General features: G+C 45.2%; 2 protein-coding genes, 1 long non-coding RNA gene and 2 pseudogenes across 4 annotated transcripts; 4 read left to right on the forward strand and 1 right to left on the reverse strand.

Annotated features, from left to right (window-relative positions):
• Positions 1-8,152: 8,152 nt before the first annotated feature.
• On the reverse strand, positions 8,153-18,709 carry LOC124647014. The gene is made up of 4 exons (XR_006986410.1): positions 18,590-18,709; positions 17,736-17,915; positions 11,759-11,843; positions 8,153-8,484 (listed from the first exon to the last, which is right to left on the reverse strand). It is a non-coding gene; the product is annotated as an uncharacterized LOC124647014 (long non-coding RNA).
• LOC124646911 lies at positions 9,032-17,169 on the forward strand (annotated as a pseudogene).
• A 5,203-nt stretch (positions 18,710-23,912) lies between the features above and the next one.
• On the forward strand, positions 23,913-28,588 carry LOC124647087 (FACT complex subunit SPT16-like). Of its 2 annotated transcripts, XM_047187107.1 has the most exons (3): positions 23,913-23,956; positions 24,869-24,933; positions 25,051-28,588. In XM_047187107.1, exon 3 carries the CDS (start codon positions 25,083-25,085, stop codon positions 28,338-28,340), a length of 3,258 nt encoding a protein of 1,085 aa, XP_047043063.1. In that variant the 5' UTR covers positions 23,913-23,956; positions 24,869-24,933; positions 25,051-25,082; the 3' UTR covers positions 28,341-28,588. The 2 variants fall into 2 exon arrangements, with proteins under 2 accessions (XP_047043063.1, XP_047043124.1); XM_047187168.1 differs by lacking the exon at positions 23,913-23,956 and having other exon boundaries at positions 24,838-24,933.
• Positions 28,589-29,570: 982 nt separating this feature from the next.
• On the forward strand, positions 29,571-33,635 carry LOC124679245 (F-box only protein 7-like). Its single transcript, XM_047215045.1, has 3 exons — positions 29,571-29,770; positions 31,092-32,540; positions 33,384-33,635. Exons 2-3 carry the CDS (start codon positions 31,348-31,350, stop codon positions 33,409-33,411), a joined length of 1,221 nt encoding a protein of 406 aa, XP_047071001.1. The 5' UTR covers positions 29,571-29,770; positions 31,092-31,347; the 3' UTR covers positions 33,412-33,635.
• A 15,054-nt stretch (positions 33,636-48,689) lies between these two features.
• Positions 48,690-48,834, forward strand: LOC124685601 (annotated as a pseudogene).
• Positions 48,835-72,089: the final 23,255 nt, after the last annotated feature.

The following is a 72,089-nucleotide window of genomic DNA, read 5'->3' on the forward strand; positions in this document are numbered from 1 at the left end:
AGCCTAGCCATCTATATCTTGGCCTCCAAGCCGGTGGTTCGATCCTTTTCTTCGGGAAGCGGGTAAACCAATCTCACCAAGCCCCATGGGACGGAGATCGGCAGCCTCGACGGCCGGCGCAGCGCGGAGGCCCGAGGCCGCGTCAGCTTCGACGACCCGCGCGGCACGGCGGCGGCCCTAGTGACCGCGGTAGCTTCGACGACCGGTGCCGCGGCCGGCGACTCGTCGTGCGATGCATGAGTCTTATCCTGCACACCACGACTGATGATAGGAGATGTGTATCCCTATTACAAAAGGATGACGTGGCCATTCCGGCTTCATCAATCACCTGAGAATCAACTGTCCCCGGGCCGCGAAGTGCACGTCCCCATTCGGACCATAGCACCGCTTGTCGTGTTATAAACATGACAAGTAAATAATGAAAATGATAAAAGAAAATATAATAGAGACACAAGATTTAACGTGAAAAACCCCTTCCAACACAGAAGAGGAAAAAAACCACGGGCACTATCTAGTAAAGATTTTACTATATCGGAAAATGTTTACACACACCGTGGGTTATCTTATAATATGATAAACTCTAGTCGGCGGCTTACAAGAGGTGTATATATAGGCGGTGGCATCGATCCGTACCGCGGGGGATGCCCCCCCCCCCCCCCCCCCGTGCACCCCCTTCCGCGGGCGTTCCTGCAGGGAACGTCGTATGGGCTAACTTAAGACTCCGCTACGCTTCGGTCCAAGCCTACCGGCAACGGGCCTCGCTCCACTCATCAGAAGTTAGCCGCTCTTTAGAATGAATTTGGATCACAATATAACAAACTCCACCTTGAGATAAATGCTATCTTGTAGCATGAACTTCAACAATCTCCTGAAGAACAAATAAAAACACTTGCTGGCGCCAACAACCACTTAGGCTAAACAGTTATACCAACCAAGCTCGAGCAAAGCTCAAATTTGGCAACACGAACTGGTTTTGTCATCATATCATCATGGTTATCATGAGTACTTATCTTGCATACCTTCAGTTTAACTTGAGCAACAATGTCGCGAATATAATGATACTTGACATCAATGTGTTTTGTCCTCTCATGGAACATTTAATCTTTAGTAAGGTATATTGCACTTTGACTGTCACAAAACAAGTTAATGCAAGAATCATCTCCACAAAGCTCAGCATACAAAATTTTCAACCAAACAAACTCTTTGCAAGATTCAACAATAGCCATATATTTTGCTTCGATTAGATTGGGCAACAACAGATTGTAACGTTGCCTTCCAACTCACAGCATATCCACCAACAGTGAACACATAACCTGTGAGGGACCTTCTTTTATCCAAATCGGCAGCAAAATCTGATTTCACATAGCCAGCGAGTCCCTCACCGGTCTTGCCAAACTTCAAGAAAGCTTTGAATGTGCCACGAAGGTACCTGGAAATCCACTGAACAACTTTCCAATGTTCTTTACCAGGATTAGCCATGTATCGACTGACCAAACTCATAGCATATGATAAATCAGGGCGAGAACAAACCATAACATACATTAAGGAACCAATAACACTAGAATATGGAACTCGTGACATGTACTCAATATCTCCATCAGCACTAGGACATTGCAATGCTGATAATTTGAAGTGAGGGGCGGTAGGAGTACTAATAGACTTTGCATCATGCATATTAAAACATTGAAGGACTTTCTTAATATATTTTTGCTGACTAAGAAATAACACTCTAGACTTTCTTTCTCTTGTAATTTTCATACCTAGTATTTGCTTGGCAGCACCAAGATCCTTCATCACAAATTCACTACTTAATTGTGCTTTCAAAGTAGTGACCTCTTTATTGCTCTTGGCAGCAATCAACATATCATCAACATATAACAACAAGTATATAGGTGATCCATTAACAAACTTGATGTAAACACAACTATCAAATTGAGATATCTTAAAATCATGTGTAAGCATAAATAAATCAAACATTTTGTACCACTGTCTTGGGGACTGTTTCAGACCATAAAGGGACCTCTTTAATTTGCAAACAAGATCCTCCTTACTAGTTACAACAAAACCTTCAGGCTGATCCATGTATATCTCCTCCTCAGGTCCTCCATGCAGAAAAGCAGTCTTCACATCTAACTGCTCAAGCTCAAGATCATGCATAGCCACAATACCAAAGAACGCACGAACGGAACTATGCTTCACAACCGGAGAGAATGCATCATTATAATCAATACCTGGAATTTGGTTGAAACCATTTGCTACTAACCTTGCCTTAAACCTCGGAGGCTCATTAGGAGACAAACCTTCCTTTCTTTTAAATATCCACTTATAGCCGACATCTTTCTTTTGTTTAGGCAAGCGCACAACATCCCATGTGTCATTCTTGTCAAGCGATTTCATCACTTCTTGCATATCAGAAATCTACTTCACGCGGTCAACGGATGCAACGACCTCAGCATATGTAGCAGGTTTAGTATCATGCTCCACCTGTTCAGCATAACTTAAAGCATAATGAACAATATTACACTCTTCAATTAAACGAGGACGTGGACCTTTGTTACGCCTCGGTCTAGTAGCATCAATGGAACTATTTGTTTGCTGCAAAACATGTGGTGAGTGTTGAACAACAGTGTTCTCATTCTCGGTAACATCATTTTCTTTCTCCTCCACGTGCTCCACCTGCACGCTAATCCTCTCTTGCTCATCATCAGAAACATCAGAGAGATCAATAGCATCAGAAACATCTGTAGATAAACTCTTATAAAACATGACAGTCTCATTAAAGACAACATTCCTGCTATGCAAAACTTTCTTAGTTTCATGATTCCATAACTTGTATGCCTTAACTCCTGAACCATAACCAAGAAACACACACTTAACAGCCCTAGGATCTAGCTTTCCATTATCAACATGTGCATAAACAGTGCAACCGAAAACTCTCAACTGCGAATAATTAACAGGTGAACCAGACCATACCTCAATAGGAGTTTTCTTATCAACTGGAATGCAAGGTGACATGTTTATCAAGTAACAAGCCGTGCAGGCTGCTTCAACCCAAAAGCGTCTATGCATACTAGCATTGGACAACATGCAGCGAGCCTTGGAGATGATGGTTATGTTCATCCTCTCTACCACACCATTCTGTTGAGGAGTGTATGGGATGGTGTGGTGCCTGACAATGTCTTCGTCGTTGCAGTAATCATTAAAAACAGTAGAACAAAACTCCATACCATTGTCAATACGAAGCAATTTAACTTTCTTTTCCGTTTGCTTCTCTAACATAACTTTTCACTTTCTAAAAGCATCAAAAACATCAGATTTATGTTTCAGAAAGAAAGACCGCACTTTTCTGGAGTAATCATCAATGATAGTAAGCATGTAATTTTCACCACCAAGAGAAATCTTGCATGAAGGTTCCCACACATCAGGATGCACATAATCTAAAATCCCATTGGTGGTATGAACGGAAGCATTGTATTTAACTATTTTATGCTTACCAAAAATGTAGTGCTCACAGAACTCAAATTTACTCAAATTGCAACCATCTAGCAGGTCTCTCCTATGCAATTTTTCCATGCCATGTTCACTCATATGTCCAAGACGCATATGCCACAAATTAGTTTTACCAGGTTCAACAAGAATAATAACAGGAGCAATTAATACCAGACAAAGTACTACCTCAAAGAACATATAATTTTGCAGAATTCATATCACCAATCATATGAATCGAGAGAACCTTTTGATACCTTTAGAACTCCTTCGTTTGTTTGTACCCATCAATATCAAGGGTACTGAGAGAGGTCAGATTTCTGTCCATACCAGGTATGTGTCTCACATCTGTCAATGTGATTGTCATGCCATCATGCATCTTGATCTGAACGGAGCCAATGTCCACGATCTCACGTGGGTTATTATCTCCCATACGCACAACATCTCCACTCTGCACAAACTCATAAGAACTGAACCAGTCTTTGTTACAACAAATATGAAATGAACATGAAGAATCAAGGATCCACTCTTCATTAAACACAACCAACAAACACAACTAGGCAATCACCATCAGAATTATCACGCCTTACCATCACCATCAGATTTGTTTTTCGGTTGGTAAGTACCGTTTCTTTTTTCCTTGTTCTGCAACTTCCAGCAATCATCAATATTGTGGTTAGTTTTCTTACAATACTTGCAGAACTTACTGTCTCGTCCCTTGGATTTTGAGCGACCTTTGTCGGTCTTGCTCTTATCTTTGTTGTAGTTGTTGTAGTTGTTGTTTTTGTGCTCAATCCTGCCTCGGACCTGTAGTACTTCTGCCTTAGATGACGAACCCTCTGCTTGCACCATAGATTTCATCTTTTCCCTCTGCTGGAGGGCCTCATAAACTTTGGCAAGAGTTAGTTCATCGCGGCTATATAGTATGGTGTCTCGAAAATTCGCAAAAGAATTAGACAATGATACTAACAGTAGAAGAGCGAGATCCTCATCTTCATACTTTACCTCCATGGACATCATATCAGAAACGATCTCTCTAAAGATCGATAGGTGAGTCATCATTGACGCATCTTCTTGCAACTTGTGTGAGAACAACTTCATCTTCACGTGCATCTTACTGGTTAGATCTTTGGACATGCAGATTGATTCCAGCTTCAACCACAGCGCCGTTGTACTTTTCTCAGCTAGCACCTCCTGCAACATATTATTTGATAGATGAAGCCGAATTAAAGATAAAGCCTTACGGTCTTTCCTCTTTTCATCGTCGGTCCAGGTCTTGGCATCTTTCTTGCCAAATACATCGAGCGCTTCATCCAGATCAGAAGTTTGGGCGAGAATCGCCCTCATCTTCACTTGCCACAGAGAAAATCTCGTGGTGTAATCCAGTTGCGGTAGATCGAACTTCGAGGAAGACATGTCGCAAACCCTAGATTGAAACAAGGGCTCTGATACCACTTGTTATAAACACGACAAGCAAATAACCAAGAACGATAAAAGAAAATGTAGCAAAGACACAAGATTTAACGTGACAAACCCCTTCCAACACAGAAGGGGAAAAACCACGGGCGCCAGCCTCACTATATCGGGGAGTGTTTACAAACGCCGTGAATTATCTTATAATCTGATAAACCCTAGCCGAAGGCTTACAAGAGGTATAATACGCGGTGGCATCGATCCGTACCGCGGGGGGACGAAGCGTAGTGGAGTTAGAAGTTAGCCTCCCTTTAGAATGAATTTGGATCACAATATAACACGTCCCTTGTTGTTATCCCCTTCACGCCGCTGTTTTAGAGGTATGTTCAGATAAAACTCTCCCAAGTATGTATCATCTCCATTCTCTTATGATTTCTTATGTGCCTATACCCAACGTAAGCTTGAAGGCGTTTTGCCACATGTGAAGCCAAGCACCAATAGCTAGTAGGCGGGATCATAGATGACACGACCCGGGGAACTCAAGCAATCAAACCCACACCCCTGAAAGCGCCGTTATCAATGAAACCAGACGTGCCCACTCCGCTGCCTATCATTGAGGACAAAAAAAGATGCATATGGTGACACCCACCGACCATGATACTAATTCACAAGAAGGGCAAGTCGCCTCCTCATGATACACACTTTTACCAAGTAAAAAAAAGTTATATGCCATGAAGAGGTGACTTGGCCTTCTTGCGAATTCGTAGTGTCAGCATTGATGGGTGTTTCCGTGTGCCGATTCTTATCCTCATGTATGGGCGGTGGAGTGGGCGTGTTAGCTTTCAGTGTTGACGAACCCGCAAAGGGTGCAGGTTTGGCTGTTTGAGTGCACTGGGTTGTGTCATCTGCGATCTCATCTACTAATCCTCTATACTGGTGCTCAGCTTCACACGCAGCATAACGTCTCCAAGTTTTATTATGTGTGTAGACACAAGAAGCCAACCATGAGAGCATGAAGAGAATATACATGACCGAGTTTTATCCGAGTATACCCTTTGAAACAGTTAACAACGGAGAAGTGGTGCTATGGCTAAACTATAGTGACATGCACTGTGCGGCGTCGTCGCGGTAGATCCTCGGGCCACTGATGTAGCCGAGGAGCACTGTGTGGCGTCGTCGCGGTCGATCCTTGGGCCACTGTGATGTAGCCGAGGAGCAATAGCTGCGGCGTCATCCTCTTGTAATCCGGCCAACCGATCCTCTAGATGTCATCACATGGACTTGCTCATCAATCGGCTAGGTGGTACATAGTCCTGATCGGCCTTGTTGCTCCGGACAGTTTTCAACTGGCGGCTTGTTGCTCCAACCTGTCCTCCTCGGTCATCCCTGCGACCCATCTCAACCTGAGCATACACAAGCAGCAAGTAACGGATGATGAAAAGAACGGGATGTGAATAATCAACCATGCATGCAGCTAGGCGATCTACTTTTCATCCTGGCCCCCGCCGGTGACATGTGATCATGCAAGTATTAAAACAAGCAAACAGATCAATGAAAGAGTGGCTCTTCATCAACACGAGAGTTCGACGGTTGCTCATCTCAGTCGCTTGTCGATGCCCTAGAGCTCGGAGGGGGTGCGTGGATTATCTGGCCGCTCGATATTGACCTTGTCTCTGCGAACATCCACCGTGATGACACTACATATGTTTGCTCGTTGCTTTCTTGGGGGCATGAGTTGCTATTTTCTACTGGTTTTGGCAACTCCAGTTGGATGGCTTTGCAACCTTACCTACAGGCCAAGCAAAGCATCTACAAGCATGCCGCACTAGGGGTATTACAGACTAAATCAGTAGTTACATAAATAGGCTCTTTAACGTCCCTCCCTAGGGGTATTCAAGATTTTTTTTTACTACAAAGCCAGGCAGCGCGCCTAACAACTACGCTGCTCACAGCAGCCGTCCCGCAGCTGACAGACGCTTATTTGAAAGTTACTGCTGAAGCAAAAATCCGCTAGACGACTTTGAGGCTTCTGTAGATTTGTATGGCGCAGAGTTTCAACCATAATCCAAACACATGCAAGCTATAGGTTATATCGACCTTATTAACCAAACCAGATAGTCCAGGATGGACACAAATCCCACTATCCGACGAAGTTTTTACTGCACCGACAACAGGAATGAAAATACACAGTAAAAGATTCTCACCTACACGACTGCAGAGAAACATGTGAAGGCCAGAGAAATGAAATAGAAACAGCAGAGCATTGGTAGGGGTTTCTTCCTCCCTAAGGAAGAAATGGAATAAAATACCAGCTCCCACAAATGTTGCTTTGTCTCATGTTGGCTCCTTAATCAAGATATGCGAGGACGTGGGCATAGCCCAGTGGCCTGTGAGGAACGAATTTCTGGAATTCTCACGCCGAGGTCATGCTTCTACTATATAATTTAGTGTCTAGTTTCTCCTAGCACTAATTCATTTTTTTTTCTTAATCAAGATATGCACGCATATCACATGCATGCTCCTAGGGATTCCTCACTCTCAAAAGTGAACTGTGTGGTGCGCACACATGCTTATCTTCTCATGCTCAATAAATTTCATAATGCATCAATGTCTGACACGGATTCCCGTCTTTGGAAGGGAAGATGCCCGGCAGCACATCCTCTCCACCGACAGCGAGCTCCTTCCGGCTGATGCAGCATGGAGCACAGACTGGAGTGGAGTCCTCCTTTTCTTTTCTTATAAAAAAATTGTAACTTTGGGACAAGGTCCTCCACTTCAACCATCCATTGTTGGGCTTCAGTACCTCTACACCCAGCATCAGCGTTAGCAGTACTAAAACCGATATACAGACACACACACCCCGATCCAGCCATCCAGGAGATGTACTAGCTCTCAGTTGCTCTCGCGACAGGTGCTATCAGCGGAACATCTCGTCCGGTTTTTTTTTTGTCAACAAATTTAAGAGACGGGTACTTCGGCCAAATATGCTGGAAAGTGGGGGCAATCCTGCAAACGAACTCCAGACTTTGGAAGCGCATAGAGCTCATTTTGAGCATTTTACCCTGCTGCCTGCTGTTTGCTCAAAACGGAAAGCCAAGCAATTGTATCAGGGTACCTCCAACAAATAACTACATTAATTATCTGCAAAAAACTACATTAAAAAATACGTTAGTGCCTACCAATATAGTACTATATATATGAAACTTTAGATCACTAAATAAATCACATTAAATAAAACTAGAGTTGGATGATCATTAGGTGGGTTCCCACCTGGACCACCCTCTTTGTTTTTCAACAAGGAGCACCCTAAGCTTGAAGAACTGCAGATTTTTTTTTTCTCAAGAAAATACAGAAGGCATTGCGTTCTGATTTATGGAGAAGAGTTATATACAAACCCAGAATTAAGGCCACACCTGAAATTACAAGCTAGGCGCTGCAAAAGTAGCAACCACCACCCATAACAAAGCCCTTAACCTTGATTGCGTCGAGCAGGCTAACAATGTTGGTGCGCCCCATCGAAGATGATCCGCGTAGCGCAGGCTCCAAATCCACCATTGATCCATCCCATTCATCACACCAGCTTGTCTGCCCATGCAAAAACAGTGCCATTAATAAATTGTCACTCAGCACCAGACATATGTACTGCAACCTTTCACATCCATATCAGCATCAACATCCAGTTCCACTTCCGATTCATCATTTCAAATGAAACACAATCCAGTGCAGGCTGTAGCACACACAGCACAACCTCATTACTACCAAATAATCGGCGCTTCAACAGCGCAAGGTGATCAATATCAGCAAGCAAACAGAGCACTGGCAGAGAGTTTATCTCCTCTCCTCTTGGGTGTGTGTGAGCAAACCCTGTGTTGTAAAGCACTTTTAACAGCATCCTTGTTTGAGCCATTAACTCATGGCTTGCTTACCATGCATGTTCCAGTCATGAGATTAGGGTCCTTAATCTAGAAATATACGGAAAGCATATCACATGCATGCTCCTAGAGATTCCTCGCGTTTAATACTCAAAAAGTGAACTGTGAGGTACGCATGTATGCCATGCCCTATCTTCTCAAGTTCAATAATCTCATAATGAGTTGCTGTCTGATGCAGATTTACGTCTTTGGAAGGGAAGATGCCCGCGAAATCGAGGAACACAGCCTACTGGTTCTACTGGGTAGATTCTCCACCGACGACGAGCTCCTTCTGGCCAATGCAGCATGGAGCACAGACTGGAGTGGAATCCTCTTTTTCTTTTCTTATAGAAAAGGTTAGCTTTGGGGCACTCTCTGGTAGCTGATCGAGTTCCTCTTCTTAAATCATCCATCGTTGGGCTTCTGTTGCTTACTAGCTCTACACCCAGCAGCAGCAGCATTAGCGGTACTATAACCAATAATACACATACAAACGCGAGTCCAGAAGGCAACTACTCCATGGGGCTAATTGAGAACACGGCGATAAGCCTTGGAAAGTCCGTGCTGAACAGGGCGGTCCGCTATGCAGAGTCTGATGTCGCAAAGGAGGCTGCTCTGCATCTCGGCATCCAGCGCGACCAGACCTTCATCACCGACGAGCTTGAGATGATGCAGGGCTTCCTGATGACCGCGCACGACGACCATGACAACCACAACAGGGTGGTGAAGATCTGGGTGAAGCAAGTCCGGGACGTTGCCTACGACGTCGAAGACTGCCTCCAGGATTTCGCTGTTCGTGTCATGGTGAGGCGGTCCTGGTGGCGCATCCCACGCAAGATGCTACACCGACGTCGTGTGGCCAAGAAAATGAAGGAGCTCAGAGCAAAGGTGGAGGATGTCAGCCAGAGGAGCCTGCGCTACCACCTCATCAAGGGCTCTGGCTCCAAGCCCATATCCACTAAGGAGCAGTCGGTGGCCATCGCCAGTGCAACCAAGTCTGATATCGACGAAGTAAGGCGGCAGAATGACAAAGCAAAACTGGCTATCCTTCGGCTCATCAGCAAGAAGGACGATGACCTCAAAGTCATTGCGGTGTCAGCAACAAATACCGTTGGCCTTGTGGAAACCTCTGTCGTCAAAAGAGCCTATGAAGATCCGAGGATACATAAGAAGTTTGAGTGCTGTGCCTGGATCAGGCTGTTGCAACCTTTCAGCCTCACAAAGTTCTTGCAAAGCATTGTCCGGCAGTTCTATGTAAATTATCTTCGGCAGGCCAAGCAAAGAGAAAAAAATCCTACAGATGCCCAAGTTCTGAGGAGGATGGGGATGATGAATGAAGCGGATTTGGCTAATGAGTTCAAGACATACATTAAGGAGAAGAGTTACCTGATTGTGCTTGATGGCCTACACACCATTGAAGAGTGGGGTCGGATTAAAACATGCTTCCCTCAAAGCAAGGCAGGAAGCCGAATAATAGTGTTGGTAGAGCAAGTGGGAGTTGCAAGCCTATGTGTAGGGACAGAGAATGTAGCACCAGAGCACAAGCAGTTGTTTCCTGACCTTCATGCTTTCTACGAGAAGGTAACATTAAAACCCTGATTCCCAGAATATCATCTTACTAATGCTGCCTCTTGTAAATCTAGTAGAGTAATAGTCTTTACATTTGATTTATCAATATATGTAGATCAAAAAGTCCTTATATATGTACATCCACAGGTAACGTTTTATTGATTTTCCATTTAAGGACCATGAACTTGTGTTCTTTAATTTACTCTGGGCGCCGCAGTCTTCCGCATTACTTTTAATTTCCGAAACTTTGCTTCCAAATTATAAAACAAAAAATATTTCAGATGTTCTGATTTCTGAACTCCCCAATTATAGAATCTTATTAAAATAAATATAATTCATTTTATTTTAATCTGGAGAAAACATTTCCATACCACATTATTATAGTTCAAATTCAAATATGAGTTACAGAAAACCTATCAAGGACTTCATCTGGTAATTTATTCTTCATCCACACCATGTCCACCTACCGAGTAGTTTAGGAGATAGTGATCTGGGTAGTTGTCAGGCTAGATAATTAAATATCATGGACACTACTCTTAAAGAAGTTTCAAGGTTTCTAAGAGCAAGTACAATAACGTATAATCAGCAAGCTATAAGAATTAAAATACTATAATTTTGCTGAGTTGGATGAGAGAGAAGAGGAGAGAGAATAGAGGCAGGCTACAAGATAATAGCCAGCTGCAGCGCGTGCTCCTAGGCACTTTGTAAGATTGTAAGGTGAGGCATATGCATATAAAGTAGTCCATATTTGTATCTAACTATTATATGAGCTAACTACAAGTAGGCTATAGATGACATGGCAAAAACATATAGCCAACTGGTGACTCTTCTATTGTTCTTGCTCTAAAGGAGATGTTACCCCATATATTTACCCAATTGGACATGTTGCATACCGTTTACATATTTGGTTTTGAAGATTCAACATTTGCAAGAATCAGAACTGGACTAAACTTTGTCCAGTGAAATGTTAAGGCAGCACCTAATCACTGTGTTCTTGTGTCTAGAGTTTTCAAGATGGAGCAGATCCAGCAGAGACAGGGACTAGCTCAAATACATCCAGTATTTATAGTAATAACTCTATGGACAGGAAGAGCTCCATTGTTTCGACGGAATCAGAACCAGTCGGACGAGAGCGAGAAAAATCTGAAATTCTTGAAATGATTACAAATGGAGATAGTCAACACCTTGAGGTGCTCTCAGTTTGGGGAATGGGCGGCCTCGGGAAAACAACACTAATCAGAGATGTGTACGAAAGCCAAGAGCTCAATGGCATGTTTGAGAAGTGTGCCTTTGTCACAATAATGCGTCCTTTCAATCTTGACAAGCTCATTGGAAGCATAGCTAGGCAGTTTGGTGAAAATAATGTGAAAGACATGTACCGATATCCAGAAGGAAGTAAATACTTGATTGTTCTTGATGATCTCTCTTCCACCACAGAATGGGACGATATAAAACAACATTTACCTGAAATGGGCACAGCAAACCGCATCATAATCACAACAAGAGAAGAGGATGTTGCTAAGCATTGTTCGAAGAGGCACAAGAACATATACAACCTCCAAAGGTTGGTGCGCAAAAATGCCCTTGACCTCTTCACGCAGAAGGTACCAATATAACATACAATTTTTCTCTATCTCTTATCCATTTGTTTTAGAAAAGGGCAGGATGTAGATTTTGAATTTTTGATAGCATATGGTTGGGTTTGTACACATGGCAGGACACAAAGAAAGAACAAGGATTGATTTTTTTACATATGTGCTAACTATTAGGTACTTGATATCATTTGAGAAAATACTTTTGTACTTACACGCATGGGTGTGGATGTTTCCTTCACCGTCCATTTTGCTTTTAGAGCATCTACCACGGCGAGCGGGAATCTCGAGGAATAAATCGACGGTGAAGGAAACACTCACACCCATGTGTGTGTGTACAAAATCCATTCTATCATTTGCCCCTAAAGATAATCCATATATTCTGGTGACCTAGTCAACTATGGTAGGTTTGGTGTAGGCGAGGTGGTCCCACTCGATCAACCATACACTTGGAGGAAGGCACTGGGTAGCAGAGAATCAAAGGGCCGGCAAGAAACAACAATAAGATGGTTGGGTTAGGTTAGGGTGGCAGCTGATTAGGGTGAGGTTGTTATGAATTAGGATAAGGTGCCAGCAGATGATGGGATCGTTGCGGATATTGTTCATTAATGGGCCTCACGCACCCCCTCCCGCACCTCCAAACCCTAGCCGCCTCCCACCGCTGCCGCCGGTGGCGCCGCCGAGCAAAGACCGCGGGGCGTGGCGGCGGCCTTTCCTCGGGTCGCACTGGGGACGGCGGCCGGGATCTTCCCCCGATGCTGCGGCGGCGGCCCCCCGCCTCCTGTGTGGATGGCTGGGCAGCGGCGGTCGGACGTGGACGGCTGGGCGGCGGCGGCCAGTCTTATCTGTGCTGCGGCCCCTTCGCCTCCCGTCGGCGGCACACCGGTGGTGGCTGGTGGTGGGCGGCGGACTGCGCCATACCCTCCGCCTCTAGCCGGTGCGTGGTGATGATCTTGGGCTCCTCCCGCGGCACGAGGTCGCCCGGGCAGCAGCCTTGGGTTCGACGGTGGAGGCGGCCCTCTTCTTCGCCGGAGATGGTCGGCCTGCGGATGGCTGGCGTTTGGCTGCGGCGGTGCCCAGGGCGTGTGCGGTGTCTCCGGACAACGCAATCTGCGCTTGGTGTCTCCGGCGGCAGCTGTGGCTAGCCTGGGATGGTCGTCGGTGTGGGGGCCCGACCTGAATAAAGGCGGCGGTCCTAGGGTCTCTCTTGGGCGAAGATGAAGACTGACATGTGGTTTGCTCTTCTCGATCTGGCAGGAGTGTTGAGTTCCGGAAGGCGCTGCCGGCAAATGTAACAGTGCTTTTTTTGCCTGGAGTTTGCTGGATCGGTGGTATTCGGTCGTGCGCACCCATGCTTTTATTCCGGCCGATTGGTTTTGGAGGGAGTGGCGCGAAGCTCTGGTCTGTGTTGGCATCAAGTGACATTTTGATCCATGATGCAGTCAGATGAAGGAAATAACATGAAGGCCGGAGCGGAGGACTAGCTTAGGGAGGCTCAAGTCTCCGCGTTGTTGAGAGACTTGCTTGGTGTCCTGGGATCCGCAGCAGTGATATGGAAGTAAGGGTGGCAGCATAGGTGAAGTTCAGAGTCCTACCTTTCAGGGTGAAAACTGAAAACCCGAGTTCTGGCCTAACTGGTTGTGTCTGCGGCAATGACCTTATTGGAGGCATTGTTTTGAGAGCGGGGACTATCTTCAGGGTGAAAACCTAAGATCTTTGGTCGGACGACGACGGCGCTGGTGCACCGTTTCCTTCTTGGAGGCATCGTTTTTGGAGATTCTGTATTTCAGGTGTTGTCTCGGTGGTGGTTGTATTGCTGTTGCTAAGCCTAGGATGCTATAGCGGGACTTTTGTTTCTTAGTTTTCTTTTCTTTTTTTGGCTGTGTGCATCCGTACTACCATTAGGGTGTTGCGTTGTTGCAGAGGCTGGGTGTATTTGGTATCTTTGGATATTAATATATTCCCTTTATCGAAAAAATTAATGGGCCTCACTGGAGTGTTAACATGCTACGACTGGGTGGTGACAACAACCGGGGATTGGGGGTTAGAGGAAATGGGAGAAATATATGTGGATGGAAAAATTGAAAGTAAGGAGATGATCCACTGAATTAATGCTCACAAATTATTGTAAGAATTTTTTTTGCGACTAATTATTGTAAGAAATATAGGAAACATTGACATGTGCAAGAATACACTTATAATCATATTATGTCAACCGAGCAGAAAAGATCCATCCTAGTTTACCAAAAAGATACCCATTATTACTCTATATGCATTTTCTAGTTCAGAGTTATCTAACAGAGAAATTGTTGCCAAATATAAAAAAATGCCTAGCTCGGCTTGGGCGGGGAGTGTATGTAGAATCTCACACCACCTTAGTTCAACTTATGTTGTCTTGAACATGTACCTTTGTGGATATATATAACAAATAAGTGCTGCCAAATGAAAAAGAAAGCCTGGCATGGGTTGGGTGGGGGAGCGTGTGTAGAATCTCATCACCTTGGTTCAAGCTCTCTTGACTTGGAATTGGTCTTAGACATCCTCATATATATATACCTTCATTTCAGACTTTTAAAAAGGTAAATAAACATCTATTTTCCTAGAAGGAATGTAACTATGGATATGGGACGTGCTTTTACAATGTTAGATCGCTAGCTTCTAGTTTATTTATTGAATATTAGCAGATGAGGATGTCTTGTATGCTTGCTCCTAATCTTAAAATAGAAATATGGTTGGAAGTTTAAAAAAAGTGAGCTCCAAACTTTCGTTTTAGAGTTGCCTAATTTGCTTGCATATATAGCTAGATGACCAACGGCGCAATTTGCAGATTTATTTTTTGCAATGAATTTTGGAGCATTATCATGACCAAGGTCGAACCAATATAATAGGAGTGTGCACCTTTAAAATCAGATAGTCTTTATTCCATCGTAATCACAGTAGTAAACCAGAAAGACAACCTTGTTGTGTATAAATTAATATTTGGTGTACTAAAATATGGAATTGTACAAATTTCAGGTATTTGGCAAGGATATAAAATTGGATGAGAAATATCCAGAGTTGGTTGAACAAGCAGAGCTGATCCTAAAGAAGTGCGATGGACTTCCCCTCGCCATTGTCCACATAGGTCGCTTCTTGGCAAGCCAACAAATCACAGCTTTGGAGTGGAAGAAACTGAATGAGCATATTAGTGCTGAGTTGGAGATGAATCCAAAACTTGGGTCCATAATGACAGTCCTTAATACAAGCTTTGATGCTCTACCATACTATCTCAAGCCTTGTTTCTTATATACATCCATCTTTCCTGAAGATCGTGAGGTTAGTCGGCGACGTTTGGTGCGTCGATGGATTGCAGAGGGCTATTCAAGGGAGGTGCGTGGCAGGTCCGCGGAGGAAGTGGCAGAGAGCTACTTCGCTGAACTAATAAGCAGGAGCATGCTCCTACCATCTCAACAACCAATGCATAGCAGAAAAGGAACTGTTGCATGTCAGGTCCATGATCTAATCCGTCAAATCAGCATCTCAAAATCAATTGAAGAAAATCTTGTTTTTACACTGGATGAAGGTTGCAGCTTAAACAGACGGGCCACAGTACGCCATCTTGCTATAAGCAGCAACTGGAAGGGAGGTCAAAGAGAGTTCGAGATCATGGTGGACTTGTCCCGTGTGAGATCACTAACAGTTTTCGGGGAGTGGAAACCATTTTTCATTTCTGAGAAGATGAGGTTGCTTCGAGTGCTGGACCTAGAAGGCACGCCAGGTCTAGCTGATCATCACCTTCAGCACATTGGGAAGCTTCTTCACCTGAAATACCTTTCCATAAGAGGATGTGATGATATTTACCACCTGCCAGACTCCTTGGGTAACCTGAGGCAACTCGAGACACTAGATGTCAGAGATACAAGAATACTCAAGCTGCCAACGAGCATTATCAAACTTCAGATGCTAAACTATCTCCGTCTTGGTAGAAAGAGCGTCTCTTATGAAGAACTTGTAGATGACCTCTAAAATTCAATGAGCAAGGATATGCTATGCCTTCTGAGGATATATTGTGCAGCTTGTTGTGCACCCGGCAGTTTCAGTTATTCTGAAAACATGAACCGCCATGACATATGTACCGCCACTTGCTGTGCTCTACTCCCTGCTGTTGCCATGCGCCTGGACATGTACGGTGTTCTAGTGCCAAGAGGGATGAGGAAACTGATAGCCCTGCACACACTTGGTGTTGTGAACATTGCACGGGGGGGAGTCATTCAGGACATAAGAGAACTCACCAGGTTGCGCAAGTTAGCAGTAACTGGAATCAGCAGGACAAATTGTCGAGATTTCTGTTTAGCAATTAATAGTCTCAACCACCTTGAGTCATTATCAATACGGTCAGAAGGGGAGCCTAGTTTGTGGCAATGTTTGGATGAAATGTCCTCACCTGAGGCGCCTCTGGACCTCAAGAGCCTCAAGCTGTATGGTAATCTAGTCAAATTGCCACAATGGATCCAAGGGCTCCAGAATCTTGTGAAATTGAATTTACGGAGCACCAGGCTATCGGAGCATGATTATTCAATGGAAGTACTTGGGAACATGCCAAATTTGTCCATCCTGCGTCTATTGGAGAAGTCATTTCAGTGTGAAGAGCTTCATGTCAAGATTGAGGGTTTCAGAAACCTCACAGTCCTAGTGTTTGGAAACTTTGGGGACATCAAACGTGTGAAGTTTGACCAAGGGGCAATGCCGAAACTTGAGCAGATACAGGTGAAGAATGACTGGAGAGTACGTACAAGTGGTTGTTCTGAGAGTGAAGCTGTCTTTGTTGGGCTAGAGTTTCTCCCAAGCATCAAGCAAGCCTGGTTCAATGTTACAATTATCCTCGATTTTAGTCCTTGGGATGAACAATTCAAGCATATATCAGATGAAGTATTCCTCAAGGCCAACTATTTCGAGGAGCACTTTCGGGCCTGGCTTGCTGACAATCGAAGGAACCCTGTTCTGAAGGTGGGTGAGCCCCAGAGCCAGGACTAATATTGTTTCTAGGCCGCTTGATTATTGTTACCAATCCAAAAGAGTATTGTCGTGGCCCTGCCCAAGTAACAACCATGCTACTGGAGAATATATCGTTTACTCATGTGCTGTAGTAACATGTTAAATACTGGATGTGTAAAACATTGCCATGTATTTTTATCCAAATTTTGTATGTAAAAATAACTGTTTTCTTCATCCTGCTTCTCAGGATGAAATTGCATGAATTCAGTTCTATAGTTTCCAGAAAGACTAAATGTTGCGACAGATTTGTGTACTAATAGGTCAAGATTATATACGTGCATACAAGTAAAACATGCTTCTACTTCTATGTAAAATATCATGGTGAGATTGGACCTTTTGCCCATATATTCTCTGTGTTTTCTTTTTCTTCTGCCGTGGCTAAGCTGTCAGTGAACAGTAACAGAACTAATGGGTTTGTTTTTGTTATATAGATTGATACAAGCGCGAGGTGTTTGTTGTTGTCAGAGTTAAAGGGCGTCTCCAAGGCATTTATGTTTATTGTTCTGAACTGATAGGGATCATGAACTTTAGGATTTGAGGGAATAAGAGAGATCTTCTAGCTAAGCCCTCAGAGCGCTCCTCCAATGTAAACATGGAGAGGTTGTTGTCCAAAATTCTCAACAGTTCAAACAGACATCAAGTTACCCACAAGATGATCCTTCATCAACAGCCCAAACACATCTACTAATAATCTGGCAAAACAAAAGAAAAAGGTGTAAAGCACACATACCAGCTTTATAGTATAGTAAAGACACCACCACGTCCACCACCTTCTGAAGCTTAACTACCTTGACAGCATCTTTCTGCAGATTAAGAAAGAAGCTTCCAACCAATCACCCGCTGCATGGTGAAGTTTATGCAGCATCTTATAGGCAGACAGATGAGTCTTGGCCATTTCATGTATAACACCCTGAACATCCACATGTGTAACACGGGTTAGAGATGTTAACCTGACAAAGATCCACATTTCTGGGTTCAAAAATCCGGCCAGATCAATAATTAGTTTGCGATTATGTATAACTTTGCACGTGCCTAATATTCAGTTGCCCCTAACATTTTCTTGAGCAACCGATGCGGCTCAAGTGTGCGCCCCTTATGCGGAAACGGAACTGAACACAACCAATGTCGATATTAAAGCTTGAGATTAACCTTTCCCTTCCAATTGCCCCTAACCTCTTCCGTTTTGCTCTGCTTTCAAGTATAGTTTCGTGATGACTGCTACCCCCATGTGTTCTTTCATGAAAGGTCTCACCACGCACGATCAAAGTTGTAGGCGTCGGTATATACAACAGAAGAAGCAAAGGTGGCGCAGTTTCCCTTGCAAAGTTAGGTGTGGCCTTGTGGGTGGCAAGCCCGAAGTTCAGCACTTCCGAGCCCAAATCTGAACTGAAGTTGGACCCTCCCTTGGAGGCATAATCGGGATAGGTCATCACAGCTATACTACAAGTGCAGAGAAATCCCCAATTCCCCACACCGTGGGATCCACCGTCACTGCTGAACGGTTTAATTACAGTTCCCGCAAACAAAAATGTTCCATCATAGTTCAGATAACTAAAAATGGGAAAATTTGTGAACACCGCGTACCACAGATTGGCCATTGCTGAGGGAAGCGAGCTCATAAGTCAGCGACCCTCTCCCCTCCACTGGCCCTACAGCGGCGCAGAGAGAATCTCCTCCTCTTGCCACGACCCATTCATCCGCCTCCCATCTCCTTCGTCGCCGCCGCCGCCGCCGCCGCCGCCACCGGGAGGAGTCAGAGCAAGAGAAATAACAGTGGGCAGTACGATGACAACGGTGTGATGTCATTGGTCATGCTAACCGCATCTCCAGCGGCCCGACGAGGATACGATGATTTGTGTTTTGTTTGTGCCGGGCCACGGTCGTGGTGTCAGTTTTGGGTCGGCCCTACCCAGCAACCCGACGCATTTAAAAAAACTAATACAAATGCCCGTGCGTTGCTACGGATCTTCAAATTTTATTTCTCAGTGCACATATATAATTCACAACTCACTATGAAACTCAAAACAAATCAGAAATATCATAATTAGTAATACCGATCGCAATCATCAGGAGAGTTGCAAAGGGGGCTAACATACGGAAATATGTATGAGAACAAAATCAATCAATCAATTCCTTGCTCATTCTCCACCTCCTCTTGGGCACTCTCCAACTTCATTTGGAGAGCCTCCAATAAAATATTCAATCTGTATATCTCATTCGACACTGCAAAATGGACACACTTTGTTTAAGAATTCATACACAAGAAATTATTACTTTATCATTGGTTGCCTAACTACATTTCAGTACTCAAAAGGCTTTGGTATCTACCCTCTTTATTGTAAATAATATCTAAGAATAAGAATTAGTTAAAGTCATTGTAAATAATAATTATATGAGGATATTCTTACTAACCTCTTTATTTCCTACATACTGACAAATCATTGGACCCTCCCCATACCCTATGCTTCTCTTTTGGATAAGGTACCGCATCAGGAAGAAAATGCAGATAACGCTGCTACTGGCTGGCTTCTCCAGTATCTTATAGATTAAAGTCTTTCCCTATACTTCCGAAACAAACTTCGTAGGATTGTAGACTTTAGTTTCTCAATATCAGTACTCTTCTAGCATGGGTGGATCAGGAGCAAAAAAAAAAGATCTGGCAGCGCTTAGGAGATGGACAATTACTCGCTGACCATGCGAGGATACCAGACAGCTCTATTGCAATCAAGAAATGAAGAAAAACAGAACATGATTCTCATGATGCTCTAAAAGGAAATGCACACGAATAAGCAGAAAGTGCATTTGGCAAGCTAGCAAAAGTTCTGTCTCACTCACCTGTAACTTATAACCAATTTGATCTTGCATGGACTGATTCATATTTGTACCCCACTTGACTAAGTAGTCATCGGCATTGAAATGGTTATGACCTTCAGAATGGTGCCATCTAATGCTTGGCATTTGAGTATCATGCTCCGGGAATGATTCCATTGGCTTATCATCAATTACTGAAATTGAGAGTAGATGCAAAAGAAAATTAAGCTATGTAAACGAATATGCTCAAGAACTAAACAAAGAAATAACAGTGTTTCAGAACAACTGAGATCGTCCACGTGCAGAGCCTCGGATCCTCATTGTCGAGCGCGTGCGCTCGGGCCTCGGATCCTCAGTGACCCGCACACAGCTGAATGCTAGCGAATTCGTCGGATCCACGATCGACTCATCTAGTCGCTGACATACCCGAGAGCGACAGGGTTAATCGCCATGCCGAGTTGGAAGGTGATACCCCTCGTCTCACTCCAATCCCAAGCCCTGCCGTGGTCTTCTTTCTCCATCCCCAACTGGGCAATATGGGATGGGACGAGGCTAGTGATGTAGAGATGGGGCACCGCGGGCGAGTTGGGAGGGCACATATGATTAGGATGAGAAGGTGGAAGGGGAGCCGTACCTGCGCCGCCGCGTCGAGGCTAGGGATAGGAGGAGGCGGCGCGATGGTGCGACGAAGCTGGGGAGGCGCGGTCGCGTGTAGATAACCGGGGCGCGCGATGCAATGCCCTTCCACAAGCGGCCGTTGCTAGCTGCAGCCGAGCACGGCTCCTCTCCTGCGCCACCCCGCTGAATCTCCGTGATGCAACCGGCGGCCACAAGAGGCTGTCAAGGAGCTCGTGGAGGAGGTGGAGAGGCCGGTGCGGTGTTGAATCGTCGGAGCGATCTTGGCTTGCGTAGTGGCGGTGGTGACATCAGATGAGGCAAGGAGGCCCATGTGATTTGGATCCGGCATTGTGAGAATGTTTTGTGGGAGAGAAATTACACGGAATTGGAGTTGGACGGGGAAGGATGGCGTGATTTGCGGGGACGATGGTCGACAACGGAAGAAGGCATGAGATGGAAAGTAAGAGGATTTCTGGCGCGGCCCATGGCCCATGTTGGCGCTGGCGGATGGAAAGTTAGGACGACCAAATCAGTCGTAGTGGGAGGTGGCAGAATAGGGAACATGTTCCTCCTTTTTAAGTAGTGTAGAAGGAAAAACATAAAACGGTGGGGCCAGGCCTATCCTACTGTTAGTCGATGCCGGAATGCGTCAGGTCGATGAATAGTGCCATCACTCACAATCGGTCCGGTGCCGACGCAAGCAGAAGGTGGACTGGCGGTGGTGGAGGAGGCATTGCCGCTAGTGGCTGCTTCTTGTGCGGCGCCCAAGAAACAAGCGGGTACACCATGAGTGGCGGTGGGTGGTAGATCGGAGTCGGCACGGGCCACGATGACCACGGTGGCGGCGTAACGCGCGTGCGAGGTCTCCATGGCCACTCTCACGGCCTCCTCCTCTGAGACACCGGGAGGCATGACCGCCGAGGCATAGCGCGGCGATGCTTGTGGAGGTGGTGGCGAAGGCTACTCCTGCGAGGATTCATGGCCAACCTCATTGCCTCATCCTCACCCAAGATTTCTGGCATGAGGGGGAGCTGGTCCACCTTGCCCTCCTCTTTGGCCTTCTTCGCGACGAATGCAAGGTAGCCGAGGTAGTCCTCGGTGTCGTCTTGCTCCTCCTCTTTCTCCTCCTCCTCGTCTTCCTCTCCCTCCTCCTTCACGGGTGTGAGCGTGGCGGTGTAGTTGTAGTCGTCGTCGCCGAGGAACCTTGCTCGCCGCCTCGGATCCTATTCGAGGTGGTCGAACGAGTCCCGCATTGGCGACTCAAAGGCAAACGTTGGGGCGGCGTGGAGGTCTAGCGGCACAAAGCCCCTCCGCCGGGCAACCTTCCGACGCCACTCCCGTCCCTCCCGTGGCACCGGGGCATGGGCACCCTCCGGTGGCTAAGGCTCCAGCCACTGGGAAGGTGGAGGTCAATCCACCCAGGGGCTTATGGCATGCAGTCGCGGTATAGGGCGTGGCCATGTAGACGGTGAGTCGGATGTGGATGCACGACTTCTTCTTCTTCGCCGCCAAGGCCTGCCTCGCGGTCATGCTTCGGTTTGCGCCATGTCCATCCCTTACCCATGGTCGAGGTTGTTGGTTGTTCAGTGGGAAATGGAGAGGGACGGTGGCGGTGGTGGCAATGACGGGGCAGAGAGGCCTAAGCCCTTAAAAGGGATGGAGAAGCGTCCTATATGAATGCCTGCATTGCTTTCCACGCGTGTGTTATTGATGGTGCGCGGAAACCCGGCCACCGCTCGCAGTACTGGTGCTGCCGCCAAAGCCGAAGCGAGGCCATTGAGCCTCACGAGCAGGTTGTCAGCGGTGCGGCCACGCAGGGAAGGCAGCGATTTAGGCTTTATGCTTACCACCGGGCGGGCATGTGAACACTTTGCGCGTCTGCTCTGCGTCCGCACTGACACGGCGGTCATTAACTCACTATGCGTCAGGCCGCTAGGATTAGGACAGATCCATCTTTTAACCACGCGAACACAAACATTCAATTTGCATCCATTTGCATCAGACCGATAGAGATGCTCTAACGGGCCTATGATGCATCCGTAAATTCCAAACCGAAAAAGCGAGTACAACCCACTGAATTAGGAGGCTCAAGTTCAGATCGTGCTTAAACTTAGTAATTTTAAAAAGACATTGTTCCCTGAAGGATTGGGAAGTGATCATTCAACATTGCGTGATTTGATTCTTCCTTCGATACATCATCACAGTCGCAAAATAAACTAATAAAACCACTAAGTGCCTACATCAATTCTGGATTTACCAAAATTTGGCCCTAGCTAGGATACCCCATGGGCGCGACGCAACGGGCATCAAATAGAAACCGCCGAAGAAACGCTCCACAAGAACAGTCCTACTTGATGCTTCATACACCGGCGAGTGTACAGACGCACGAAGGGAAGCTGTCATGGGCTGGCCCATCAATCAACATCATTTTGTCTTCGTCTTCCTTCATGCCATCTTCTCCAACTAAGCCATCTCCCGCCTTCACCGCTGGTCACGCCAGTGCCGGAGCTGCTCACTGTTTGTGATGTCGCTTGACATCACAGGTTTCCTGAATCTCCCTTTAAATTTTCAAAATTTATGGATCAACCCTCATATATAATATTAAGCTGCGTGGTGCATTGACATCACTTGTCCTAGAGCCTAGCTCCGCCACTGGGCCATGCTAACCGATGCCGTCAGCCCGTCACCCACGGCCGACACCATCACTCCTGTGGTGCTTCGCCGCCCGCCCACCTCCACCGCAGGCCATCGCCGGTCTGCTGCCGCCCCCGAGTACCTCTAAACCCAGCCCCATCTCCGGCTCCGGAGACCCCCTACAACCCCAAAACCCTAAGTTCTACCGTCGGCGAGCACCCGCATTGCGCCTAGAACCCTAAGCTCCCGCACATGCACCCTAACCCTAAGTTCATGGCCTCACCTTCGACGGCGATGCCGCGACCAACCACATTGTCCTCGTTCTCTGGTACGGTCTCAGTCTCGCATCCACTGGGACGCCGCGGCCAATCGTGTCCCCCCCCCCCCCCCCCCCCCCCCCCCTGTCCGGCGAGTTCTGCCACGCGGTCCTCGTCTCCGACTTCTTCGTGAAGGCCACCGCGTGAGGAGAAGTGGGGTCAACCCGTAAGCAACGACAAGAAGGGAGAGGGTTCCAACGCTAGCCTTCACGTGAAGTGTCAAATAGGATTCGCCGCTCCGCAATAGGCGGCATATAGGATTCCACGGAAAAAAAATGATCCATGATGGTGGTCTCCTCCAAGATCTTCGCGAAAAAGAAAGGCCCGCCACGCTTGAGCGAAAACGGGCCTGGAGCCCGCGCGCGCGCGCTAGGTCATTCATTCGCCTCCAATTTCCCGCCGTCATCCTCCATCTCCCTCTCCTTTTCTTTTCGCCTCGCCGCCCCCCGCCCCGATCAAACCCCGCCCCCTCCCTCTCCTTCTCCCCTGGCCGCGTAACCTCGCGGGCGCTCCAGATCCGGCCATCCGCCCCCGCCTGCCGCCCTGCCGGGACTCCTCGCCGCTTGCGGAGGTACTGCCCCTCTCCCCCTCCTCCTCCCCACGCCATCTCTCCACTCCCCGCCTCCCCCCGTCCCCGTGGTACCTCGCCGTCCGCCGCCGCCGCCGCCTCCTCCGCCCCGTACTCATACGTTCTCCGCTTCGGCCGGATCTGAGATGCTACTAGGCCCTAGACTGCCGCGGTGAAATTTCCGCCGTTTATTTGGGGGAAATCCGAGCTAGGGTTTGAGCCTGTCGTTTTCCACGCCGCTGCGCATTATTATAACCTAGACTAGAAGCATCTGATGACAGGCTCGTGTCACCACGATTCGTCTTATGATAACACTACCCATACCTGATGACATTTTTCGCTCTAAACTTTGAGGAGTAGTTTAGCTCGCACCATTGTTTAGGGTTGGTAACAGAGTAGTGTAACTTTGCAAGGGTTATATTAGACAGATCGATGAAATAAAGGTCTCCATATGAACTAGCACAGGTGTCTTTCACTGTCGTCACTTCGAATCCTTTTTACAAGTCGCAGTAAATTGATTTTTATGCAGTACAGTGGCTTCTTTTACTGAAGTATGGCATGATTATCCATGTGAATGTACTTACTATCATGGACAATTATATTTGGCCACACTTTGGAACTATTCAAGAGATTCCATTCTATTTGCTTTTAATTTATAAGATGACTGTTTTTTCCCCGGTTTCATAACCTACATGCCTGTGATGCTGTTCTTGTCCGATACCGTAGATCTATGTCACTGATGTTTAGCATTGCAAGAGTTCACTATGGGGATTATGTGTATTGTTTTGTATCGAAACAAATCATGCGTCTATGCTAGCCGACGTGTCATTCTCTGCAGTGATACAAGACCAGGATTTCTTTATTTCACAGTATCAGTTCGGAATAGCTGAATTAGTTTGCACACTTTTTTCTCAGGTTAAAAGGTTGTGATAGCAGCTAAGCATCGATATTCTGGATCATCACTCATCTTCTTCTGTGAGGTATTTGTCTTGGATCTGAAATAATTTCCGCACATCCATTGCATTACCTTTTTGACTCTGTAAACTTGTTTTTGTCAAATGATTGGACTAGCTAACCATGGATCGATTTTCCTGCAGTTTGCTTGGTAAATTTGATCGTCTTGGTGAAGATGGCAGATAATGGTAAAGCAAAGTCAGGCTCAGGAGGAGACTATACAATCAACCTAGACAACTTCAGTAAGCGTCTCAAGGTGTTCTATGACCATTGGGACGGAAACAGATCTGATCTTTGGGGTTCTTCTGATGCAATCGCAATTGCTACTCCGCCTCCTTCTGATGATCTTCGCTATCTGAAATCCTCGGCTCTGAACGTTTGGTTACTTGGATACGAGTTTCCAGAAACCATAATTGTCTTCATTCAGAAGCAGATACATTTCTTATGCAGCCAGAAGAAAGCAAATCTCATTGGAACCCTCAAGAAGGCTGCACATGAGGCTGTTGGTGCTGATATTGTCTTGCACGTTAAGGGCAAGAATGGGGATGGCGTTGACCTGATGGATAGCATACTGCGTGCCGTTTGTGCTCAATCGAAATCTGACACTCCAGTTGTTGGTCACATTCCAAAAGAGGCACCTGAGGGTAAGCTCCTTGAAACATGGGCAGAAAAGTTATCTGGGGAATCTGTACAACTTACAGATGTTACAAATGGGTTTTCTGAGCTGTTTGCGGTGAAGGATGCCACGGAGATCATATGCGTGAAAAAGGCTGCTTACCTAACTTCATCTGTGATGAAAAACTTTGTGGTCCCGACCATGGAGAAGGTTATTGATGAGGAGAAAAAAGTCTCACACTCCTCATTGATGGATGACACGGAAAAGATTATTCTCGACCCTTTGAAGGCCAAGGTGAAGTTGAAGGCTGAAAATATTGACATATGCTATCCTCCTGTCTTCCAAAGTGGAGGGAAGTTTGATCTTAGGCCAGGTGCCTCCAGCAATGATGATTATCTCTACTATGATCCTACAAGTGTTATCATCTGTGCAATTGGGTCCAGGTACAGTAACTATTGTTCCAATGTTGCCAGAACATTTCTGATAGATGCTACCCCGACACAAAGTAAGGCGTATGAGACACTTTTGAAAGCACAGGAAGCTGCTTTAGCAGCATGTAAACCGGGCAATCAGATGTGCACGGTTTATCAGGCTGCAGTTGCAGTATTTGAAAATAATGCCCCTGAATTTCTGTCCAATCTAACAAAGTCAGCTGGAACTGGAATGGGCCTCGAGTTTCGAGAATCTGGTTTAAACTTGAACCCCAAGAATGACCGCCTGATAAAAGTGGGCATGATTTTCAATATCTGCCTTGGCTTGAATAATGTCCAGGCAGAAACAAAAAATGAGAAGACAAAGCAGTTCTCATTGTTATTAGCTGATACAGCTTTAGTTACTGACAAGACTGTAGAGATCTTAACCAATTGCTCCAAGGCTGTTAAGGATGTTGCATATTCATTTAATGAAGATGAGGAAGAGGTTCCGAAGCCTAAACGGCCGAAGGTTGAGATGAGTGGCCTGGAAGCAGTACATTCCAAGGCAACACTTCGATCAGACAACCAGGAGATGTCCAAGGAAGAGCAACGGAGACAGCACCAGGCTGAACTTGCTCGTCAAAAGAATGAAGAGACTGCTAGAAGGCTTGCTGGGGGTGGTTCTGGTTCTGGCGATGGGCGTGGTCCTGCTAGGGCTTCAAATGAACTTGTTGCATACAAGAATGTGAATGATGTACCTTCTCCAAGAGAGTTGGTGATACACGTAGATCAGAGGAATGAAGCTGTCCTCTTACCTATTTATGGAAGTATGGTCCCTTTCCATGTTTCTACAGTTAAGAGTGTGACCAGCCACCAGGACAACCGCACCTGCACTATCCGCATTTTCTTCAATGTACCTGGCATGCCATTCTCAAATGATAACAATCTGAAGTCTCAGGGAGCTATCTTCTTGAAAGAGATTACATTCCGCTCGAAAGATCCACGGCATAGCAGTGAAGTTGTCCAGCAGATCAAAACATTGAGGAGGCAAGTTGCTTCAAGGGAGTCGGAGAGAGCTGAAAGGGCCACCCTTGTTACTCAGGAGAAACTCCAGCTGGCAACCAACAAAGCGAAGCAAATGAGGCTCAATGATCTGTGGATACGGCCTCCATTTGGTGGTCGTGGGAGAAAGTTGTCGGGAACTTTTGAGGCCCATGTTAATGGTTTCAGATATTCTACTTCAAGAGCTGATGAGCGTGTGGACATCATGTACGCGAATATAAAACATGCTTTCTTCCAGCCAGCAGAGAAAGAAATGATTACCCTTCTTCATTTCCATTTGCACAATCATATCATGGTTGGAAACAAGAAGACGAAGGATGTCCAATTCTACGTTGAAGTGATGGATGTTGTTCAAACTGTTGGTGGCAGTAGGAGATCGGCCCTTGATCCTGATGAGATTGAAGAAGAGCAGCGTGAGAGGGATCGGAAGAACAGAATTAACATGGAGTTCCAGAACTATGTGAACAAGGTTAATGACCACTGGTCACAACCACAGTTCAAGGGGCTTGATCTGGAGTTTGATATCCCTCTTAGAGAGCTTGGCTTCCATGGGGTTCCGCATAAAGCTTCAGCTTTCATCATTCCAACTTCAACTTGTTTGGTTGAGCTAATTGAGACCCCCTTCCTGGTGGTGACTCTGGGTGAGATAGAGATTGTTAATCTAGAGAGGGTAGGCTTTGGAACAAAGAACTTTGACATGGCTATCGTGTTTAAGGACTTCAAGAAGGACGTTCTTCGCATCGATTCCATTCCGTCAAGCTCACTTGATGCAATTAAGGAGTGGCTTGACACCACTGACCTCAAGTATTATGAGAGCAGGCTGAACCTGAATTGGCGTCCTATTCTGAAAACTATCATTGATGATCCTCGGCAGTTTGTTGAAGATGGTGGATGGGAATTCCTGAATATGGAGGCAAGCGATTCTGAGGCAGAGGAGGAATCAGAAGAATCAGATCAGGGGTATGAGCCTTCTGATGCTGAGCCCGAGTCTGAATCAGAAGATGATGATTCCAGCAGTGCGTCCTTGGTGCAATCAGATGAGGACGAGGATGAGGATTCTGATGAAGAATCTGAGGAAGATAAGGGCAAAACCTGGGATGAGCTGGAACGGGAGGCAACCAACGCAGACCGGGAGCATGGTGCAGAATCAGACAGCGAGGAAGAAAGGAGGCGCCGCAAGGTCAAGACCTTCAGTAAGTCTGGTCCACCACCACAACGTGGTAGTGGCAGCAGCAGCAAGCATCATCCACCACCAGGGCGTGGCAGCAGTGGCAAGTCTCGCCCACCGCCAGATCGTGGTAGCTCCAAGGGAGGGCTCTCAAAGAAGCCGAAGTTCAGGTGATTGGTACCATGGTTGCCAGTCTTTGGTTGCGTTTGTCTAAAAATCTGAAGCTATCCTTTTTGGAGGCGTGCCATGGTTGGTTGTAGGAGAAGCCTCGTTTGCTCATTTAGACCATCGTAGTACTTTTTTCTGCAGTAGCTGCCTATCAGGAAGTGGATGTTCTGCTAGTTACATAGCGTGTGTGATGAATCTTCAGACTTTTGTCGTTGACTAAATTCAAGTTGATTCATCTGTCATATCTTCGTTGATGTAATGTTTTGTCGCATTTGTTAACCTCTAGCTTGTACTTCCTCCTTCCCATAAAAGTTGTCTTAGATTTGTCAAAATTTGAATGTATCTAGCCACTATCTAGTATATAGATACATCCAAATTTAGAAAAATCTCAGACAAATTTCATAGGATGGAGGGAGTAAAAATTTTATGTGGCATTTTTTAATCCGTTCGATAATCAGCACTATTCAAGATAACTACTGACTTTATAATCTCGAACGACTTATGGTTCCTCTAAATTGCTTGGAGCGTAGAGAGAAGATGCATTGGTGAACTCGTGGATAAATCTTTCCAGAAGTTTTCTCTTCTTCTTTTGCTCCAAAAAGCTCTATGTACAATCGGTAGTGATTATGGTGGAGAAGTTGCATCCCATGAAATTGGCGATTTGGGTTCGTAATATTTTGCCTTTCCTCAGTAATTTCACTCCTAAGAAATGTACCTCAGTGATTTCTATTTCCAGTGTAGAATTCATGCATACATTTTGGATTGGATTGTTCAGACTCCAGAGCTCGCGGTGGCATGCTTAGATAGGGGAATGCTGAAATAGTGAAATGTGGCTAGAATGCTGTATGCACAATCGGTAGTGATTATGGTGGGTTTTTGTTTGGATGTCATTTGGCATTTGGGTGGGTTCAGCTGAAAGCTGGATTGGAGCGGTGCGGTGGGGTTCCAAACCACAGCGGGTGGAAACGGTTCCAAACCATATAGGCTGAACCCGCAGGAGCAGAGGGCTCAAATCCGCACGCTGTTGGCACCGAATCTTTCCCATGGCCGCCGCCCCTGTAGCCTAGGTTCCCCGTTCCTGCGCCACCACCCTGCACCACCGCCCAGCGCCGCCACCCTGCTCTAGGTCTCTCGCCCTGCAACGCGCCTTCTTTCTTTTGGCGGCTCGGCCTCCCGCGCCCACTGCCGCCGCCGCCCTGCCCTCGGCCCTCCGATCCGACACCGTCGTTGTCTTTGTCGCCGCCTCGCTGGCTTCTTCTTGGTAGAAACCTCGCTGGATTCTTCCTTATCTCCCTATCTTCCGGTGGCCGCCCTGCCTTCGGGCCTCCCGTGTGCCTTACTGCCGTCGCCGTCGTACCATGCTGCCATCTGCCTCCCTTCATCGTCGTCTTCTTCTGCCCGCAGCACTTCTCCACCAGCGGCTTCCTAACTTCCTGGTGAGCAGCGACTACTCTCCACCATTCTGTTTGCATTTACTTTCGTGTGCTGAACATGGCCATAATTGAAATATTCACAATACACAGTTTTTTACTGTAAGTGAGGAGTCCACCGGAAATGTTATTCATATATGTTCCAGAAATCGATACGATCTTTATATTCATGTATGGCAAGATAATTTCATTGCTCTTAGAGAGCGATTCTTGAAGTTTATATGCTTTTATATTTAGGAACATTAAGGCAGCTGGATTTATACAACATGAGTTTCCACCCTAGATAACAAACAGGAGCTCCTGGGTAGTCATGCGTTGGTCACTGCAAGGTGCTTAGCAAGGTTCAGACTTGCAAGGTAGATCGCCGCCAAATATGCCTTAGCATTCATTAGATAAACTGGAGTTCCTTTAGATCATCAGTCATTAGACTGTGTTCTCACTTCTGAAATGTCATGGCCTTTCATGGTCCATTTTTTGATCGATTTGCTGCTTAGTAACACTAGCCAGTCAGTACTCCTGCCATTGCCACTGAAACGAATTGCCGTATACTTTTGTCACACTTACTGGATTATTAGATTTCTTATCTTCCGTCTTATGTATCTGACCAAGATTAAATATGTTGTCTGCAATGGACAGGGATTTTCTGGTCCCGAGCATTTGGATTTGCAAATTTTCGATCTGCAATCCGTCATTTTACTAATGAATTGCTCTCATCTAGTAGTATGACAAGTAGTGCCATTAATTTTTTTTAGAGTGAATTCCACTTTCTACCCTCTTGTTTTGCATTTGTGACACTAATTACCCCGCCGAGTAAAAATTCATGTAGATTGCCCATTTTAAAAGCTTTGGACCCTTGTTCTTTTGTGTGTGTACATTGGGCAAGGTGTTAGGTGATACTTGGGGTACAAAAATATCAAGGCGATAGTGATGAATGAAACATATGGATAAAAAAGTTTGGACATAATCGGCCATTAGGCCCTCTGATATTTACATATTTTGTCGCTCCACATTGAGGTATCACGCCTATCCTATCTAACATTAGCAAGCAAGATGCTAAATTGGGGCTAAACCGTGTTTAAAGTCTCCTAAATGGGATATTTTGGTAGAAGTTGCACTAAATGGGGTAATATGTGTCACAAATACACAACTACAGGGTAAAAAGTGGAATTTACTCATTTTTAAAATATTCATACTAAGTTCAAGCTGTGACGATGGTACACCATGGCAGGGCAATATAGATGAGTAGTGCGCTGGTGTTGTCTGTCACTCGATGCGGGTTTGCCATTCTTGTCGCTAATCAAGACCTGATTCAAATCTGTAATTTCAGGGGTAACAGGGTGGAAACTGGTTCTGATCAAGCAAATAAGTATGTCCGGAATCGAGCGCATCAACCTGGTTTGGGTCTCCTATTTGTTCCCAGAACTGACTTGCATCGGGCAGAGCTAATTCTTTGTCGAATTGAATTGACGTGGAAGGATCTATAAGTACAACACGGCTGAACTGGAGTTGCTGCCCTTCTGTCTCTAGTTTTGGATCCATTGATTGGCAGGTCCATCCGCCATCCGTGTTAGCAGTTTTCCACTATGGAAGAAGCTCCATCTCCAGATTGGTCAGGGCTGCCGGCGGATATACTGCACAGCATACTGGAGTTGCTTGAGTGCCCGGACAACCTCCGATTTGCCGCTGTCTGCACGGCGTGGCACAGGACGTCCTCCGAGGCAGTCTGCCGCATCAGCCAGACCCCCTGTTTACTCTATTGCACCAAGGCTGCCGGCCCAAGCGCTGTTGGCATGTACAGCCTCTTGGAGCAAAGGGCGTACACAATTTCCCTGCCAGACCCACCAATAGCCGGGCGGTATTTGATTGGCTCGTCCCATGGCTGGCTTATCACTGCTGACGAGAAGTCTGATTTAATGCTGCTAAACCCCATCACTGGTGAGCAGATGAGACTCCCACCAGTAACTACTATGCATCATATCAAGCCTGTCATGAACGGCGATGGGGTCCTTGAAGGATACGAGATGTCCTACTATCATGGAAAATTATTTCCAAGGATTGAAGAACCACCCTGTACTTACCAATTGGATGAATACCGTGAAACAGTATATTTCAAAGCTGTCTTGTCGTCTGATCCATCTTCCGGTGACTGCACTGTTATGCTAATCCATCAGCCATACTGGCAGCTCTCGTTTGCCAAAGTTGGAGGAGAAACTTGGAATTGGATCGGAATAGGGACCGATTATACTGATGGCATTCATCATGACGGATGGTTCTATGCTGTTAATATTGCGGGAACAATTGACAGCTTCTACTTTAATGGTACATCTATCATTCATAAGAGGATTGCATATCAAATGCTAACGCGGCCTACCAAGGTAGTCTACATCGTTCAAGCCCCATGGGGTGACAAGCTCCTAATTAGTAGAAAATCAAAAACTACTAATCATAACACGGAGGGTACGTTTGAAATTATGGTTTATAAGTTTGATCCTGACGGTAAGGAACTTATCAAGATGACAGGAATAGGTGACCATGTGTTGTTTATTGGGCATAATGCTTCACTCTGCCTTCCAGTGAGTGATCGTCCCCAGTTGATGCCCAGTTGTGTCTATTATACTGATCACGCTGTTGAATCGTTATTTGAAGCCAAATCCAATAAGCGTGACATGGGAGTTTATCATTTGGAAAGTAATATTATGACGAATATAGTGTCTCCTGAGCCTTGGATGACGTGGTTACCTCCGTTGTGGTTGACTCCCAATACTTCGAAAACAAGGTATGCTTTCAAGTATCTTCCATCTTTTTTGATAGTATGCATTCAAGTATCTTACTAATAATATGATAATATCTCAGTTGGTGGATACAGTCACACAGTATATTCAAGGCTTAGAATCTGTAGTGGTATAGAAAACCTATAGTTAAAAAATTAATCAGCATATGCTGGCTTAGAATTTTCTTGTGCTTTTGATATCTTCGATTATACTACGAGTAGTTTTCTTTAAAATCATTCACCATTACATGTTTTTTACAGTTTTATGCCACCTCAGCGGTATTCACGGTACAAAAGATCATGTGAACATTCTAGCAAATTATAGTTGTAAATATATGGATGATATATTTATTATCAGGTTCCAACTATGTTCGTCAAACTTGCTTTGCATCTGTACTAGTTCTTCATAAATGTTTCTGACACGTGTTGGTATTTCTGTAGAAACTTGCTCTTTTGTTGTATTTTCAGTATGATGGTCCTCTTTACCTATAACCGCCTCTTGGTTAGGCTGTGTTGATAGACGACTGATGTTATTATGTCCATCAGAGCTGATTTTCAATCAATATGCCAATGTTTTACTTTACACGATGCATGATAGTATCAAATGCATTCTGGAACTAGGCAACGACCATAGCCTGGCAGCCTGTCATGGACCTTCACCAAACTAGTGTCACATTTCACTATTGTTGTTATTTTATTTGCGGGGACGTTTCATTAGTTTGTAACTGTTTTGTGAACCTAATAGCATTACAGTATCATGCATGATATACTTACCTATTGATGGTAAAATTTCACTCATAGTTTCCCAGCAAAATGCAAGCTAACAAAATTATGACTTATGTTGTACAGCCATCACAGAACCCTGTGCTTGGAATAATGGAGGCAGGAAGGATTTATTTCACTCTGGTCATCAGTAACCATCTTAAGGCATGTTGGGTTCAGCCTTTGGATGAGAGTACTGCACTAGCTAACAAATGCTATGAGAAGGCACTGCCATCACAAACTATGTTGTCGTTTTGTGTCGCCTTGGGGTAAGTTGTAAAACTATGACTGCTAGGCAGCGTGTGTTGTGACCGTTGGCCGTGGGGATTTATTAATTTAAAGCTGGGCACTTGTTGCCTTCATTCTAAAAAAGTACCCCCCCCCCCCCCCTTTCCAAATTACTCTGAGTTTTAGGTTTAGTTAAAGTCATACTTTAAAGTTTAGCCCAAATATAAACATCGAAAATATAAAATCAATATTATTGGAATCATCGTAAGATATGATTTCATATTATATGCATTTGCTATTTTAGATGTTGATGTTTTTCTATATAATTTGTTAAACTTTACAAAGTTCGATTTTGACTAAACCAAAACCAAAACCGCAGTAAATTGGGACTGAGGTAGTATGTGTGTTAAGAGGCCCGGATGTCTTATTTATGTTGCATTCATAATTAAGAAATCCTGATGAACAATTGTTTGCATAAGCTGCAGCCTTTGATTTTTATCGAACGTTCGAGCTGATTTTGTACTCTGTTGTGCTACATAAAAAATATGTTCTTTGGAACTGTGACAATTCTTTTTTAGCTCATCATGATAAGTAGCAATGATGCGACTAATTCTACTCTTCAGCCGATAACATGGTGAGGAACCACCGCCCCACCTCTGTAAAAGTGGTTATATCGGTGGCAGATGCAAACTCTTGCCCCGCTCGATTTGTTTTGCCGCAAAATGGTCATCGTTTCGTTTGCCATCTGACTGGCTGAGGTTCCTCAAAGGATATCACGTACAGACATCACCCACTTGAGCAAGGGGTGAAAATATCATGTTGGGTGTTCCACAGATGAAGCAGATGTGCTCTCTCGCTCTCAGGGCAAGTCCGACTCGCACTTTGGTAAGTAAAAGAGGTCGTTACGTGTTTGGAGGTGCTTCCAGCGGACGCACTTTATCCTAGTAAAGCGTTTATTCCAGCAAAATAGTGTAATATTTGAAGCAAATTTAGCCATACAAACTGTGAAAATAAAGGTTCAAAATTATCAGTACATCCAAAAAGGTGCCATAGTCTACATGCATTGCCATAGAGCATAGTTTGTAACTATGTAGTAACAAATAAAATGAGATGAGATTGACTACTCATCATTCTCTTCATGGCCAGCTAATGCCCACTGATGCTCAATCAAATTTTTATGGAGGCATTTAAAAATGTTGTTGTCAGAAACTTTAATGTTCATTTTCAGAAACTCCTCCTAATTTCCCGCCCTAGGGTTTAGCTGAACCTACTCACCCTGGAAGTCCTATTTGTGTTCATTGCTGCCATTAGGATGCTCCGTCTTGACAATCATGTTGTGCATGATCACACAACAAGTCATAACGTCATGCATGGTTTGAAAAGATCATGTTCTAGCCGGGTGACGAACAATAGAGCACATCAAATGCTGCTCCACATCTTTCCTGTAAGCTTCTTGCATCTTCGGAAAGCTCTTTCGTTTCTCTGTTTGAGGATTACGGATTGTCTTCAGCAATGTGGTCCAATCAGGATAAATGCTATCAACAAGATAATATGATGCTTGTCATATGCATTGTCATTGATCTTATAACTCACCATCGGAGCAGAGCATTCCATAAGCCGGTTGAACACCAGAGAGCGAGCAGGTGAGTACATTAATGTTATTGTGGGAACCGGCCATGCCAAAGAAAGAGACTCAAATCCACAAATCATGCAATGCCACTGCCTCAAGAATAACAGTGCATTCCTCGGCATGGTCATTGTACTGACCCTGCCATCTAAATGGATAGTTCTTTCACTGCCAATGCATGCAATAGATGCTACTGATCATGTTTTGTAACTCTCTAGTCTTATTGATCGACAACAACCGTCTAGTGTCCTCAATAGATGGGTCTCTCAAGTATAGTTCGTCGAACACCGCATTCACGGCTCGGCAAAACCAGTACATGGATTCAAGGCAGGTGCTCTTACTCATTTATATGCACTGGTCAAAGATATCACTAGACATTCCATATGAAAGCATGCGAATAGTTGCGTAACATTTCTGGTAGGAGGTGAAACCTAGCTTACCAGCGGCATCGAGCTTGCACTGGAAGTAGGTGTCGTATTCTCAGACGCCCCGTAGAATGACCAAGAACAAGTATCTTGACATCCGGTAGCAGCGCCCGAACATGTGCTCCTTGAACAACAGATCGGTGAGGTGGAAGTAGTCTTTGTAGAGCCAGACATGCCTACCGACTCGGAGTGCAACAAGTTGGCCAAGCGGCCCTTCGAGCCCCAGTACAAAGCCCCAGTACAACGACATCTGCTTAGCATGGTGCTCGTGGAGGATGGTGGCCACAGCTACCATCAGCTACGACGTCTAGTTGGACTCCTTGTCGGAAGATGTTTCTATGCATACGCTGTGGAGCATCTTGAGCGACTGACTCATGTCCATCTGCGAGGCACCAACAATGGATCAATGGCAAGTCAAATTGGGGCAAAATGGTCGGAAATGGCATCCCAAAAGTTCACTGGGATTGTACCGCGCAATTGACTGAACATGTCCTAGGCATCGAGGACGGTAGCCGCTTGACGCAAATGCACGACCAACAAGGACGCGAGCAAAGCGGGTAGTCCTCTCCACTAGCCCAGCTCCGAGCCTGCACTCCGGTGAGGTGTTCCACGAAGAGACCTAGGCCACTACGACAGTGGGGTGGCAGCGTCGCCCTTAGGTTGCAAAGGAGGGGAGGAGGACGTGAATGAAGGCATTCGATTTCGTTGTCCCTGATGTCCGGGCCTCCTAGGGATACAATGTCACGCGGTGTGTCCGCGCCGACGCATTCGTGACGCAAATTTGAGCCACGTCATTTGCGTCGGGCCGCTAGGCTGGGATGCAGAACTATTTTCGAACCGCGCATCCATTTACGTCGGGCTGGTGTAGATGTCCTAAGGTAATTTCTTTACAAGGGGAGAAGATGGTTTGAGTCTTAACCGGAATAGTTATATTTTTTTCTTTTTTTGAGGATGCTGAAATTGTTATCTCAGCTCAGTACAATGGTAAAAGAAACTGTGCAAAGGAACTGGGCCAAACGTCGAAGCCCACACCGAGTTCAAAGGCCTAATCAAATTGAGCCCACAACGCTGCACCTTAGGGCTCTGCAATCTGCACCATGGTGCTCCTCGTTTGCTGCTGCTCTGCTATGCTGTCGCCTGCATTGAGCGTGATGCGCTGTGCCTTCGCGCCCCGCACCGCGTGCGTACGTAGCTGAGCCTATCGACTCCTGCCCCTGGTGGACCTCGCTAGACTAGCTAGTTGTTGCCTGTTGGCCCATAGCATGATCTCCGTCTTTGGTTTTGTACGCAAGTACCTCACATTATTTTACTGGTTGCAAGTGTTACTACAAACTGAAATTTACTATACCAACACCACAGTGTTTGCTATAGATGTACTAATAACTTAGATTTACTGTCCGCACCTAGAACTATTTCATATGTGTACGAGTAAATATTGTGGTTACAAAATAATGATGGCTCAAGAATAACTATAATAAATGGAACATAATAGTTGTCAAACAACAATATATTTGCAGATTAATTTACAAGAAAAGTCAAGAATTTTATTAAATAAATACAAACAAAACTATGTGCTAGGCATCACTCGGCCGATGAAAGAGCCTAAAATTGGTCGTTCTTCGCATATCAAATCAAGATATGACCTCCACAAAAAGTCTAAACGCTATTTTACATCCACCGGGCTTTTCCAAGATCAGCCCTCATCCCAAATTTGTCCACTTAAACAGAAGGACATAATTTCACCATATCCGTCTCGATTTTACAACAAATATGTCGATGTGGTTATTTACAACTAGGGCAAAGAGTGTTGCAACAAAAATCTCTCACCCCGTCCACAAGAAACATATAATATTACCACAAAATGTAACAACATTTAAAGAAAAGTAATGGTAAAAAAAGTGGTTAAACAATATGTTTTGTTGTAGATTGCTTTACAACAAAAATCAACAACAATATAAACAAAAATAGCAAACATTTCCAACATTAAGAGTTAATCGCGTGAGCATCTTTTCAGCAGACTAGATACCACAATAGTCATCACAAATTACAACAAAATTATATAACAATTCCTACATTAAGAGTGTCGTGCAGAAATTTTGCAACCGTTTGCAATAATAAACATCATCAAGTCCAACAAACATATCCAAAAATTACAACAATAATAAATAGCAACTCCAACATTAGAAGATCATCGTGTGAAAAACACTTCCGTAGTAGATTCATTTGCAATAGTAGTCATCACTAATTCCAACAATAATCACCAAAGATTACAACACAAATATATAAGCTTTCCAACATTAAGAATCCAACATGCGAAAAAATCTTTTGTAGCAGATTCATTTCCAACAATAGTCATCACTAATTCCAACAATAATCACCAAATATTACAACAAAAATATATAAGCTTTCCAACATTAAGAATCCACCGTGCGAAAAATCTTTTGTAGCAGATTCATTTCCAACAATAGTCATCACTAATTCCAACAAAAATCACCAAACATTACAACAAAAATATATAAGAATTTCAATGTTAAAAATTCACCGTGCAAAATATTTTGTAGCAAATTTGTTTGAGACATTTAAACGGTTGGATAACATTACAACATCTGACGTGTGCATGTAATATCTCAACGTTTACGTTCTCAACATATAAGGGGAATATATGCATCATGACTAATCACTTGTCTCGAATTGTCATCACTTGTGCCCCCCTTACTCGCTGATTCGACACCGCGACCGCGAACCCGGCTCACCGGAGGCCCATCAACGCTAGGATCGGTGTGGTCACAACCGTCAGAGGGATCAAATGGTGTTGCGATTTTGAGTTCGGAGGGCTCTGTCTTTGAGCAAGATAGGTACCATCTTGGTCGAGGCGGTTGCTGGCCAGTGGCGGACTCAAGATTTTCATCAAGCCTGGCCGCATTGTAACCCCGGCTAAATTTTTATCAAAAAATTCATGAAATTCTCATCAAAATAGGATGTGCAGCCGACCGAATGCCTGGGAACGTGCCCGAGATTAGGGACAATTGAGCCCGCCTATATTGCAAGCATACCCAGTGACAAGGGATTAACTTGTCAATGCCTACGGGTTATAGGCTAGGGTTTAGTTAGAAGTAGAGGGCAAGTAGATCTCGAAGGTTTCAGCCGAAAAGTACTCGGCGATTATGAAAACTAGGGTTTGTGAACAATGATTCGATGATCTCCTCGTCCCTCGACTCCCCCTTTATATAAGAGGTGGAGCCGAGGGTTTCGTTTTGTACAAGTTACGAGTCGGGACGGTTTCTAACTCATCCCGCCAAATTACAAACAACACTTCCTATTACAACTCTACTTTCCTTAATATATCTTGGGCTCTCGAACCTTCTTATTCTTCGGGTAGTGGGCCTTCTTACCCGGGGTTTAATGAAGGCCCACTACCCGAAGAATAAGAAGGTTCGAGAGCCCAAGATATATTAAGGAAAGTAGAGTTGTAATAGGAAGTGTTGTTTGTAATTTGGCGGGATGAGTTAGAAACCGTCCCGACTCGTAACTTGTACAAAACGAAACCCTCGGCTCCACCTCTTATATAAAGGGGAGTCGAGGGACGAGGAGATCATCGAATCATTGTTCACAAACCCTAGTTTTCATAATCGTCGAGTACTTTTCGGCTGAAACCTTCGAGATCTACTTGCCCTCTACTTCTAACTAAACCCTAGCCTATAACCCGTAGGCATTGACAAGTTAATCCCTTGTCACCCGGATAGCTACATGATGAACTAGCGATCCTCATGAAAATTGGCCGGTCGAACTAGCAGGCAGCTAGCCATGCATGGCATGTATCTATATGGCTACTAGTAGCCAGCTAGTCCACATGCACATGCTAGCAAAGGTGTGTAGGATAACGTTGCATAGAAAACAAAAATTTTCCTACCGCGAACACGCAATCCAAGCCAAGATGCAATCTAGAAGACGGTAGCAACGAGGGGATGATCAAGACTAACCCTTGAAGAGATTCCAAAGCCTATAAGAGTAGGCTCTTATTGCTGCGGTAGACGATCACTTGCCGCTTGCAAAAGCGCGTAGAAGATCTTGATCACGATCGGTTCCGGCGCCACGAACGGGCAGCACCTCCGTACTCGGTCACACGTTCGGTTGTTGATGAAGACGACGTCCACCTCCCCGTTCCAGCGGGCAGCGGAAGTAGTAGCTCCTCTTGAATCCGACAGGACGACGGCGTGGTGTCGGTGGTGGTGGAGAAATCCGGCGGAGCTTCGCTTAAGCGTGCGGGATGTGGTGGAGGAGAAAGACCGCTAGGGTTTGGGGAGAGAGAGGGGTTGGGCGCCGGCCCTCTAAGGGGTGCGGCCAAGGCTGAGCCAAAGAGTGGTCAGCCCCCTCTCTATGCCCTTCATTATATAGGTGGAAGCCCCAAGAGTTCTAGTCCAAGTCTTCGAATAAGACCCCAACACTAAAACCTCCCATATGTGGGAAACCTACTCAAGGAGGAGTCCTACCCAAGGTGGGACTCCCACCTTTCCTTGAGGTGGGTTGGCCGGCCACCCTAGGGGAGTCCACCTTGGACTCCTCCCCTTTAGGGTTGGCTGGTCATGCAAGTGGAGTCTCTTTGGGACTCCACTTTCCAAAGTGCCATTCTTCCGGACTTTTCTAGAACCTTCTAGATCCTGCCATAAATGCACCGGATCATTTCCAAACTTGGAATATGACTTCCTATATATGAATCTTATTCTCCGGACCATTCCGGAACTCCTCGTGATGTCCGGGATCTCATCCGGGACTCCGAACAAATATTCGAACTCCATTCCATATTCAAGTTCTACCATTTCAACATCCAACTTTAAGTGTGTCACCCTACGGTTCGTGAACTATGCGGACATGGTTGAGTACTCACTCCGACCAATAACCAATAGCGGGATCTGGAGATCCATAATGGCTCCCACACATTCAACGATGACTTCAGTGATCGAATGAACCATTCACATATGATACCAATTCCCTTTGTCACGCGATATTTTACTTGTCCGAGGTTTGATCATCGGTATCACTCTATACCTTGTTCAACCTCGTCTCCGACAAGTACTCTTTACTCGTACCGTGGTATGTGGTCTCTTATGAACTTATTCATATGCTTGCAAGACTTAGACGACATTCCACCGAGAGGGCCAAGAGTATATCTATCCGTCATCGGGATGGACAAATCCCACCGTTGATCCATATGCCTCAACTCATACTTTCCGGATACTTAATCCCACCTTTATAACCACCCATTTACGCAGTGGTGTTTGGTGTAATCAAAGTACCTTTCCGGTACAAGTGATTTATATGATCTCATGGTTATAAGGACTAGGTAACTATGTATCGAAAGCTTATAGCAAATAACTTAATGACGAGATCTTATGCTACGCTTAATTGGGTGTGTCCATTACATCATTCATATAATGATATAACCTTGTTATTAATAACATCCAATGTTCATGATTATGAAACTAATCATCCATTAATCAACAAGCTAGTTTAAGAGGCATACTAGGGACTTCTTGTTGTCTACATATCACACATGTACTAATGTTTCGGTTAATACAATTATAGCATGATATATAAACATTTATCATAAACATAAAGATATAAATAATAACCACTTTATTATTGCCTCTAGGGCATATCTCCTTCGGTCTCCCACTTGCACTAGAGTCAATAATCTAGTTTACATTTGTAAAGATATAACACCTTGGCCTTCCGGTGCTTTATCATGTTTTTGCTCACGGGAGAGGTTTTAGTCAACGGATCTAACATGCTCGTAACCGTATGTATTTTGTAATTCATTTGCGTCTCAACGCATCACTCATTTCCAAATGAGTTGGCATTAAATATGTTTGGTCTTCTGGTGGAACCTTAATTCCGCGGTCTGAAATATGTCACTAATATTGTCACACACAATATAGCTTCAAAGTTCGACACTATCGGAACTACACCAAGTTCTCAAAGAACTTCTTGACTCATCATCCTCGATCATTTGTCAAAACAAATGACATATTCTGCCTTCGTTTTGTAGAATCCATCACAATATTTAGAACTCTTCTAAATCTAACATAGACAACTTCTAGTTCATTGTGCTACCTTTAAAACAACACTTAGTCTAATTTGAAATTAAAATTCTATTTTGATATGTGACAAAACAAATATCGGTGTAACACCTTACAGCGATTTATTTGTCATTTCTTCATACAAAAATATATATGTATATCCTTAGTTCTTCTAAAGTACTCAAGGATATTCTTACTGTCGTCCTATGATCACCTTATGAATCATTCCGGTATATGCTCATAACATTTTAGAGCACAAGATATCTGATTTTGTACATTTTATTTGTGATCTAAAATCACTCATGTATTTTTACTCATCGAGTGTCAGATACACTCAAGTCTTGTTAAACCTTCACATGACAAGAACATTTTCTTAATATTTCTATATTGAACTATTTCAATATCCATTCTATGTACTTTGACTTAAACTTATTATGTGTTTCAATCTATCTTCATAGATCTTGACATTAAATATGTTTTAGTCCATATCCTTTCATTGAAGTTAATTTTCAATGAAACCTTTTAATCAAGTATGTAATTACATTATTTATAACCAACTATATGTCTTCTACATAAGTATTATAAATATGTCTCAGGCGCTCCCACTTAATTTCTTACAAATGCAAGCCTCTTCATCGTCTCTCGATGAAATCAAAAACTCTTTGACTATTTCATCCAAGTGAAGATTCAAACTCCGCTATACTTACTTCATCAAATTGAAGTTTGTATACCTATCTAGTATTCCCTGACTCAACAGAAACTCTTGGTTGTATCTTGTATACACCTTTTAATACATACTTCGATAAGTAATGTATTTTGCCATCCTACTAGCATATCTCATAAAAGAAATATGTAGTGATTACTAGAATAATCCACATAGACTATAAGCATTGCTACGGAAGATCTAATCTTATCGTAGTCAACTCTTTGAACTTTGTCGTAAACAATTTTTCGACAAGTCGAGCTTCTTTAAGGATATTCCATCCAAGTCCATCAATTTTATAGATCCATTTACTTTCAAAAAGTATTTTTTTATCTTGGATTTCATGGTATATAGCCATTTTAACGGAGTTAGGGCCCATCATAACTTCTTTGTTTGTAGTTGGTTTATCATTGTTCAAAATCAATCCTTTGTTCACAAATCATTTATTTGATCACAAAGTAAACCATACCTACAAGGTTCAATATGTACTTCGATCTCCATGGCTAAAACACTTTGTAGTCATGGGAGCCATGATCGTCGTGGCCGCTTCCGAAACCAATTCCGATGCTGCGCTACTCGATCATTATGCTCGGGTTCATAAACCTTATCAAATTATATTGTCCTCCCACTCAAAAACTTCACTAGAAACAATTTCTCGGAAATAAGAAACATTGACAAACACTTTTGTCTTTTGTCTCGTGGGAAGAATTCCCAATTAAATCTCTGGGATAACCAACAAAGACATTCATCCGATTTTGGTTGTAATCTCTTAGACCAAAATTTAAAGAAAGGACTATTAGGGTTTATACCCATGCCATAACTTGTATGGTGTCATCTCATCGGATCATGATGATGCTCTATTCAGTGTAAAAGCGGTAGTCACTAAAGCATAATCCACAAAAATATAATGACATCAATATTTTATCTCATCATTGACCCAACAATTATTGGATACATCTCTTGGATACTTCTTCATCACTATGATACTCCAAGAAACGTGAGTTGTAGAACAATTTCATAACTCTCTTAGATGTTCGCTAAAACTTGTAATTCAAATATTTCCACCATGATCCAATCATAGATATTTGATTTTTCTATTACGATGATTTCCACTTCATGCTGAAATTTATTTGAATCCTATCCAAATGTTTCAAACTTTTCCTTATTGAATATATCCACATATATACTCAATTCATTGTTTGAAAGTTTTCATGAAGTAGCAGAATCTCCCGCACAACCTATGCCCGAGTGAACCACATACATCATAATGTATTTTTCACTAAGTTAGTTGCCCGTTCAACTCTTGGCCTATGAACGGTATTTCAGTCATTCTCTTTAGAAAAGATTTGCAAGCGCCAAACGATTCAAAAAACGAATGACTCCAAAAATCCATTTGCATGGAGTTCCTTCATGCGATCCTTTCTAACATGACCTAAATGGCGGTTCCACAAATAAGTGGAATTCAAATCATTTGCCTTATGGCATTTTAGCGTCGGCGTTATGTATGTGTGTTTCACCATTAAGATTTATAATAACTTATCCATCGTATATGGAGTAATGTCATAATTTGAACAACTCATTGTTTTCATTTGACCAGAGCAAAATAACAATTATTAAGTTCTTTATTATAAATTCTAAGGGCTAGATAGAATGCCAACGACGAACATGATAACACTTTATTTTGTTCCAGGCGTGCATTCTTATCATATTCCTTGTCAGTCACTTAGGCCATTGTATTCTTGTATTGCGTTGTTTTGTATGACACTTCATACCAACCAATATAGTACTAATACCCAAGAATTTCATTGTGTGACTTAACTAGGAATACAACCATAACATGTATATCATTTATATACACTTGAGCTAGACTTTCTAGTCTTTTCTTATCTTTTTGCCAGAATATCTTTTGCAGTTTCTCTTTTAGCTTTCCTCATTATTCGTAAAAACACTTCAACATCAACAACTTCTAGGTTTGTTGGTCAAATACCAATAACCTTGAGGTTCTTACTTTGAAGTTGATCATCATATGATAAGTGTTCTAGATTTCACATATTAGTAACTATGATGAACAATTTCACTCATAATTTTATCCATCAATTCATGACAACTTTTTGAGACCATGTCTGTACATGCTAGGCTCATAAAGTTTAACCTTAGTATTCGCATGTGCAAATCAGGCTTGCACCCATTGTAAGCACACGTAGAATCTATAACACCCGATCATCACGTGATGCTTCGAAACGACGAGTCTTAGCAACGGTGCATACTAAGGATGATAACTTCATGGATATGCTAATATCATTAGTGCCCCAATAGCCGGAGGATTGTGACGTCCGGCGTCTTCAACCTTCATACATTCCCATAAAACTTATGAGTTTATGTAGTCTCACCAAATTATATTCTATCATCTTGCAATAAGGTCTTAGATATCACATATATCTCATACCTTGATTATTTCTGAAATCTAAATTTTCAGCTCCTTATTTTTCAAACATATTTGAACTTTCAAGTTTCACGGAGACAAGATAACTTTAGGTACTAATTGAAACCATAGCTCTTTGAATCAACAATGTGAGGTTTACTAAAAGTTTGCAATAGGACTTAATCAATTCTTGATTCTTTAACAATACGGTACCAATCCGTAAAGTTTCTTGTCAGATTTTAACAATATTTCTATCTCAATAACAAGACTAGCGCATAGTAGTAAACGGATGCCAATACTACAAAATTAATTCAAAATACTACTCAGACTAAGTTTATGATAATTAGTTCATGTTTTAATCTAATTACTAATGAACTCCCACTTAATACAACATCCCTCATAGTTGTTAAGTGGTACACGATCCAAATCCACTACACCAAAACCGATCATCACGTGAGATGATGTAGCTTCAATGGTGAACATCAACATGTTGATCATATCATCCATATGACTCGTGTTCAACCTTTCGGTTTCCGTTGTCCCGAGGCCATGTCTCGTACATGCTAGGCTCGTCAAGCAAACCCAAGTATTCCGCGTGTGCAACATGGCTTACACCCGTTGTATGTGAATCGTTGAATCTATCACATCCGATCATCACGAGATGCTTCGAAACGACGAACTGTTACAACGGTGCATACGAGGGGAGAACACTTTATTATCTTGATATTAATGTGAGGGATCATCTTATAATGCTACCGTCGCGATCTAAGCAAAATAAGATGCATAAAGGATTAACATCACATGCAGTTCATATGTGATATGATATGGCCCTTTTGTCTTTGCGCCTTTGATCTTCATCTCCAAAGCACGGACATGATCTCCATCATCTTCGGGCATGATCTCCATCATCGTCGGCGTAGCGTCAAGGTTCATGACGCCGTCTTCTTGGTTGTTCACCTCATGTAGCAACTATTACAACTACTTTGAAATACTACTCAACATGAAAATTAAAGACAACCATAAGGCTCCTCGCCGGTTGCCACAATACAATAATGATCATCTCATACATATTCATCATCACATTATGGCCATATCACATCACCAAACCCTGCAAAAACAAGTTAGACGTCTCTAATTTGGTTTGCATATTTTACGTGGTTTAGGGTTTTCGAGTAAGATCTAATCTACCTACGAACATGAACCACAACGGTGATAGTAGTGTTGTCAATAGAAGAGTAAATTGAATCTTCACTATAGTAGGAGAGACAGACACCCGCAAAGCCTCTTATGCAATACAAGTTGCATGTCGAACGAGGAACAAGTCTCATGAACGCGGTCATGTAAAGTTAGTCCGGGCCGCTTCATCCCACTATGCCACAAAGATGCAAAGTACTCAAACTAAAGATAACAAGAGCATCAACGCCCACAAACCATTGTGTTCTACTCGTGCAACCATCTATGCATAGACACGGCTCGATACCACCGTAGGATAACGTTGCATAGAAAACAAAAATTTTCCTACCGCGAACACGCAATCCAAGCCAAGATGCAATCTAGAAGACGGTAGCAACGAGGGGATGATCAAGACTAACCCTTGAAGAGATTCCAAAGCCTATAAGAGTAGGCTCTTATTGCTGCGGTAGACGATCACTTGCCGCTTGCAAAAGCGCGTAGAAGATCTTGATCACGATCGGTTCCGGCGCCACGAACGGGCAGCACCTCCGTACTCGGTCACACGTTCGGTTGTTGATGAAGACGACGTCCACCTCCCCGTTCCAGCGGGCAGCGGAAGTAGTAGCTCCTCTTGAATCCGACGAGCACGACGGCGTGGTGTCGGTGGTGGTGGAGAAATCCGGCGGAGCTTCGCTTAAGCGTGCGGGATGTGGTGGAGGAGAAAGACCGCTAGGGTTTGGGGAGAGAGAGGGGGTTGGGCGCCGGCCCTCTAAGGGGTGCGGCCAAGACTGAGCCAAAGAGTGGTCAGCCCCCTCTCTATGCCCCTCATTATATAGGTGGAAGCCCCAAGAGTTCTAGTCCAAGTCTTCGAATAAACCCCAACACTAAAACCTCCCATATGTGGGAAACCTACTCAAGGAGGAGTCCTACCCAAGGTGGGACTCCCACCTTTCCTTGAGGTGGGTTGGCCGGCCACCCTAGGGAGTCCACCTTGGACTCCTCCCCTTTAGGGTTGGCTGGTCATGCAAGTGGAGTCTCTTTGGGACTCCACTTTCCAAAGTGCCATTCTTCCGGACTTTTCTAGAACCTTCTAGATCCTGCCATAAATGCACCGGATCATTCCAAACTTGGAATATGACTTCCTATATATGAATCTTATTCTCCGGACCATTCCGGAACTCCTCGTGATGTCCGGGATCTCATCCGGGACTCCGAACAAATATTCGAACTCCATTCCATATTCAAGTTCTACCATTTCAACATCCAACTTTAAGTGTGTCACCCTACGGTTCGTGAACTATGCGGACATGGTTGAGTACTCACTCCGACCAATAACCAATAGCGGGATCTGGAGATCCATAATGGCTCCCACACATTCAACGATGACTTCAGTGATCGAATGAACCATTCACATATGATACCAATTCCCTTTGTCACGCGATATTTTACTTGTCCGAGGTTTGATCATCGGTATCACTCTATACCTTGTTCAACCTCGTCTCCTGACAAGTACTCTTTACTCGTACCGTGGTATGTGGTCTCTTATGAACTTATTCATATGCTTGCAAGACTTAGACGACATTCCACCGAGAGGGCCCAGAGTATATCTATCCGTCATCGGGATGGACAAATCCCACTCGTTGATCCATATGCCTCAACTCATACTTTCCGGATACTTAATCCCACCTTTATAACCACCCATTTACGCAGTGGTGTTTGGTGTAATCAAAGTACCTTTCCGGTACAAGTGATTTATATGATCTCATGGTTATAAGGACTAGGTAACTATGTATCGAAAGCTTATAGCAAATAACTTAATGACGAGATCTTATGCTACGCTTAATTGGGTGTGTCCATTACATCATTCATATAATGATATAACCTTGTTATTAATAACATCCGATGTTCATGATTATGAAACTAATCATCCATTAATCAACAAGCTAGTTTAAGAGGCATACTAGGGACTTCTTGTTGTCTACATATCACACATGTACTAATGTTTCGGTTAATACAATTATAGCATGATATATAAACATTTATCATAAACATAAAGATATAAATAATAACCACTTTATTATTGCCTCTAGGGCATATCTCCTTCAAGGTGGACATCATTGGTAGAGTTATATGCCTGTATGTAGTGCCAGAATCCTGGTAGTTCTAGCTATAGCTTTGTTTGGTGCCCACCCAGTACGTGCATGCTGGCCTCGCACGGCTAGCGTGTGGGCAGCACATGCATGCTAGACTAGGAGGGGTGACGTGGGGCAGCACATGCATGTTAGGCAGCGTCGATAGAGCATGGAAGTTGCGATTTGCTCGGATGGAATCGCGCGAGTTGACACGACCGATCTCTGCCCCGCATCGGTCGCCCGATACCAAGCATTTTCCTTAAAAATAGTACCGCCTCACCAAAAGGAAGAGGGGTATGGCTGGACTGGGAGGCCGGCTATGTACTGTGCCCCTGGTGTACCCTTGGTCAATATTATCTCCATTTTAAAAATTAAGGCTTATTATATTATTTTTAGAAGTTAAACTATATTAAATTTGAGTAAGTTTTTACCGAAAATTATAAACATGCAAAATACAAAATCAATATTATTAGATAGATAATGAAAAATATTTTCATATGATATCTACAAAATATTATATTTATTGATATATTTTTTTAAAAGTTTAATCAAACTTTACTTAGTTTGATTTTTCTGAAAAAAGCTTTAAACTTTAGGATGGAGGTAATACTTACCTAGACTGGGTCAATGAATGATCAAAACTACCGCGGCCTAGATCAATGGCTCACATTGTGTTTGGTAAGTGAGTTGGTCTGCCATCTTTTCAAGTGAGAGAGTGGACACAGAGGGTATGCGTTCGTGCAGCCCCTGCCAATTCACAAAATCAAATTTTGGTCCTTGAAAAAAATTGTTAAACGTTTTGCTACAAAACTAACTCTTTCCTTATAGTTGTTATAATTTTACCAGAAGTTCAACACAACCGTTCACTTGAGCCAGGACCAACATGAAGTATCTTAATACAGATCATGAAACTGTAGTTACTTAGGACGAGTTTGGTTCGGCATTTTTTGCACATTATTTGATTAGGATGCTACCCAATTTCGTTAAACATGGTTGTTTAGCTCTACCAGAAACGCGTACTGCAAAATAAACACATAATAACCTAGTCCAAGTCGCGTTACCAGGCGGCTCGAATAGATCCAGTGATTGTTCGACCTGTAGAATGAATTCTCCACCCCCGATCCCCTCCGCCTTGGTCTTCTCCATTGAGCCGCAGCGCTAGTGATGGAGGCCAAGAATTCTCCCTTTACCTCAGCTATTCCATGGGCAAGCGCGTCGTGGGACGAGCAGCGAGGGCGAAGGGTAGCACCCCAGAGCTCGGCGCTACGCTACATGAGATAACTCCCTTGTCTACAGCAACAGCGGTCCCAAATATGTCATGCTAGCAAGCATGTATCATGTAGCGTCGCTACGCACGACCCTATGTCGTAGAAGATAACACCCCAGGTCCCAGTGGCATGCTCTACTCGAAGGGGTGAGTTTATGAAATAGTTTCAGACATCTCATGAAATAGTTTAAGGAAAATGCACAACCCAATAACTCTTGAGGTCATTTTTTGCACGGAGCAGTGACTTAAATTTTGTGTTGCAGAAATCAGTGCTGGTAATCGTGGCAATGAGCTTCAATGAACAAATTACACAATTAAACAACAAACATATCTTGCACTTAGCAGCCACGGTGGATTGTTTTACCTCAAGATTTATCACGACTATAGTTAAATATAACGACCACTAGGAAAAGGAAAAATATGTACAAAATTGAAGTACTAGTAAGCATCATACTTTCTCTGTAATGCCTAAGATTTTTTCGAAATCAAATTTGTTCAACTTTGACCAAATATAAAACAGAAAATACCAACATTTAGAATCTCAAATCAACACCATCGAAACCATCATAAAGTACATTTCAATATGGTGCATACTAGGTGTTGTAGATATATTTATTCAATATAAACTTGGTCAAAGTTACTGTAGTTTGACTTTTACGGAAATCAATGCATTGTGTAGTATGGCATGTAGGGAGTATATGCCAACACCAAATCATCGAAAGGTACTCCCTCCGTTTTTATTTTGTTCACATCATAGACTTAGTCAAGGTATAACTTTATTAAGTTTAACCAAAAATATAGGAATTAGTATCAACAACCATAACACCAAATGCATATAATACGAAAATATAGTTTTTGACAATTCTAATACTATAGATTTTACATTGTACTCGTATTGATATATTTTCGTAAAAATTAGTCAAACTTTATAAATTTTGACTTTGACTAAACCTAGAACACAAACTATTTGCAAGGGAGTGCTATGTGAAGGAGATTGGGCCGTAGGATTCCATTGACGGCGTGAAGGAGATTGGGTCTCAGGTTCCGGCTTCAACAGTCGCCACCTCATCCTCGCATCGAGCCACCGTCTCCTAGGAAGAAAGGAAGCATACCAGGGACAAGTTGGTTTAGTCTCAACCCAAATCGACCATGTGGAGGCGTCGTAGCTGGCCAACTGCCGACGCTTTCGCCATGACCTCCGGGTGTTCCCACCATACCGTGATCCCTTACGAAGAAAAGATGTAGACCTAGGACCCGATTGGACCACATGGAGCGGCTGACATCGCCGGCCGGCCACCGTCGCCATCGCATCCGTTTGGCCGTGTTGAGCCGAGTTACCCGTAAGGTGGGCCCCAATAAATCATTACAGCTCTTTGCAAATAATTAGTACCTCTGAAGTTCAGTGGTTTGTGCAACAAAAGGTTAGAATTAGTGCAACAATAACGTTAAGAAGTCGTTTGGAAGCTAGGCTTTCATTTCGTTTGTAGCATTTTGAAATTAATACATGTATTCATTTCATTTACATTGTAATTCCAGAAATGGACACTTGTTTGGTTGCCACGGGAATTGCAAATGACAGTAGAATTCAATATTGAATTTGTATATGGCTTCCATAGAGAAACGCAAATGACAGGTCTCAGCTCGGAATCGTGTTTACCCATGGAGTCATTTTGCTGGATTTCCTAAATGAAATGACGACCCAATTCTATGAGAACCAAACAGCCCACCTATGGAATTCTAAAATGAATTCCAAGATTTCAGACCCAAATAATGGATACCAAACAACTTCCATCATTTGAGTCTGGAATCCTAGAATTCATTTTAAAATTTCATAGGTGAACTATTTAGTTGTCACAGAATTAGACCGTCGTTTTATTTAGAAAATCCAGCAAAATAACTTCTAAGAGTTTCTTGAATTGTGCAATTTCCTGAAATACTGTAGTTTGGCTCCGTCGTTTTCGCCTAGGCTTCCGAGTGTGGTGTCAAAACCAAACCCCCGCGCGGCGTCCATGAAATCCCGCCCACCGCCACTGCTCTACGCCTCTACCATCGTACCCCGACCTGACGGGTAGGAGGAGCCCGTAAACCGAGCCCACCCCAAATCTTGCACCGTAGACTATATCTCGACCATAACGAGCCGATCGTACGGCGCGCGTCTAAGCGGTCCATAGACCGGGTGCGTAGATCCTGCCAACCACTCCGCCCACCGGCATCCCAACTCAACGCACACACGCAGAGGGACGGGGGCGTACAAATTCACCACGCCGGCCTCTGCTCGCCTCCGCAGTCCCCAAATCCCACCACCTCCCCTCCCTTTCTCCGCAGAGCCGAGCTAGGGTTTGGCGGAACGAGGACAATGGCGACGATCGGAGGCTGCTGCGACGACGACCCGGCCGCCGGCGAGTGGGCCGCTGTCACCCGCTCCGGGCGCTCCAGCCCGGCGGGGCGCTACCCCAACACCACCACCCCCGCCCCCGCCCCGGCCGCTCCCCGCCGCCCCGCGCCGACGGCTGCTGAGCTCGAGATCAAGGCCGACGAGGCGGGCCGCTACCCCAACACCACCACCCCCACCCCCGCCCCGGCCGCTCCCCGCCGCCACGCGCCGACGGCTGCTGAGGTCGTCAAGGCCATCGCCGGGCTCGAGATCAAGGCCGACGAGGCGGGCCGCGGCAGGCTCGACAAGTACGACATCCACGTGGAGGTGCCCGGCGAGGGCGCGCCCCTGCAGGCGGACAGCTTCGAGCAGGCCGGGCTCGTCGACGCCGTGCTCCGCAACGTCGCGCGCTGCGGCTACGACAGGCCCACCCAAGTGCAGCGCGACTCCATGCCCATCGTGCTGCACGGGAGGGACCCCATGGCGTGCGCCCAGACCGGGTCGGCGATGCCGGCCGCCTTCTGCCTCCCGATGGCGAGCGGACTCGTGGCGCCGGCGGGAGGGGGCCGCGGCGACATCTACCACGACTACAGCCGCGACGCCAGGCCGCGCGCTCTCCTTGTCGCGCCCACCCCAGAGCTCGCCCCGCAGGTATGCCACTCGCCCCGTGTCTCTGTACCTGTGCGTGCTCTCTCGGGCGCCGTGTTGCTTGTGGGGATGCATCGTTGCGCTGTGTGTCACCGAGTCGACGTCCCGTGGTCCGCCTCCCCTCTAAATCTTCGCGTAGATTTGGGTCTCTTAAGCGTCGCTGTTCTCTAATCTGTCCGCGCACCGTAGACGCGGGCGTCGTGTGCATGCCTGCGCGCGTTCGTGGTTTGGTAATGCAACTGTGCGGCCCCATATATATCTGGGAATTGTGTTCCCTTGTTCAGGTCTCTCTGAACGCGCATTGTGCGGGATTTGGGGGCAACCGCGCGCGCGCCGGTTAATTTCTGTTGGCGATGGCCAGCATCGAACAGGGTGCGCTGCCGTGGCCTTGTTTCTGTACATTTTTTTACCGTATTACCTGTATTATGTTTATAAGCTCTCGTGGAGCAGATCCACTAGTAGAAAATCTCTCATGCGTACCGGTTCCAGAGGGGCATTCGTACCGGTTTTGCAACCGGTACAAATTATTCGGCACTAAAGCCCCCCCCCCCTTTCGTACCGGTTGCTTACGAACCGGTATAAAAGGGGCCTCCACGTGGGCCACCAGGAGAGCTCAGGGCTAAGGATCTTTGGTACTGGTTGGTAATACGAACCGGTACCAAAGGTTCCCCCGCGGCAGTGAATTTGCTCGAATCTTCGCCGCGCAGAGAATTGAAGTTTTAGGGTTTTTGGAGGGGTTTAGGGATATCGGTTTGTTTCATATCGCGTCGATGCACCGTAAACGCGTTTGGGTTTATTGAAGTACATGAAGATCAATATGACGCATAGCAAGTTGGTGCATATAATATAACACACATGTAATTGCATAAGATCGCAAATTAAGAAGCACTATGCATGAAGATCGATCTTCATGCATAGTAGTGGTACTCTCCGAGCCGTACTCTATATATTACATGTAGCATAGTGGTACTCTTCGAGTCAACTATATATGTAACATGTACATCTTCATTCATAGTGGAACTCGCGAATGGTGGTATGACGTCCTGAAGGAAGAATCCCGCCAATTCCTCGGCTATTGCTATGAAGCGGTCATCGATTGAGAGCTTGTTCCGCTTTGTTGCCAACTATAAAAGAATAAGATACAAATGAGTACATGAGATATGTGTGTGTGTATATATATATTCAAACCACAATGAAACAACTATTACTGAAACTTAGCACAACTTATGATAAGAAAACAAATTTGTGAATATTGTTTTCGTACCTCTTTATTTCTTGCATTATTAATTCTCTCGCTGACAATTCTGTGGATGTACTCGCAAACGTAGAATCCACAGAGATCAGTCCCTTGTGGTTGTTGCGGGCATTTCTTTACAAGAATATAAGTCAATCAAACAATAGTCAAGTATGATAATTAAAGTTGTGTGGACCTAGGTAGTACTACTTACTTTCGCCTTCCATCGCAGCCTCTGTGGCCATTCATGGGACGTATCTTCCTTGATGAAAGTTGCCCATACGCTGCCCGACAAAAGAAAATGCATAAAAGAGTTATCAATTAGTTCATAGCAGGAAATTAACGAAACAAACCGATAACAATTAAAATTACCTTTTGAGCATTAAATAACAAGACAAGTATAGTTCCGGTTCTTTGCTTAGTGAGTCAAAGACTTCAACTTCTCCAGTTTGCATATTGATGACGAGAAGAATAAAGTGAAACCTACGCACGTTTAAATATGTAGTGTCATATATAAGGCATTAGTTAAAATTTTGACATACGGTGAGCAAAATATAATGTGTTATAAGACAAGTAAGACTCACTCGGAAGTTGTAAGGCCAAATTATTAGGTTTTTGTCACGTTGTCGCTTCAAAAACCTTAGCAAAGTCTCCGGTGTATCCTTGTTATAGACGGGATCTTCTATGGTTTTAACATGCATTGTGTGCGGATCAATGAACCCAATGTTCGTGATTTCATCCCTTTTGCATTCGAGTATCTTCGATCTGCATAATATAGCGCACAAAGGATTATAATCTGCAGACAATGAACGAGCTGAGCTAAAGACTTCTCAAATTAAATAAATCACTTACGTACAATAGGAACCGATGATAGATTTGTCGAGGGCCCGGAGATTGTATAACTCGGAAAAGCTCCTTGAAGTCAACGTTCACACAAGTATTCCTGGAAGTAGTGCTCTTCCCTAACTCGCACCATGAAAGTCTCGATCCCTTCCTTTGAGGCATTAAGGTACCACGAATGCAAGCTACGCATACGTGTTGGTAGCTTCCCGAGATTCTCGACCAAATCTTTCCCTTGAAAAATTGATATGCTTGTTCAGCCAAGGCGTAATCGGTTGTGTCTTGTCGAGAACTTTGAACGGCCTTCCCGTCAAACACCTTGAGAGGCTCGACCGATTGAACGGGTTGTTGTCCGAGCTGGTAGACTTGGTGTATCCCTTTTATCTCCCCGATACCCGATTTAACGGGTTTTGTCGCCTCGATCATCTTGTCATACGACCTTTCAATAGAACGCCTATAGTCGATGGCGGCGATGGTACGAGGTCATATAGATTCTCAACGGTACGCACAACTTTCTCCCGATCTAGTGTCTTCTCGAAAGGTATCTCTGGCACTTTCGGTGCAAAAAATTTCTTCACCTCGGCCTGAACGGCCTCCGCGTTTTCCTCTGGAGTTTTTTTCCCAAGGTAACTTCTCGCAGGCGGCAGTTTTTTCTCCTTTCTAGCTTTCTTCCTAGGCGGCGTACCGTTCCGCTTAACGGACGCCGTCTTACGCGGAGGATCTCGAGATGGTGGACTCACGCCGGGGTCCCTCTCGGGTAGGTGTGGACTTGGCTGCTCACCAGGATCGCCACCGGGAGGAGTCGATGGCATTTGCTGCTCATGTGTAGGAGTCGGTGGCCTTTGCAAAAGGACGACGTACTTCTTCGGCCATAGGGCGAAACCGTGCTTGACATCGGCCGGTGTCCTCTCATCTTCACCTCTAGGAATATCAAGCTCCACTTTTTCAAAACCCGAAACAACTTCATCCACCCCGACACGAACACAACCAGGTGGAATGGGCATATGATGGTGCATTGCTCCATCTTCACTTGGGTACACATAGCCGACCGCCACCTTAACGTACGCGGTCCCGATTAACATATGTAGCTCGCAATCTGTCTTCTCCGTGACATAATCCACGGGGTAGCTTCCTCCACATCCGTCAAGATGCGAGGAACCGACACCGCTTCTTCGCCGAGATGGGGCAGCATCGGCTTGTGGATCCCGTAGAAACAGCGGCTGATCAGGTGCCCTCTCGATTTCTCTCAAGAGCCTCCACCCTAGATAACAACTCCGTTACAATGTCGGCGTCCTTCTTCTTCTTTCGCGAACGGCTTCTATAAGTGTCGGCGCTGTCCGGCCACGCTTCCTTCATGGTGAGACCTGGGCGAGCTCGTACCCGTCCAACATGTTCGGGGTTCCCCGTAGCGAGTGTCGGCTCGTCATTCTCTCGATCGGGAATGTACTCTCCCTTTCGACCTTGTCAATTGCATCTACAAGCTTCGGTACAATTGCCTCAATTTTGTCCTTCCATTTTCCCTTCGCAATGATCAACCCCGTCTTTGGGTCCAACCCTGCCCCATGAGCGAACAGCCATAACTTGGACCGTTCGGGCCAGTCCCATGTCCGTGGAGTGATTCCATGATCCATCGGTTTATTCTCAAACGCCGTCCACTTCGGAATGGCACTCTTGTAGCCACCTGACCCCAAATGATGCGGAAGTTTCTTCTTTGCAGCATTTTCGGTATTTTTCTTCGATCGGGACACAAAAGTAGACGATTGCTTATACTCCTTAAATGCGGCCCAGTGATCTTTTATCTTCACTAGATTATCATCGAATACTGGATCTTCATTCTTATATTTGTCCCATAAATTTTTCTTGAAGGTCCGGAATTGTATGGCCATCTTCTTCCATGTCCATTCCTTGACTTTATTCTTCCGGCCTTCCGTCATGTCTTCCGGTAGGCTGAACTTTGTCATGAGCGTGTCCCAAAGAAATTTTTTCATCGCGTCGTTGACATAACTAGCACCACTCTCCGGGTTCTTCGGCTTATGCCACTCTTGAATGCTGATCGGTACATGGTCCCTAACAATAACTCCGGATTGATTTGTAAATTTGCGGCAAAACTCCTTGGGCTCCACTGGTTCACCATTAGCCTTGAATGCCGTGAGGGCTAACCTGCCCTCGCACTTTAGCACCCGCGTCGGGCCTCGTTTTGTTCTAACAGACTTGCTCGATGATCCGTAAGGCTAAAAGAAAAAATTATTCGTTAATAAGTGCAATACAAATAAATGAATGCATCTAGGGATGAACACAGACTAATTGATACATAGATATACACCTCGCCGGAGTTTGTGATGGACACTTCATTGTCTTTTCTAACTTGTTCGGACTCAAGTCCCTCGCCAAAATCATTCGGAAAGTCGGGGTACTCGTTGTCATCTCCATCGTCGGGTTCCGGACCACGGGCACTCTCATAGATCAATCGCTGCACCGCTTCTTCCCCCTCCTCATCTCGGACGAAGGTGCCGTCCTCCATACCTCAATGTCACTCGCAAAATTAAGAAAGCAATTGTATTTCATTCATCATGTAATGATCATATAACAGATTGCTAGATGGATAACAATTGAAATGAAGAAAGCAAAAAAACCCTAACGGACCGCCACGACCACGGACACGGTGTTCCCCCTCCTCCTCTCGCTCTTCTCTCTATGTCGCGGCGGCACCGCCATGGACTCGGCACCGCTACAGACCCTAACCCTAACACTCGGCGCTCGTCCTCTCGCTCTTCTCTCTATGTCGCGGCGGCACCGCCACGTACTCGGCACCGCTACGGACCCTAACCCTAACACTCGGCGCTCCTCCTCTCGCTCTTCTCTCTATGTAAACCGATTAATAGCGAAACCATAGAGTGCCGGAACACCTAGTGATAATGCAATGGCATCATATTGCTAATCGTTTGCTAAAAATGTAGCAAACTAAGAACGAGAACAACATGTATAACATTTAACCCAAACCATATTGCTAACCGCCGAGCTTGCCTGACCGCGTCAGCCGCGTTGCCCAGGCCGCGCGATGAGGCTGCTGGACCTGGACGCCGGCGAGGGCCTGCCGGCCATTAGTGCCGCGCAGCAGCAGCCTGGCCTCGGCGCACGCGGTGAGCACAGCGGCGCATGCGTGCGAGTCGCAGGGCACCCCCGAGGCGCGCATCTCAGCGAAGCGGCGGAGCGCGTCGTGGCGTCGGCCCGCCCGCGTCAGCGCGCCCACGAGCGTCGGCCCGCCCGCGTCAGGGCGCCCACGAGCATTTCGTCGAACACCCTGAGCGCGAGGCGGCCGGCGTTGGCTTAGGCGTCTGCTAGCGCGGTGGCGTGGCCGGCGTCGGAGGAGACGGCCGAGGACCTGACGGCGAAGGCGTGCAGCGACGCGGCGTGGCCGGCGTCGGCGGCCGCGGCGCAGGCCTTGAGCGCGAGGCTGACCACGAAAGGGTCGGCGGCCGCGAGCGGGGAGGCGTGGATGCGGGCGGCGGAAAAAGGAGGAGAGGGCCGGGGAGGTACCCGCGGGCGGCGGCGGCTGCGTCGGCGGTGGCGGCTGCGGCTCGCGGCGGCGGCTTCGTCGGCGGCGGCGTGGGTGCGTCGGCGGCGTGGGTGCGTCGGCGTCGTCGGCGGCTCTGCTGTCGCGCGGGGGAGAAAGAAGATTTTGGGATTTTTCGGTCGCCGGCTAAGTGTAAAACAGGGCGATGGGCCTTTAGTACCGGTTGGTACCACCAACCGGTACGAAAGACCTTTCGGTTTTTTTTTGTTTTCTTTTTTCTTTTACTGTTTTCTTTTCTTTTGCTGTTTCTTTTTTCTTTTACTGTTTTCTTCTTTCTTTTCTGTTTCTTTTTCCTTTTATTTTGTGTTTCTTTTCTTTTCTTCTCATTTTCTATTTCTTTTCATTTTCTATTTCTTTTCTTTTCATTTTCTATTTCTTTTCATTTTCTATTTCTTTTCTTTTCATTTTCGTTCCCTTTCTTTTGTGTTTCTTTTCTTTTCTATTTATTTTGTTTTCTGTTTCTTCTTTCTTTTCTTTTATGTTTTTTTCTTTTCTTTTGTGTTTCTTTTCTTTTCTTTTTATTTTCTGTTTCTTTTCTTCTCTATTTCTTTTCTATTTCTTTTTCTATTTCCGTTTGTTTTCTTTTCTATTTGTTTTCTATATCCTTTTTTATATTTCTTTTCTATATATTTTCTAATTCTTTTCTATATATTATCTATTTCTATTCTTTACTCTTGCCACGACGCCGTCCGCGCGGGAAACTTTCCCGCCACGTACGACAGAAAAAGGCGGGAAATAAAGGGCGGGAATAAAATTTTATTACGATTGAACTCGAATTAAAATACATAGTTTAACTGAAAATTAAAGATACATGGCCAAATTCTACTGTTGGAGTCATTCAGTCATACTCCTGCCTAGCCCTGTAGTAGTCGCCACTGTAGTCGTCGTAGTCGCCGTCATCATCGTCGCTGGCATCGGGGTCGCGGTAGTCTCCGGTCGGCGGGTGAGCACGCGTGGGCTGGGACTGAGGGTAGCGCAGGCGGGGGCCACGGTAGGCCATGATGCCCTGGAGAGTCCGGCCGCGCCACCACAGCCGACGGCCGGCCTCGTTGAAGTTCGAAGGAGGCGGACCGCCCTCCTCATGCTCGGAAAGCGCCCTCTCACGCCGATTGATGAAGAAGCTTTCCCAAGTCGGGCTGTAGTCGGGATGCCACCGGGGATTCCTCCGCTGCTCCGGCGTGAGCTCGAAGTAGTAGTGGTTCGTGATGGCCATCTCGCGCGCCACACCTAGAGGGACTGGAGGGACCGGTACGCCTCCGACGCTTAGCAACCAGCCGGTCGGGACGCGGTAGCCCGGCGGGCAGGGGTAGTTCGAGGCGCAAAGCGCCTCCGCCTCCCGGGGGTTAGAGATGCGATGGAAGCCATGGGAGAGAATGATGAGGTTTGCAGATATGAGTCTAGATGTGATATGTAAATGGTGGCCAAGCCTACATATATATAGTGGAAAATGGCGGGAAGACAAAGGCGGGAACCGGTGAAAAGCGTGGGAAGAAAATAGGCGGGAAGACAGAGGCAAACCTTTAGTACCGGTTGGTGGGTGCAACCGGTACTAAAGCTGTCGGCAGGATAAGGACGCCCTGCTCGATGAGATAAAGTATGTAGCGCACGACGCCCTGTCGGTGGGATAAGGACGCGTGGGTAACCTTTAGTACCGGTTGGTGGGTGCAACCGGTGCTAAAGCTGTCGGCAGGATAAGGACGCCCTGCTCGATGAGATAAAGTATGTAGCGCACGACGCCCTGTCGGTGGGATAAGGACGCGTGGGTAACCTTTAGTACCGGTTCGTGTCTGCAACCGGTACTAAAGCTGTCGGCAGGATAAGGACGCCCTGCTCGATGAGATAAAGTATGTAGCGCACGACGCCCTGTCGGTGGGATAAGGACGCGTGGGTAACCTTTAGTACCGGTTCGTGTCTACAACCGGTACTAAAGCTGTCGGCAGGATAAGGACGCTCTGCCTATAAAAGGAGCATCGATACACCATGGGAAGCAGCTCAACAAGCCAACATGGATGGAGAGTTTCATCACCATGGATGGAGGAAAGGGTTGGGAAATCTCCCGTGGCGGAACTTGTCGAAGATGCCCTTGGTGCACACGCCCTATGGCATCTTCGGAAGTTCCGCCTCGGAAAAATTTCCCTGCAAGCCCGTGGAAGACTCCATCTCCTCTAACAAATGTTGAGGAAAGGGTTGGGAAATCTCCCGTGGCGGAACTTGTCGAAGATGCCCTTGGTGCACACGCCATATGGCATCTTCGGAAGTTCCGCCTCGGAATTTTTTTCCTGCAAGCCCGTGGAAGACTCCATCTCCTCTAACAATGTTGCGGAAAGGGTTGGGAAATCTCCCGTGGCGGAACTTCTCGAATATGCCCTTGGTGCACATGCCCTATATATGGCATATTCGGAAGTTCCGCCTCGGAAAATTTCCTCGCAAGCCCGTGACTTAACTAGTAAAACAAGCCAACCATCTCCATTGTTAATATCTTACATACAGTAACATCATTACACAAAAGTGATTTCCATATTGAGATACACAAGTTATGATCCCTATATGTAGCTAGCTAGTCTTCTGAGTTTTCTTTGCTCGTTTCCCTTTCTTCTTACTGCGACACAACCATGGACAATCTTCATTGTTTAAGATGATGCTTGGGTCAATTTTTACCTTGAAGGGTGGAATATCGTCAAACTTATTATAATCTTCTGACATGTCTGTCTTGTCCTCTACTCCCACGATGTTTCTTTTTCCTGAAAGAACTATGTGCCGCTTTGGCTCATCGTATGATGTGTCCTCTTGCCTTTCTTTTCTTTTTTTCGGTTTGCTAGACATATCCTTCACATAAAAAACCTGAGCCACTTCACCGGCTAGGACGAATGGTTCGGTGTCGTACCCAAGATTCTTGAAATCCACCGTAGTCATTCCGTCATCGCGGGTCTACCTGTACCCCGTCTTTCAGGTTGAACCATTTACACCGGAACAAAGGGACCTTGAAATTAGGTCCATAGTCAAGTTCCCATATCTCCTCTATGTACCCATAATATGTGACCTTGTTCCCATTGCCATCTTTTGCATCAAAGCGGACACCACTGTTTTGGTTGGTGCTCTTTTTGTCTTGGGCGAAAGTGTAAAACGTGTTCCCATTAATCTCGTACCCTTGAAAAGTCGATATAGTAGAAGATGGTTGCTTGGCCAACAAGTACAGCTGCTCGTCATCGGTGACATTCATGAGACGTGTTTGCAACCAACCGCCGAAAGTCTTCATGTGTTCTCCATCAATCCAATCTTCACGTTGCTCCGGTATTTAGAGCGTAAGATCTCCTTGTGTTCCTCTTTGTACGGAGCCACCAAGATGGAATTAAGTAGAACCGTGTAGTGTGCTTGAGTGAAAGAATGTCCGTCCATACACGTTGCTGATTTCTTTCCTAGCGTGCCTTTTCCACGCAGCTCTCCCCTCATAGCGCGATTCGGGAACACCGATCGGCTTAAGGTCAGGAATAAAGTCAACACAAAACTCAATGACCTCCTCTCGTTCCATAGCCCTTGGAGATGCTTCCTTCCGGCCTAGCACGGTTATGAACGTACTTCTTTAAGACTCCCATGAATCTCTCAAAGGGGAACATGTTGTGTAGAAATACAGGACCGAGAACGCCAATCTCTTCGACCAGGTGAACTAGGAGATGTGTCATAATATTGAAGAAGGATGGTGGGAACACCAACTCGAAGCAGACTAGACATTGGACCACATCCTTCTGTAAATTTTGTAGAGTAAGTGGATTGATCACCTTCGAGAAATTGCATTGAGGAACGCACATAGCTTCACAATGGGTACTCGAACATTTTCCGGCAGAAGCCCCCTCAATGCAACCGGAAGTAATTGTGCCATAATCACGTGGCGGTCATGAGACTTTAGGTTTTGAAACTTTTTCTCTGACATGTTTATTATTCCCTTTATATTCGACGAGAAGCCGGACGGGACCTTGATGCTACTCGGGACTTCAAAAAAGATCTCCTTCTCCTCTTTGGTAAGAGCATAGCCGGCGGGACCTTGATACTTCTCCGGATTCAGGTTGTTTCCTTCGTGGATACTTTGTCTGGTCCTGCCGTGCATCCGGTGTATCTTTTGTCTTCCCATACACGCCCAAGAAGTTTAGCGAGGTTCACGCAAAGATTTTTCGTCACGTGCATCACGTCGATTGCAGAGTGAACCTCTAAGAATTTCCAGTAGGGTAGCTCCCAAAATATCGACTTCTTCTTCCACATGGGTACGTGTCCGTCAACATCATGCGGAACGATTGTCCGCCGGGACCCTTTCCAAAGATCACTTCTAAATCCTTGACCATATCATATATAACTTCCCCATTAGGGCGGGTAGGCTTGGTTCGGTTATCTGCCTCACCTCCGAAATGCTTTCCTCTCTTTCTTACGTGATGTTGTTTTGGAAGAAATCGACGATGCCCCGGTACACATTCTTGTTTCCCAAATAAATACTATCAGTCTCACCTAAACAAGTGTGTGCATGCATTGTATCCCTTGTTTGACTGCCCTGAAATGTTACCAAGAGCAGGCCAATCATTGATGGTTACAAATAACAACGCTCGTAGGTTAAATTCCTTTTGTTCGTGCTCATCCCACACAGGTACACCTTCGTCACGCCACAACTCTAAAAGTTCTTCAACCAATGGCCTCAGGTACACATCAATGTCGTTGCCGGGTTGCTTCGGGCCCTGGATGAGCACTCGGCATCATAATGAACTTCCGCTTCATGCACAACCAAGGAGGAAGGTTATAGATACATAGAGTCACCGGCCAGGGTGCTATGGCCGGAGCTCTGCTCCCCGAAAGGATTAAAGCCATCTGTACTTAGACCAAATCTTAAGTTCCTTGCGTCATTTGAAAATGACTTGAACTCTCTGTCGATTTTTCTCCACCGCGACCCGTCAGCGGGGTGTCTCAGCATCACATCTTTCTTACGGTCCTCTTTGTGCCATCGCAACAACTTGGCATGCTCTTTGTTCTGGAACAAACGTTTCAACCGTGGTATTATAGGAGCATACCACATCACCTTCGCGAGGAACCCTCTTCCCGGGGGTGGACTCACCCTCAACATCGCCAGGGTCATCTCGCCTGATCTTATACCTCAATGCACTACATACCGGGCATGCATTCAAATTCTCGTACTCCCGCGGTAGAGGATGCAGTCATTGATGCATGCATGTATCTTCTGCACCTCTAATCCTAGAGGGTAGACAACCTTCTTTGCTTCGTACGTGCTAGAGGGCAACACGTTCTCCCCGGAAGCATCTTCTTTATTATTTTCAGCAACTTTTCAAATCCCTTGTCGAAGTACCATTCTCTCGCCTTCCACCTGCAGCAATTCCAGCGTGGTACCCAGCTTTTTCGACCATTTTCGCAATTTGGGTACAACAGTTTGTTGTGATCCTCTAACATTTTCTCCAACTTCAACCTCTCCTTTTCATTTCCGCAGTTCATCTTCGCATCAAGAATGGCCCGACCCAAATCGTCATCCGGGTCATCAAAAATCGGCTCATCGAAAATGAGCTCTTCTTCAGCTTCGTCTTCCCCCATTCTACTACCACCGTCTTCGGTGAATAAGGGATAGTTGTCACTATCCTCTTCTTCTTCGTTGTCTTCCAATATAACCCCTCTTTCTCCGTGCTTGGTCCAACAATTATAGCTGGGCATGAAACCATTCTCCAGCAGGTGGACGTGAAGGGTCTTCGAGGTAGAGTAATCCTTCATATTCTTACAGGAACTACATGGACAATACATGAAACCATTCGACCGCCTGTTTGCCTCAGCCACGTTGAGAAAATAATTCATGCCGATAATGAACTCGGGATGGACCCGGTCACCGTACATCCATTGTCGACTCATCTGCATTTTATATGTATATCAAAAATCATTAAGTACACAACATCATGGATATATGAGTGACCAACTTAATTAATATTCAAGTTCATCACATAAAACTAAGTTTTTTTATAAAAAAGAAGAGGCTCACCGAGGTTGTACGGTGCCGGCTAGGGGACGACGCTAGCGATCGACGGCGGTGAGGACGGGGATGATACTAATTAAAACCTACAAAATATACCATAATTTCAGCTCAAATTGATTATAAAAAAAGTAAAATCCCTAACTTACACTAGTAGAAACAAGGGCTTTGGTTTTTTGCCCCAAATAGCTTTTGCACCGGATTTGGCACGAACCGGTGCTAAAAGGGGTCATTAGCACCGGTTCGTGGTGAGCAGCCAGCCGAGGGACCTTTTGCACCGGTTTGTGTTACGAACCGGTGCAAATGAGGTATCTTTTGCACCGGTTCGTAACACAAACCGGTGCAAAAGGTTCGTCGCCAGACACGTGTGCGATGGCTAGCATCGAATGGGTCGGTGCACATCTGGAAACTTTTGTCCTTCTGGGTTTTTGCATGACTGATCTTGATTGGCAGATTAATTGTATTGTGTTTAAGCTCTCATACATTCTAGATTATGTTTCTTGCCTACGATTTGTGCTCTGCATACGATCAATTTATTTTGCTCACAATGTTAGTTAGGGTACAGATCTGCTAACATTTTGCCGTTTCATAGAACATTGTGTTCATCCCCCCTTTGGCTCTATCATGTTACGCTTTTATTCGCATGTTGTACGAGTAACAATTAGTCTGTTATGAAGTAAATTTGTCTGTCCATTTATCAAATCAGCATGCTCGTTGTGCTAGTAATTCTTCAGTAGGGTTGCAATGCGGGACTGTTTGCGGGACGGGATTTCTTCAGCCGCACCAATTCCATGCTTATTTCCTCAGCCAAAACTAACAGCAAACTTTTCCTTGATTCTGCATTTGCGGGACTATGCGGGACCCGCGCTGCAACCCTGTTCTTCAGTAATATGTAGTATTTCATTACATCTTTGTCCAAGCTTCATTTATTAGTTGTATGTCGATGGATTTTTCACCTTTTTTGGTCATAAATAAATTGAGATATTTCTGTGTTGCATTAATTTTCATCTCCAACAGTAGCTTAGTTTTGTAATTAATTCTAGGAATTGCGCTTCATACTTATTATTTTATGTCCACGGTAACCACACAAAACCCAAGACATGAAGATCGCAATGCGATAGCACCTCACGGATGTCCAGCATCTGGCGTTCTGCACGCCTATTACAGTAGTGTCCACCCTGCCACATTTTGTCATTAAAATCTCAATCATCAGCCACGGTGCATCAGACTTAGACATAAATCAACGTAGCAGCGGCCACATATTATGCCTATCTTGCACTCTTGGCTCCCCATAGACAAAGGAGCTAGACCATTGCACACACCATCCACATCTTCTGCATCTCTGGGAAAAACGACCATGTTCTATCGCCCTCCTCCTGACCACAAGAAATGCGCGAAGCCTATGGAGAATAGACGATTAAGAAAAAAGGGCCGTCGACGACGAGCCCCATTTTTCTTCCTGTTGCTACCAGTAAATTATTTGCATTATTATGTTGTTTGTGGGGATGAGTTGTTCTGCGATGTGTCACCAGGTCGAGGTCCCGTGGTGTGCGCGAACGTGGCGTTGTTGTTCTCTAATCTGTGCGCGCACCTTAGGCGCGGGCGTTGTGTGCGGTTATTTTCTTTGAAATCTCATAGATTCTAGATTATGTGTCTTGCCTATGCATAATTGCTTCGATCAAATTATTTTGCTCACCATGTTGGTTGGGGTACAGATCTGCTAAGATTTTGTCATTTCATAGGACATTGTGTTCATTCCCATGTTAGGTTTTATTTGCACGTTGCACTAGAGGTGTTACTGTTTACTCACCAGAATGCTAATTCTTAATTGTGCAGATTATCGTCAAGACCCTCACTGGCAAGACCATCACCCTGGAGGTCGAGTTTTCTGACTCAATTGGCAACATTAAGGCCAAGATCCATGACAAGGAAGGAATCAATCCGGACCAGCAACACCTCATTTTTGCTGGCAAGCAACTTGAGGATGGGTATACCCTGGCAGACTACAACATCCAGATGGAGTCCACTGTTTACCTGGTGCTCTCTCTCAGTGGTGGCCAGTAAGTGGCTTGTTTGTGCCACTTATGTGTCTGGATTCACAGTTCTTAGGACTTTTGGTATCCTCCACTATTGGTCAGTGTAACTCTGGTTTATTGTCCATTTTATTTGCGCAGGACTGATGATGATGATGTCCTCTTCTACACAAATTTCTGCCCCCTGTGGAAGGCAAGATCTGCAGGAAAAATCATATGTGAATTATGTTACAAGATGAGAAACAAACCTACTGAAGTCCCTGCAAAGAAAGACGCGGTATGTGCTAATTTTGCAAGTTACTTTCCAGCACCTAAACTGTGTTATTGATAGTCTTTGCAATGAGAAATGTAAATTTTGTTACAAATAGGAGTGTGCAGAAAAGGAACTTACAAACACTGGTGCTAACTTTAGTCATTTCTTTTCACAAATGCAATCCACATTTCGTAGCTAGGATAGGAAAATGAACTACTCGCTCCGTCTCATTGAACATATCTTGAATTTATCTAAATTTGGATGGAGGGAGTAGAAGAAATGCATAATCCATTCAAACTGTTTTTGCACACCTGTATTACAAAGTCTTCACTTTTGATATGTTTAGTGCAATATTGATCATGTATCTCATTGCTCTATGTTCTGATATAGGTTATTGTTCACATCAATAAAGTCCATAAGAACACACCACTCAAGTTTGCCTGTGAGAGTTGTCACCTTCGCTTTATGTCAAAAGGCGAGAGAGACAAACACCATCTATTTGTGCACGAAAAGGACGATGGTAACGAAACATGAATGACATATATTCTACACCATATATGTGAATTAGTCATATGTTACATAACATATGCTGACTAGAATTGTTTCTGTCCCGCAGGTTGGTGGGATTAAATGTCAGCCACCACGGATGGTGAAATGGTTCCATTTCCAAGATGAAGGATTTGGGATGAAGTGCTTAGCCCATCATTTTCTTCTGATCTAGACATCAGATTTGTTACATTTAACTTCTTGTGGTGTGATATTGTGTTCTGGATATTACTTAACTCTATGGCTTCAATGACGTAAAATGACCTCCTTATTCTGATGTTCTGCAATTATTGTTACTTCATTCCATCATCTCCATCTGTCGAATACTTAGATGTGGTCTGTAATCGAACATAGTTTCTGTTGGCAATGGTACAATGTCCTCCATCTCTTTACCTTCAAAATTTAAACCAGAATGCTTGCACATATGGGCATTGTATGGGTAGGTGGTCAATTCTTTCAAGGTCTTTATCACACAAGGTGCATCTGTCAAGATGATCCAGCCCTCTGCGTTGTCATGTGTCCATTGTCCAACAGCGATTGCGGAAAGCCAACCAGCAGAACATCTTGTCATTGAGGGGAGCAAAATTTTTCCACAGTGTCTTTGCATAGCTTGTGTTGATGGTAAATATGCAGAATAGGCTGAGGAAGAGGAGTACTGTTCAATGTTCATTAGCCGTAAGCCTCTAGCTGAAGGAGTCCTCATGATTAGTCAGGGAGGTAGCGCTTGGATTCGGTCCCATAGATCAGTGTTCTCGGTTATGGCTTGCAGGCTTGGTCACCTCACATGTCCTGGATCCATACATTGTTATGCAGTGCCTCCGCCACGGTCCTTTTCTTTGCTCCCCTTGCCTTAGCAAATTCAAGGAGTGTTGGAGCAATATGGGCTGCACTTCTCCCATCAACCCAGGTATCTGTCCAGAATTTAATTTTATTGCCTCTACCCACAATACATTTACAAGAAGTTTGAAACATTTCTTCGGCATCATCAGATAATGTGAACTGGAGACCTGTCCATGATCTTGCCGGTCCAGAGACTTCCAGCCAGCACCACCTCATTCTCAAGGCAGCATTTAGGTACTTTAAATTATGAATTCCTGATCCTCGGTACTTTTTGGCTTGCACACTTGCTCCCAAGCTACTAGGCAGTGGCCACCATTTGCATCATCAGACCCATGCCAAAGAAAGGACCTGGCATATTTTGTTAATCTTCTTCAAGACCCATGGAGGGGTGTCAAGAGAAAGCATATGATATACTGCAATAGCTGATAAGACTGATTAGCTGGCCACTGCAAGTAAGCATCGAGTTCTCCATGTAGATAATTTTCTGGCCATCTATTCAATCAGGATTTGTAGTTCTGCTGTGATCAATTTCTTGAGGGAAAGGGGCAGACCCAGTTAATTGCAGGGTCATCCTGACCGAGGCCCTGAGCATGTCAGGTACGGCCCCCAGGACTGCCATTAATTAAAAAACGAGTGCTTGCAGATGCAAGAAGACAAATAATTCGAGAAATCATTTCAGGCCCAAACCACAACGTCTCAAAACTTGCAGAAGAAGCAGCCAAGAAACAGAGTCGAAGGCACGTGCAATGTCAAGCTTCAGAAAAAGAGCGAGAGCACGATGGCGATGGAAAGTTTTGACACTTTGAATTATATACTCGTAGTTGTCTTTTTTTTTTGCGCGGGAAGAGAAACTTCATTTAAAGGTCAATAGAGATACAATCTGAGGCAATTGCTTCAGCAATGTCCTGGGGGTAGTTCTGAAACCAAGTTTCAGTCCTACGGTGTACTCTACCTATCTTGGCCAGACCGTGGCTCACAGAGTTTGCTTGTGGATACACCTTGGCCATTTTAGCTCCTCTCTCCCTCAACAGCTCACGTATAACCTGAATTCTTGACGCATGTCTAGTCGTGTTCGGCGTTATCTCCTTAATCAGTTCCATGGCCTCCACAGAATCAGTTTCTACTGTGAAGCACAGTGGTGTCCAGTTTAAGGCCAGTGCTAGGCCTCCCTCGATCGCTGCAAGTTCCGCCTCCAGCGCGTCTGCACAATTCGTCAGATATTGTGCCGCCGCGGCAATGACAACGCCCTTGTGATCTCTCAGCACCATGCCTGCACCAGCCTCTTCAGAGTTAACAAAGGAGCCATAGTATTTAGCTTAACCATACCTTCAGTTGGAACCTCCCACTTTGCGCCCTCTTTGTCGTCCACCTAATTCTCTTGGTAATTTAGACAAGCCCTGATCATAGGATAGAACCATCTTACCTTTAACTGGGTCAGCCTTTGGGTCTTGTTTTATCATTAGGAGGGAGTCCAGATAGCTTGCCAAAAACCTCTTAGATCCTCCACCGGTGGCATATCCTTGTCATGCGTTATTTCGTTGTGCACATGCCAAATTCTCCAAAGTATCATGAGCACCATTGCCCTCTGCACTTCTGGTATGACGGCAAGCAGATGGAGGAGCCATTCCCTGCCATTGGGTGTGATCAGGCCTTCATCTGGTAAGTCCCAAATGCTTCTCATTGCCTGCCACAAATTTCTCGCTGGGGGACAGACTACAAAGGTGTGAAAAGTATCTTCAGGCCCAGTGACACATATTTTACACGTGGGCAGAATTTCCATACCTCTTTTGGACATATTTGCTTGCGTTGCTAGGCCATTATTTGCTATTTTTCAACCCAGCGTACGTACCTTTTGATATATATTTAGCTAGAGGTTGAGGAAGACTCACGCAGGTTCAGGCAACACACTTCTGCCCCCTTTTCCTTTTCTCAACTTTTCAAAGATAACGGTGATTACAAGGGCTTAAATAGCAGGTCCAACCCAGCTAATACGCACCCACTAATCCATGCAACACACGGTCAAGCCACACAAGGTTGATCCGATTCTTACTCCACGCACACATGTTCAGCACTAACACAGCTGAAGCTCGTCTAACGGTCACGCGACTTGGCCATTTTGATCCCGCATGCAACTGACTCCTACTAACAAATACTTGGCTAATTCACGTGCATGCAAGTACTAAACTAGCCACTGAACCGCACTCTCTCTATCACTAGTGTTGTACTCTCTTGCCAGTCTGCTCCTCTGCCATTACTACATGCGCTTAATTAACCCAGCAACTAAACACATGACCTGATGCAATCAAAGATAAAGATGAGACTAAATATGTATGCAACAAGGTTAACTCCAACAAGCACCCTCTTAACCTTGTTGTCCTTTATTTGGGAGCTCCCTGACAACCTTCAAAGGAGTGCCGGCTCGTCGTCGGTGTCCCCGCCTGCTCCTTCCTTGGTTCGGTGCAGTCCCTCGCGTAATGCCCATAGACTTGGCAGTTGTAGCAGCGAACCTTGCGGATGTCGAAGTTGCCCCTCTTCTTGCCAGGGCCGCTGTGGTCGCGAGCACGCCACTCCTCCTCCGTGAGGAGAAGGCGAGTCCCACCGTGCTGGCCACCCTCCTCTTCCTCCATGTCGAGCTCCTCCTCGACAGCCAAGAACCAGCCAGTCAGCTCCTCAACCTGTTAGAAGTATAATATGTAGGGGTGTATACGTAAGACTAGGGGTCATCATCTTGTACTACAAGTCTATTCCCTCCCATTGTAGGAAAAGTCCGGTTTGAACATGGGTGCATGTGAACCCTAGTTGGAAATGCATTTTCTAAATGTTAAAAATTCAGAAATAAAAATATCCGGGTACGTACGCATGTTTCATGTATGCGTAGAAAGTTTTCGCGGAGAAACCACTTTTTTATTTCAGAATCTAAAAAAGACAAAATACGTCACATATATACTGCTATATAGCCCTGCAAAATTTCACTTTTTTGCCGAGACAAAATAAAAAGTTTTTTCGTCACGAAACTCATGCCCAGGGCACATATTTGAGATCATCTGGGAAATTATTTTATGTTTCGATTTTTAAAACATGTTTTGACATCACAAACGGAACTTTCCAAAAAGTGGGTTCACATGCCCCAATGTTCTATATATGCACACTCCCCATTGTACCTCTATATATACCCCACGAGGGTCCAAGAAATAAACACACAATATTCTAGGGTTCAATATTTTCCACATGGTATCAGAGCGGTTAGCTTCGCGGCGCCGATCCTAGGTTTCCTACCACTTCCGCATCGCGCCGGCCCCGGGGAGACCACTCCTCGGGGGCGCGGCACCCGGTCTTGATCAAAGATTAGGTTGGTTCTTTAGTTTAGATCTTAGATCAAAATTCGAATTCATAGATTAGATCAATTAGTCACAAAATAAAATTCCTAAATGCTAGATCCAATACCCTCAAATTTTCGTCGGTGCATATCGGCTTAGCTCAAAGGAAACCAGGCATCAGCTGTGCATCACCGGCGGCGCTACGTTCACGGGAGGGCAACCTCGTGCGCTAGGTCTCCGCTGGCGGCAGCAGTCCCGTCGTCAGGCGGCCAAGCACGTCTCGCACGCGCCCGTCCAGGAGCACCACCGTGCAGATCGGGCGGCACCTCCACGAGTGTCACCGTTCAGATCGGGCCAGGCTCTGCCATGCATGGGGTGCACCAACATCAAGCCGGAGAATTCGCCATCAAGGGAGTATACGGGACTCCATGAACAATCGGATTCTCTGCTACGCGCGTGGAGCTTCTCCTACAATCACGACACGACCAATCTGCGTCTCTAGTGTGCAAATGTGCAATCTTCACCGGCAACACGCGCAACGATAACACGCGGCCATACGCTGGCCCGCGCGACTTGGTCAACACCTCAACACCAGAATCTGCACTGCATCGACCTACACTGCACCGACCCGACCGTACGTCTACATCAAGCCGAACAACTACGTTAAGCTGTACGACTACACTATGATCTACGTCGAGTTCTACATCGCCAAGGTCTACATGGTCTTCATCGACATCCTCATCAACACTGCTGTCGTCGCCTAAGACACAAAAACCCCGCCGCTACCGCAGATCAGCTGCCACCGTCGCGCTACGACAAAACCCCGCCGCCGCCGCAGAACCGTCGCCGCGCTACGACAAAAACCCGTCGCCGCCGCAGACCCACTGCTGTCACCGCACAGCCGCTGCCGCAAATTCTTGCCGCTTCCGCAAATTCTTGCCGCCGCCGCACAAAACCTAAAACCCCAAGACCAAAAACGGGCAATTTTTTGCGTCTTCGGCGAATACGGCTACACCACATATGACGACTACGACATCGACCATACCTCGACCACGGCTACATCATGCTCAGCT

Source organism: Lolium rigidum, chromosome 1 (assembly GCF_022539505.1).
Source record: "Lolium rigidum isolate FL_2022 chromosome 1, APGP_CSIRO_Lrig_0.1, whole genome shotgun sequence".
NCBI classification, from domain to species: Eukaryota; Viridiplantae; Streptophyta; class Magnoliopsida; order Poales; family Poaceae; genus Lolium; species Lolium rigidum.

Bases quoted from the DNA above. Each gene is read 5' to 3' on its own strand.
- LOC124647087 (XM_047187107.1), top strand. From the start codon at position 25,083: ATGGCAGATAATGGTAAAGCAAAGTCAGGCTCAGGAGGAGACTATACA.
- LOC124679245 (XM_047215045.1), top strand. From the start codon at position 31,348: ATGGAAGAAGCTCCATCTCCAGATTGGTCAGGGCTGCCGGCGGATATA. The intron at 32,541-33,383 runs GTATGCTTTCAA...TATGTTGTACAG, and splicing joins CCCAATACTTCGAAAACAAG to CCATCACAGAACCCTGTGCT.